General features: G+C 38.4%; 3 protein-coding genes across 4 annotated transcripts; 2 read left to right on the forward strand and 1 right to left on the reverse strand.

Moving 5' to 3' along the window:
* The first annotated feature begins 26,823 nt into the window (after nt 1-26,823).
* On the forward strand, nt 26,824-37,862 carry LOC131149750 (protochlorophyllide-dependent translocon component 52, chloroplastic). The gene is made up of 7 exons (XM_058100469.1): nt 26,824-27,580; nt 35,396-35,583; nt 35,907-35,996; nt 36,095-36,281; nt 36,441-36,641; nt 36,799-36,986; nt 37,447-37,862. Exons 1-7 carry the CDS (start codon nt 27,047-27,049, stop codon nt 37,703-37,705), a joined length of 1,647 nt encoding a protein of 548 aa, XP_057956452.1. The 5' UTR covers nt 26,824-27,046; the 3' UTR covers nt 37,706-37,862.
* Nucleotides 37,863-40,881: 3,019 nt separating this feature from the next.
* On the forward strand, nt 40,882-43,251 carry LOC131149751 (uncharacterized). Of its 2 annotated transcripts, XM_058100471.1 has the most exons (3): nt 40,882-41,067; nt 41,171-41,282; nt 41,388-43,251. In XM_058100471.1, exon 3 carries the CDS (start codon nt 41,409-41,411, stop codon nt 43,071-43,073), a length of 1,665 nt encoding a protein of 554 aa, XP_057956454.1. In that variant the 5' UTR covers nt 40,882-41,067; nt 41,171-41,282; nt 41,388-41,408; the 3' UTR covers nt 43,074-43,251. The 2 variants fall into 2 exon arrangements, with proteins under 2 accessions (XP_057956454.1, XP_057956453.1); XM_058100470.1 differs by having other exon boundaries at nt 40,888-41,067; nt 41,171-43,251.
* Nucleotides 43,252-43,833: 582 nt separating this feature from the next.
* LOC131149752 (cytokinin riboside 5'-monophosphate phosphoribohydrolase LOG8-like) lies at nt 43,834-48,464 on the reverse strand. Its single transcript, XM_058100473.1, has 7 exons — nt 48,188-48,464; nt 47,988-48,085; nt 47,838-47,868; nt 47,598-47,697; nt 47,300-47,370; nt 44,600-44,743; nt 43,834-44,228 (listed from the first exon to the last, which is right to left on the reverse strand). The coding sequence occupies exons 1-7, from the start codon at nt 48,281-48,283 to the stop codon at nt 44,151-44,153; spliced, it is 618 nt and encodes a 205-aa protein (XP_057956456.1). The 5' UTR covers nt 48,284-48,464; the 3' UTR covers nt 43,834-44,150.
* Nucleotides 48,465-62,542: the final 14,078 nt, after the last annotated feature.

Here is a 62,542-nt window from a genome sequence, read left to right on the forward strand (position 1 = left end):
CTTTGTCTCGGGAGAGTTGAACTACAACGGATCCTTTGTCTGGTCTTCTCCTCTTGATGGTAACGTTGCTATCTTTCCCCAGCCTCTTTTTCAGGGCTTACAAGTAGGTTATCCGTCTAACCCATTTTTCTCTTTTCACCCTTTTTTTTTTTTCTTTGTAGTTCGGGTGCGCCATCTCCTTCCCAGACTTCCCCCCGAAGAGCAGGCCACCCTGAAAGAACTTCGCACACTTGGTGAACGGGGTATTATCCCTCATGAGGAGCTGCTCCAGGAGCGTGTCCTTGTGCAGTGGGGAATCAGCCCCGTTTCCTCAAGTCATTCTCTCCCCTGATTTTGTGTATGTGTACGTTCAGGTGTTACCTTTACTGTGGGTGTTCTTACTCTATTTCTCTTTTGTACTCGCAGATATGGACTTCACCAGGTATGAATCGCTCATGGGAGAAGCTAGAAAGCAAAGGGTGAGTCGGAGTAGGAAGAAGAGAAGAGAGGTCGAGGGAGAATCCTCTCAAAGGGAAGTTCCTGCAGTAGGTGACTCCGGCGCCCTTATTGACGAGGTCCCTACAGCTCCTCCTACGCACTCGCAGGCTCAGGTGGAAGCCATTTTTCACGAGCCAACCCGTTCTGCGTCTGCTCTCCGCCGGGCTGTTCACGTCGAGGACTTTGTGCAGGCCCAATGTACCCTTCCTGACGCTCTCGCGGCGAAAATCCGCCATACTTCGTACCAGGTGTCTACTTTACTTGCTTTATAATTTTTTTTTTTTTACTTATGCCTGCTCTTTCTTACTGTTCCATGCCTTGGACCTTTTCCCAGCTGGCGACGATGGCTCTGGCCCAGGAGGAGAAAGTCGCGGAAATGTATCGCCAGACACTGGACGCAAGGGAAAAATATGTCCTCGCTCAGAACCAACTGCACGAGACCGAGCTCCGCGAGCAAGCTCTGAAGGCAGAGATCGATCGCCTTCGTAGAGAGGGAAAATTCCTGCCCGGAGAAGTTATGCGTGCTTATGACTTTCCCGAACTGCAGGAAGAACTACAGGCCTCCAATCAATTTGTTATCGACCACCTCTAATTACCGAGTTGGATTCAGGAGGGTCGTGATCAAGTGAGGACCTAAAACATCCTAGATCCTCTGATGGTGTGTGAGCTATCATGGCTATTGGCGGGAGATAAGACCCGAGTCTGGCGGAGGATCTGGAAGAGCTGAAGAAGGGGAGGTATGGAGATGGAGATGGGAGCAAAGCAAATAGTCTGTAGGAACAGAATATGTATTGTGAATTTTTCATCCGTATTGACGTAGAGTGCAACTTTTGTACGCCCTGGGCACTTTTATTACAAGCGACTGAAGAAGCGTTTTTTTTTTTTTTTAATAATAGTATTTCTTAACATTTCGGAATCCACGTGTTCTATTCTTTCCCCCCTACCATCTCCACTTGTAGGTCAGGGTGTTATTCTTCTGTGAATCGTATGGGCCCTCCCAATTAGGCTTTAACTTGTGCACCCACCCTACGCGGAAGGGTTGTCGCCCTCTCCTCGGCTAAGTCTCGGAATGGAAATTCATGTTTGACGCGATTGTTTGAGACTTGGCTACCCTCTGCTGGTACGACGCCAACTTTAAAAACTGCCTGATAAGTCTCTCTTATAGTAGGTCTATTTCGGATCTTGAGCTACTCGCTGTTGGGCTGTCGTTAAAGTATTTCCTACGCCAAGTAGGGTATGCCCACCTCTGCCGGGACGGGATGAACGGCTCTGCGACGAAGACACGCATGAACGGGGTTTCCCCTGTTAATGCGCTCTTAGTTGGTGTGGACCCATTATAACGGAAGGGAGTTCCTCTGCCCATCACCTTGCATGATTCGAGTCGGGGTCTCTCAGTCGTGCAGAATCGTCCGATTCATTTCTCTACTGTCCATTGCTCTGTGGGTGTGCCAATGAGCGAAGAGAGAAGAAAAGAGGCAGCCTAATAGACAGGTCCGACAGAACTTTTTGAAGTGTCGTTGTCGAACGGCTTCACGGGGTCTGTAACTATCGCTAAGGGACTACCATAGCGGGAAATAATGAGGGGTCCACACGAAGCGTGTAATATTCCGCTGTTATGGTGATAGGGTTCGCCGTACCCACTTAGTGAAATAATCTATTGACCAACAAGAATTTTTTTCTGGCCAATCGTCTTCTGTGAAGAGGGGGGTCCAAGGGATATCTATCCCCCACTGAGCAAAAGTGGGCAAGGGAATGGGTTAGGGAGCGGTAGACTGAGGGGGCGCGTGGACAACAAATGCGAACCTTGAATCTGTCACATTTTTTACGAGCTTCGACCGCTTCAGTATCATGGTGGGCCATTAAAACCATTGTCGCATAGCTTTGTGAGCTAGAGGCTACTGGCAAGATGGTTTCGCCTACTCCTTCGTGGATTCTCGAGTATGTAGTCCCCTCGTCTTTGCTCTTAGCATCGGGGTAGGCTTTTAGTGTCAGGGATTCCTTGTGAGCTCCCGGCCGCCCATCAACGATTATCTTGAAGCTTTCCTCCTCACATTTTGAGCATCCTTATTATCTCTTGGTAAGGATTCCGTCCTGAGGTACAAGACTAAGGATGCTCTCCAATAGTTCCTTGCTGATATTCGGACGCCACTGAGTTAATTCTTTGTCCTCCTCGTATGAGGTTTCCTATGCGTTCAGATAGATAGTGTTTTCCATTCCGAACGGTTGCTGAGGCTAGTTTCGCTAGTGCGTCCGCCTTTTTATTCTTATTCGGTACGTGGTTCTATGCGAACTGGCCGAATTGCTTAGTATTTATTCTCTTGCATGGAGAGATATTATTCTCTTGGATTCCCCTAGCTTCGAATTCTCCTTTGAGTTGCTCTACCACCAGCTGGGAATCACTCAATACTTTGATCTGTGCCACCCCTAATGCCTCCGCCAATCGCAGGCCGGCTAACAGGGCTTCGTACTCCGCTTCGTTGTTGGTTGCTGTGAATTCCAATTTTAGGGCAAAGAGAGTTTCGTTGCCCTCCAGGTCAGAAAGGATGAAACCAGCTCCCCCCCCCCAGCAGCATTAGAGGACCCATCAACGTGCAGTGTCCACTCGTTCGACTTTGTAGATGACTCGGGGAGCCTTTCTGCTGTAAAATCCGCTAGTACCTGAGCCTTGACCGCGGGCCTCGTTTGATACTGTATGTCGAATTCACTTAATTCTACCGACCACCTCGTCATTCTCCCCGAACTCTCCGGTCGCTGTAGAATTTGTCTCATGGGCAGGTTTGTTAACACGACAACCCTATGGGCTTGAAAATAGGGTCTTAACTTGCGCGCCGCACAGATGATGGAGAAGGCGGCTTTTTCCACCATACAATAGTTCTTTTCGGCGCCACTTAACACCTTACTTGTGTAGTATATAGGCTGGTGCTTTCTACCCTCTTGCCGGACCAAGACCAAGCTGACGGCATTCTCTGTGGAAGCTATATACAGATAGAGGTCTTCTCCATTCTTTGCTTTTGTCAAGAGAGGAGGGGATCCGAGGTATTGCTTGAGTTGCTCGAAGGCTACCTCCTGATCTTCCCCCCATTCGAATCCTCCCTTCTTCCGCAGTGCTCTAAAGAAAGGTAAGCCTTTATCTCCTGAGCAGGAGATAAATCTACTGAGGGAGGCTATCCTTCCGGTCAGAACTTGTATCTCCTTTTTAGTCCTTGGAGCTTCCATCTCCAGCAGCGCCTGTATTTTATCTGGATTTGCTTCTATACCTCTGTGAGTTACCATAAAGCCCAGGAATTTACCTGCAGAAACGCCGAACACGCACTTCGAGGGATTCAACCTCATGTGGTACCGACGGAGGAGCTCGAACGTTTCCCTCAGGTCTTTACAATGTTGCCCTGCTTCCATGCTCTTCACCAACATATCGTCCACATAAGCTTCCATTGTTTTTCCGAGCTGTTCTTTAAAAATCTTGTTCACTAGCCTCTGGTATGTGGCCCCCGCATTTTTTAGGCCGAAGGGCATCACCCGGTAACAATATAAACCCCTTTCGGTGACGAAAGAAGTTTTTTCCTCATCGGCGGGACTCATAGGGATTTGGTTGTACCCTGAGTAAGCGTCCATGAAGCTGAGGAGCTCGTGACCCGAGGTCGAATCTACTAGCTGATCAATTCGAGGGAGAGGAAAACTGTCCTTTGGGCACGCTTTATTCAAGTCCGTGAAGTCTATGCAGGTGCGCCATTTTCCATTGGGCTTTCTGACCAGGACCACATTGCTCAGCCATTCGGGGTAGTCCACTTCTCGAACGAAGTTGGCCTGCAACAGTTTCGTCACCTCTTCCTCAATTATTTTGATCCGTTCCATCGCGAAGCTCCTTTTTTTCTGTTTTACAGGTCGGTGGTTGGGGTTGACCTGCAACCTGTGCTCTATCACAGCAGGGTCGATGCCGGGCATATCTGCTGCCGACCATGCGAACAAATCAGAGAATTCGTTTAAGAGTTCAGTCAACTCTGCTTTCAAAGTATCGGGCAAGTGATTCCCTATCTGTACACTTCTTTCGTGGTGGCCTTGCAGTGGTATGTGTTTGATATCTTCGTGTAATGTACTGATCTGGGGATACTCTCCTCTGACCTCCAGGTCTTCCACTGTAAGAGCTTCTTTGGCCTCCATCTTCCCTTTTAAGGCCATTACGTAGCAACTCCGAGCAGCGGCCTGATCTCCTTTGGCATATCCTATTCCTTGTGGTGTAGGGAACTTAACTTTGAGGTGGTATGTTGATGTTACCGCTCGAACTGTGTTAAGGAATGGACGACCCAAGATGACATTGTATACCGAAGGTCGGTCAACCACTAGGAACTCTGTCAACGTTGTTACCTGCTGTGGGGTCGTTCCTATTGTCACTGGTAAAGTGATGGTTCCCAAGGGGTGAACAGTGTCTCCCCCAAATCCTACCAAAGGGGTCGAGACGGGCTTCAATCGCTCCTTGCCAATCTTCATCCCTACCAAGACCGACCAGAACATGATGTTGGCCGAGCTCCCGTTGTCTACCAGTATACGTCTCACCAGGTAATTGGCTACGAGTAGGGAGAGCACTAGTGCGTCATCATGCGGTTGCTGTACTCCCTCTTCATCTCCGCTGTCAAAGGTTATGGCGTCACCTTTTTTATTTCGTTTGCTACTGGTTTCCCCCTTTTCTATAGTCAGCACCTGTTTGGCATATCTTTTGCGTGCACTTCCACTATCTCCTCCACTGGCGGATCCTCCGAAGATCACCGCAATTTCCCCAATAGCTTGCTCTTCCTTCTCTTTTGCGCCGTGCCTCCTCTGCTCGATTGGTTCTCTTTGTGAATTTTCTTTCTTGACAAATCTTGATAGATGTCCCCTTCTTATTAGGACTTCGATTTCTTTCTTCAGCTGAATGTATTCTTCTGTGTCATGGCCGTGATCCCTATGGAATGCGCAGAACTTGGACATGTTCCGCTTATGTAGAGGCGTTCGCATAGGTTCAGGCCATGAGACGTAGTCCTTCTTTTTGATCCGCATTAGCAACTCTGAGCGCGGTACATTTAGAGGTGTGTAGGTGGAGAACTTGTTATGTTGTCCTCTACTCTTTTGACCTGTTTGCAGCGCACTAGTTTCGTGCCTTTTTGTAGGTCTATACGCGTCTTCGGATTCTCTGCCGTTGTTTCTCCTTTTCCGCTCCAGACGATTTCCTCTTGTATCCATCATCTCCTCCAGGTTAATGTATTTCTCTGCTCGAATCATTAGCTCCCCCATGTCCACGGGAGGTTTTTTCCCAAGGGAGTATAAGAAGCTTCCGGGTTGGAGAGCCGTTGTCAGGGCGGCCAAGGCTACCCCCATGTCCAAGTTGCGGATTTCTAAGGTCGCTGTGTTGAAACGGTGCATAAAGTTCTTTAAAGTCTCCCGGTCCCCTTGCACCATATTCATTAGATGGCCTGTTGTTTTGGCAACTCTCCGGCTACTAAGGAAGTGGCCGATGAACATTTGCTCCATCCCTTGGAAGGAACCAACAGATCCTGGTCGAAGAGTTCGATACCAGTCTCTGGCGGTACCCTTAAGGGTGGTAGCAAACGCTCGGCACATGATGGCGTCCGGAGCCCCTTGCAGCTGCATTAACATTTTGAAATTTTCCAGGTGATCAATGGGGTCAGACAAACCTTCGTATCTTTCAAAGGTGGGCATCTTGAATCTGCTGGGCAATGGAGCTTCCATGATCTCTTTGCTGAACGGAGATTCCGCGCATTTTAGGGATGTTTCCCCATGGTAGGGCCTGGTTCTGCCCTCTTTCATCATCTTCTCTATGTAATCTATCTTCTTTATTCTTTCCTCGAGCTCGGTGGATCTTTGTTGATTGACGTCCACGCTGTTTGCATCTTCTACCTTCTTGCTGGGTTGAGTTTTCTCTTCTTTCTCCCTTAGTTCGTCAGCTTGTTGATCTGCGCTGGGTTTCTTTTGCGGTTGGGGAAGGACGTGCCCCTCTTGACTCTTCTGTTGTAAGAGTTGGTTGAGCATGTCCTTCATTTCCTTCTGGAAGGCAAGGAACTCCTCCCTACTGACACCAGATGAATCGGAGGTCCATTGGATGGATTCGGATGGTTCTTTGTTATCAGGGAAGGAGGTGGAATTGCGTGAGGTCGGCATTGCTTGAATGTTTGAAAGTCAAGAGCAAGATAATATTGCTTCCTAAAAGTGACTTCCCACAGACGGCGCCAACTGTTGCGGGGTAAAAATATGGTTAGGGTGCTCCTTCGACTCTCGTTGACCTGAAAGGAGAAAATAAAGGCTTGGAGGACCCGGGGTGTACTCCGGGGGGCCACTCCGATGCCTAAGTAAGGGAAATACTTTTAGAAAGGCTGAATGCAACAGTATAATTGTGTTGAATGACTTACCTTTGCTTGCATCCCCAGTCCCTACTTATAGGGGCTTGAGTTGACCATTGGTTGGCTCAGATTTATTGCGTGGGGGCGTGAATCGCTCTTCAGCCATAAGTGCGTGCGCCTGTTACTCTGTTTTTAAGGGCGTCGGCGTGAATCTCTCCTTCTCTTTATTAGGTCGGAGCCAATCACTCGTCAGAAAGTCAGACTTGGAGAAAGTATGAGACAGGCGTTGACCTGCCCTTATTAGCGTGATTTATTATGGACATATCAGCTGCAATGCAAACATGAGTTTTTCATTCAAATTATATAGAACTTTGTTCTTTACGAATTTACTTTAACTAATCAATCATCCTAAAAAAAAAAAAATACTTGTAATGTAACTAATTTTTTTGGGGGTAGATTTTACCCTTTAAGTAGGAATTTTTATATTAAGTTTACTACCCAATAGTCCCATGTCATAATATACATATTTCACTAAAATAGTTTGACTAAAATTGAAAATTTTAATTGAAATCATTCAAAATTTGAAAATAAAATTAATTGTTTAAAACGTGAGAGTGATTGTCGTTACAATCAAAGAGAAGCCAAAGTTTTGGGAAAAGAAGAAGGGTTACATTGAATCAATTAGGGTTTTACGAGAGAAGGTTTACATTGAATCAATTAGGGTTTTACAAGAGATAAAAGGACTTATATTGTGATGTCCCAAACCCACCAGGTGGGGCTCGTATGTCACGTGTTCCATTTACCTGTATCTGACACTATATCATCAATTAAACAGCGGAAAAATAAACTAACTTCCTTTATAACATACGAGAGTTCTATATATAAATATCCCAAAAGAGTATTTTCCAAACAACTAGTATTCACAAACATATATACCTCTTAGAAAACTTAAATGAAACCCAAAATATACATAAAAAATCTATACCCTCTCTCTCTCTAAAAAACGCTATGCCAGCCCTGAGCTCACTGAGCTCGATCACACGGAGGTCCTAAAAAAGATGAAATTCATATCAGGTGAGACACATCTCAGTAAGACAGAATAAATTAACACCAGTGTGTGACTAACATGAGGTTTGTGTATATTTATATAATCATCATTTATAAAAGTATCACAGTTATGAAACCATTCTCTGTCCCTACTCACACACATGCAGAATATTTTACCAATAAGAGTTCCAAGGGATTGAGGTGATTACCCGCCCATACCATTAGCACCCCTCTGCTTTGATACCTTATGCAACTTATAGCTACAACTAAAGCATATCAGGGCACTTATCTTACTCAGTAATCTCTCAGGTGATTCGTTTATCTCGTACACACACACATTAACACAAATATTTACTGGCAGAAGTTCCTGAGAATAGGGAAGATTACCCGCCCATACAATAGCTTCCCTCTGCCCTAATATGTTATGCAGCTCAGTATGGCTACATCAGATACTAATCAGGGCACTCGCCTTTCTCAACAAGCTCTCGGGCGGAGTGTACACTTCACCCCAAATAAATATTGTCATGCCCCGAACCCCGAAATGGGACCTAAGGGTAAAAATATAATCTAATCTGTCCTTGTATCTGATAAAACATCCAAAGATACAATACAATGGATGAGGGTCCGACCTCGTGGGGTTCCTAGGCACCCTAAACACATCCAAACACAATTATATACGCAGCGGAAAAAGGTCATTCTATTACAACATATACAGTACCATACCAGAGTCTATACAAGAGCAGAGCATGACTCTATCAAAACATACAAACAGGTGCCCAAATACGTCTCAAAATGGCAACCCACCAAAAATACAGTCCTAGCACTTACCCAAGCACTAAACGTAGTACACCGGCCACTATGCTCCCTAGACCAGGACGCTAGTTCTGGTTACTCGAAGTACCTGTAAAAATGTAAGTACAACAGGGGTGAGACACCTCTCAGTAAGGAAGAACACAGGTTATATCGGTGTGTGACATTTAAGTGTTATTATGATACAACGTACATGCAGTTCAATGCAGTCTAGTACTAGTTTACACAGTGCATACACGCACACGCACACATGATCAACAAACCCAATGTCGTCACACCCATCGGCCTGAAGCCGGTCCGCGACAATCTAGAGTTGGCCCGTAGCCAACCTGCAAGGCACGGTGCCACCCGCACATGGCTAGTCCTCGACTCCCATGGCATTGTACCGGCTCATAACTGGTGGATCCACACCTTTCAGCCTGATCTGTAAGAATAGGCTCACGCCCTCGGATATAAAGCCGGACACTCTTGCCCATATGGCAGGTGGTAAAATACACACCCTCAGATATAGAGCCGAACACTCTTGCCCACATGGCAGGCGATAAACACACGCCCTCGGATATAGAGCCGGACACTCTCAGTACTTGGAACAATTTCGGAATCGCGTTCCTACTAGCATTTCAACATATCACACACACATGCAAGCTCATATAACCAAACAAACCACACCCATTTGGTAATCTAAAATATGATTTTCCAAAAAAATACAGTTTAAACAAAGTCAAGGCACGACCATCCCAATATCACAATATAAATCACCATATACCCACAATTTTCAACAAAACCAGGGATGCAGCCCGTCGCCCCCTTTTTCTCAAAACTATAATAATGAAAAACCCATCATTTTCCCTGTTAGATCCCCCCAAATGAGTAGCCAAAACACACACAGGACCGTGGACCACAATTCCATCGAGTCCGATTTCAAAAATAACCAATATAAACATAGTTCCCCTTACCTTTTCCCCGAATACCAAATCCTAAACTCCAAGGCTCCTAATCAGCGAACCGAGTTCCGAAACCCACAAATCACAATACAGAATATGTTCACAACACAGTTCCCTACAAAACTATCGGATTAGAATTGAAAACCGAGCCTTACCTCGATTTTTTTCCAAAACCCAAAAATCTTCGAAACGAAATTCCAATTCGTAGAACTTGTAGAGAATCCTTCCACGATCCTCGTGGTAACTTCCGATTCTTGATTCCAACAATGATCGGCGAAGAAATCTAGAGAGAGAGAGAGTTTTAGAGAGAGAGAGAGAGAGATATTTGAAGTTACTTAGTGAGGAAGTAAAGGAAATTCCTATTTATAGCCCTTTAACCCAGCCCAATTCGTCGACGAAATGGCATACTCGTTGATGAATCTTTCATTACCTTCGTCGACGAATTGGTGGCCTCGTCGACGAATCTGAGATCACCGATTTTTTCAAAACTCTTCAGCTTCTCCTCGTCGATGAGAAGAACAAAGGCTTCGTCAACGAAATCTAGCTTCGTTGACAAAATATGCCAAATTCCCAATTTGCCCCTCTTATTTATTTAAACCCAGTTATCATGGTTCGGGTTCTTACAATCTCCCCTCCTTACAAAAATTTCGTCCTTGAAATTTGCCATCTCTCATTCCCAGATTCATACATACAATCGAAACCATATACGAACTACTAACAAGAAACTGGCGACTACTACAGCGTAGTTCCATCATACACATACACATACACACCCTCACTTATGACGGAGGAATACCGTGGTTACATATACAACAATCTCAGGAGTTCACAGTACACACACACTCCTAACGACTAACCACCTATCCCAATCTAGAGTAGGATCATGTACAAGTGCTCAAAACAACTGTGGATACTTACGGCGTATTTCCGTTTCCAGTTCCCAAGAAGCTTCCTCAACCTCATGGTTTTGCCAGAATACCTTCACTAACGGTATCTCTTTGGTACGAAGCTTCTGAACTTTACGGGCTAGAACCTGAACAGGTATCTCCTCATATGCTAAAGTATCCCCAATTTCCAACTCATCATAACTAATAACATGCGAAGGATCCAACACATAACTCCTCAACATAGATACATGAAACACATTGTGGACCCTCGAAAGTGCTGGAGGTAATGCAATCCTGTAGGCTACCAGACCCACTCGCTCAAGTACCTCAAATGGTCCGATATACCTCGGGCTCAGCTTGCCCTTCCTCCCAAATCTCATCACTCCTTTCATTGGAGCAATACGCAGAAATACCTTACCTCCCACTTCAAACACTAACTCACGGCGGCGAACATTTGCGTAACTCTTCTGCTGACTCTGAGCTGATCTAATCCTCTCCCGGATCAAACCCACCTTCTCTAACACCTGCTGCACAAGTTCAGGTCCTAACATCTGACGTTCACCAACCTCATCCCAACACAAAGGAGATCGACACCTTCGACCTTACAATGCCTCGAACGGTGCCATCCCGATACTAGACTTGAAGCTGTTGTTATAAGCGAACTCTACAAGTGGCATAAACTGTATCCAGCTACCACCGAAGTCTAACACACAAGCTCATAACATATCTTCCAAAATCTGTATCGTCCTCTCCGACTGTTCATCAGTCTGGGGGTTGAATGTTGTACTGAAAGTAAGTTTCGTCCCCAATGCCTCCTGCAAACTCATCCAGAATCGAGAAGTAAACCTCAGATATCGATATGACACAATGGACACCGATAGCCCGTGCATTCTCATAATCTTATGCACATACAAATCTTCTAGCCTATTCAAAGGATAGCCAACTTTCATCAGTATGAAATGGGCATATTTCGTCAATCTATCCATAATCACCCAAATAACATTCTGCTCGTGAAGCGCTGGTGGCAAATCGCTCACAAAATCCATGGAAATATGCTCCCATTTCCACACTGGAATAGGCAAAGGCTGCAATGGCCCTATCGGCCTCTGATGTTCAACTTTCACCTGTTGACACATCAGACACTGCTCCACGAACTGAGTAATTTGCCTCTTCATACCAGACCACCTGAAAGTCTCGCGTAAGTCCCGATACATCTTCGTACTACCAGGATGTATCGCATACATAGAACGATGCGCCTCCCCTAGAATCGTCCTCCTAATCTCATCATTGTTTGGAAGACACAGTCTGGTCCCAAACCTCAACACACCTCCCTCGGAGATGTTAAACTCCGTAGTCAGTCCCTGCTGTACCGTTTCCATAATCTCTGCCAACTCTGCATCACTAGCCTGCGTGGCTTTTATACGCTCAAACAAGGTCAGTTGGATCACCAAGATAGCAATGAAAGCTTGATGATCACCGGACACCAACTCCACGCCAAGGCTTTCCAGATCCCGCCTGACATAATGCTGCGCTACAACTGCAGTTACTGTTACATGCTATGACTTCCGACTCAATGCATCTGCTACCACATTAGCCTTTTCTGGGTGATAATTGATCATGCAATCGTAGTCCTTAATCAACTCTAGCCACTACTTCTGTCTCATATTCAACTTCTTTTGTGTGAAGAAATACCTGAGACTCTTATAGTCAGTGAAGATCTCACGCTGCACCCCGTACAAATAGTGTCGCCAGATCTTCAGTGCATATACAACAATAGCTAGCTCCAAATCATGCGTAGGATAGTTCTTCTCATATTCCTTCAGTTGCCAAGAAGCATACGCCACTACCTTACCTTGCTGCATAAGCACACATCCCAAGCCTTTCATAGATGCATCGCTATAAATCACAAACCCACTATCCCCCGAAGGAATGGTCAACACTGGAGCAATAATCAGCCGGTGCTTCAACTCCTAAAAGCTCTGTTCGTAATCACTGGTCCACTCAAACTGCACTCCTTTCCAGATCAATCGAGTCAAAGGTCCAGACAGTTTAGAGAAACCCTCTACGAATCGATGATAGTAACTTGCCAGTACCAAAAAACTCCGAACCTCCTGCACATTCTTCGTCCTTACCCAGTCGACCACAGCTTCAATCTTGCTAGGATCAACTGATATACCATCCCCAGTAACCACATGGCCTAAGAACGCAATCTAACTCAACCAGAACTCACACTTCTTCAGCTTAGCATACAGCTTCTTCTCCTGCAGAGTTTGTAACACTAACCTCAAATGTTCCACATGCTCTTCCGTACTCCTCGAGTATACCAGAATGTTATCAATGAACACCAACACAAACCGATCCAAGTACTCATGGAAAACCCTATTCATCAGATCCATGAACACCGCCAGAGCATTCGTCAACCCAAAAGGCATGACTAAGAACTCATAGTGGCTATATCTGGTTCGGAGAGCAATCTTCGCTACATCCTCCAATTTGACCCTCACCTGATAATATCTTGACCACAAGTCGATCTTTGAAAAGACTCGCGTTCCCTGCAACTGGTCAAAGATCATCTATACGAGGTAAAGGATAGTGATTTTTCACAGTCACCTTGTTAATCTCACGGTAATCAATACACATCCGCATCGAACCATCCTTCTTTTTCACAAACAATACTGGAGCTCCCCAGGGCGAAACACTAGGTCGAATGAAACCCCTGTCCAGTAATTCTTGCAGCTGCTCCTTCAACTCCCAAAATTCTGCTAGAGCCATCCGGTACGGAGCTTTAGAGATCGGTGCCTTACTAGGCAGCAACTCTATCGCAAACTCCACCTCACAATCTGGAGGTAAACCGGGTAAATCATCTGGAAACACATCTGAAAACTCGCTAACTATCTGAATATCCTTGAGTCTCAACTCATCCCACGGCAGTTCCTTCATACAAACTAGATACCCCTAACATCCGTCTAAGAGTAGCCTCCTCGCCTGTAGTGCTGACAGAATATGTGGTGTTAAATGCACACACAATCCCACCAATTCATATTCCTGCTCCCCAGGAGGTCTAAACACTACTACCTTCCTACGACAGTCGATCACAGCATAACTGGAGAACAATCAATCCATCCCCAGAATGATATCAAACCCCGACATGTCATATACCATAAGATTCACCGGTAGCAGCTTCTCCTGAATTTCCACTAGGCAGTCTACCAACATATTCCTATAGAAAGATACACTTCTAAATGGCATAGTAAAAGATAACACCTCATTCATGTCTCGGGTCTCAAACCCACACCGTCCCACAAAATTTACTGACACAAAGGAATGGGTTGCACCCGAATCAAACAAAACAGAAGCTTTATTCGAAAGCAATAACAAGGTACCTGTCACCACGTTACCTGCATGCTCAGCATCTGCTAAAGTAAAAGAATATACTCTGGCCGGAATTGTATTTGTTTGAACAGTTCCCCGAGGTATCTGATTGCTTCCTTGGTTCTCGCTGATTGCAGGTGCATCTCACTTCGGTGCACGGCAATCACGAGACATGTGGCCTGGCCGACCACAATTGTAGCAGTTACCCCCAAATGACCAGCACTCACCCTCGTGCCACCTGTGGCATCTGGTACAACGACCACTTGTCTGGCTCATCTAAGAATCCTGGTGCTCAGTATTCTGACGATAACCCGACCCTTACTCCTCTTCTTCCACGATCCTTGACGAGATCCTGTCTGAGAACCACAAGGTACTATCCTCTTCCTCGATTCCTGATCCACCTCATCCTCTCGGATACCAGTCTCAATCACTGTGGCTTTATCCACCAACACCGAGAACTCGCGGATCTGAAGCATACCCACCAGTTTGCGAACATCCTTCCTCAAACCCTTCACGAACCTCCGAGTCTTCTCATACTCGCTTGAGATCATACATGGTGCAAAACAGGACAACTCTATGTATCGAGCTGCATACCCCTGCACCGTCAAACTCCCCCGATTCAGAGTAGAAAACTCATCTGCCTTCGCATCGCGTACGGAAGCCGAAAAGTATTTGTCGAAGAACACCTCCTTGAATCTGCTCCACGTCATCTCCTTAGGACTGGCTCTCTACTTCTCCAGCAGACTCACCGCAATCCACCATCGATCCGCCTTCCTAGACAGTTGGAAAGTAGCATAGAGGACTCATTGCTTATCCGTGCAGTGCAGGACTTCTAGAATCCTCTCAGTCTTCTCCATCTAGACCTCTACTGTCGTTGGGTCAGGTCCTCTAGAGAATGTCGGAGAATGCATGCGTGTGAACCTCTCAATGGTGCACCTCGCAGCAGTAGGAGAGCGCTCGTGTCTCCTCACACTCCGCTCGATCTCCCGTAAAACCTGTCTCGTCAAACCTCAAGGCATAGAAGGGGACTCATCACTCGCAGTATCCTTGGAGCCACTTCCTAGGTCATTATCCTTGGGCTCCATTCTATAACACAATAGGAATTTATCAGTATCCCTACAACACATACAGTTAACACAACGATCTACACTAATCGTGTTAACTACTCCTTTCCAGGTTTAGGTCTGTCCTATTACACCGACATGAAAGTCATCAATGATCTGCCCTGCTTTTACTGGAATCGTCATCCCAGGAAAAACATGGAATATAGTCGACAAATCCCGGTCTAGCAACCGAACAACTCTCAACCAACTTTACCTATATCCACATCCTATACTATGGTATGTACTCATAACTAAGCCTAACCAAGTTTACAAGATCTAGTAACCTAGTTAGCTTTGATACCAAGCTGTCACGCCCCAAACCCCGAAATGGGATCCAAGGGTGAAAATATAATCTAATATGATCCTGTATCTGATAAAACATCCAAAGATACAGTACAATGGATACGGGTTCGATCCTGTGGGGTTCCCAAGAACCCTAAACACATCCAAACACAATCATATACGTAGCAAAAAAAGGTCATTATATTACAACATATATAGTACCATACCAGAGTTTATACAAGAGCAGAGCATAGCTTTTTTAAAACATACAAACGGGTGCCCAAATACGTCTCAAAATGGCAACCCACCAAAAATACAATCCTAACACTTACCCAAGAGCTCAACGCAGTACACTAGCCACTACGCTCCCTACACTAGGACGCTAGTTCTGGTTACTCGAAGGACCTGTAAAAATGTACGTACAATAAGGGTGAGACACCTCTCAGTAAAGAATAACACAAGTTATATCAGTGTGTGACATTTGAGCGTTATCATGATACAACATACACGCAGTTCAATGCAGTCTAGTACTAGTTTACACTGTGCATACATGCATACACACACACATGATCAGCAAACCCGATGTTGTCACACCCATCGGCCCGAAGCCAGTTCGCGATAATCCAGCATTGGCACGTAGCCAACCCGCGAAGCACAGCGCCACCAGCACATGGCTAGTCCTCGACTCCCATGGCATCGTACCGATGCATAATTGGTGGATCCACACCCTTTGGTCTGATCTGTCGGAATAAGCTCATGCCCTCAGATATAGAGCCGAACATTCTTGCCCACATGACAGGCAGTAAAATACACGCCCTCGGATATAGAACTGGACACTCTTGCCCACATGCAGGCAATAAACACACGCCCTCGGATATAGTGCCAGACACTCTTAGTACCTGGAACAATTTTGGATCCGCATTCCTACTAGCATTTCAACATATCACACACACATGCATGCTCATATAACCAAACAAACCACACCCATTTGGTAATCTAAAACATGGTTTTCCAAAAAAATATAGTTTAAACAAATTCAAGGCACGACCATCCCAATATCATAGTATAAATCACCATATACCCACGGTTTTCAACAAAACCAAGGATGCAGCCCGTCGCTCCCTTTTTCCCAAAACTGTAATAATGAAAAATCCATCGTTTTCCCCATTAGATCCTCCCAAATGAGTAGCCAAAACACACACAGGACCGTGGACCACAATTCCACTGAATCCGATTTCAAAAATAACCAATATAAACATAGTTCCCCTTACCTTTTCCCCGAATACCAAATCCTGAACTCCAAAGCTCCTAATCAGAGAACCGAGTTCCAAAACCTACAAATCACAATACTGAATATGCTTACAACACAGTTTCTTACAAAACTACAGGATCAGAATTGAAAATCGAGCCTTACCTCGATTTTTCGCCAAAACCCGAAAATCTCCGAAATGGAATTCCAATCTGTAGAACTTGTAGAGAATCCTTCCATGATTCTCGTGGTAACTTCCGATTCTTGATTCCAACAATGATTGACGAAGAAATCTAGAGAGAAAGAGAGAGTAGGGAGAGTTCTAGAGAGAGAGTGAGAGAGATATATTTGAAGTTACTTAGTAAGGAAGTAAAGGAAATTCCTATTTATAACCCTTTAACCTAGCTTAATTCATCTATGAAATGGCATACTTGTCGACGAATCTTTCATTACCTTCGTCGACGAATCGGTGGCCTCGTCAACGAATCTGAGATCATTGGTTTTTTCGAAACTCAGCTTCTCCTCGCCGACGAGTTTATGAATTTCATTGACGAGAAGAACAAAAGCTTCATCGACGAAATCTGGCTTCGTCGACAAAATATGCCAAATTCCAAATTTGCTCCTCTCTTATTTATTTAAACCCAGTTATCACGGTTCGGGTTATTACAAATATAATACTACAATATATAATACATATTTACTTTACTCTGTATCTATTATCTATGTATTACTCATCTTTTCATGTTCTTAGTATTTCACATTACATATATAATTGACTTTCATATTTCACATCACGTGAATCTCACTTCCACATTTCACATCATCCGCATTTCACATTCACATTTCACATTACTCTGATTTCATGCTACTCTGTATTCACGTCTGCATTCACATATTCTGTTCTTATATTTTTCACTGGTTAAATTAAACAATTATACATTTAGAACTCACTACCAGATGGATAATCACTATCATGCTTCCCCCCATGACGGTTTGTGCTGCTCGAAGGCTTGACTTAACCTTGGTCAGCCCACCAGAGTTAAATAAAAAAATAACCTCTTCAGTCTGTAAGTCAGGTTGGTTTTCCCATACTGGTCTAGACTTCAGGGGGAACTCTACCCTACACAGTACAATCGACCATCCCATCTCCACACTCTCCACGAGACATGTGGGTGCACTAAGCTCTTCCAGAATTCACACGCAATAGTACTGTGCCTCACTATGGTCCATCGGAGTTCTCAAATCATACATTGCAATTCAACATTCAAGTCCAACTTTGATTAACAATACACATGCAATATAATCCCAATACATTTCAGTATTTCCAACATGTCATACATATATATATATATATCACAACTCCACTCGATATTTTCATTTTACTCATGCCACACATTTCAAATAATATGCATAATTATATCTTATTAAAATAGTAAGCCAACCCATATTCATCATCCATATTATTGAAGATACACGTCAAATTATCCCCACAATTTTCAGAAAACTCATTACTTTAATCATTCCATTTTCACAAATAATAACTATAGCCATAGGCTCAAAAACCACAATTCAAACGGTTGGCTTTTCTTTTAAAAATCATATGTTAATCATATATATTTATAAACACATAAAATTTTCATTTTAACCAGTGAATTCACAAAAATTACTGGCTTAATCTATTCCTCTTATCTGATTTCCTAAATTACGCCGGCAGGGACCCTGAAACTATGCCTGCAGCGCTCTCCCGAACCTTGATTCAATAACCCTAGTTCAATCAAATCAACCATAAATAAAATACTATTTTAACATTTATTAGGCACATAAATTCTAAATAAACAATTGAACTCCCAAAAATAACTAATTTTCTTAATTCCCTAAATCTCACCCTCGCTTTGGAATGGTGCCTAGGACCCCCAAATTTAAAATTTGCTCCGGCCAAAATGATGACGATTGAGACTAGGACCCCGTGGTGGTGCCCGATCGTCGATTTAGTTGAAGATTTAAGGAGAAATTGAGAAAAGATAGGGAGTATATCAGGGGGCACAACAACTCTACTATATAGCTCAGTCTACTATCACACCACACTCTCTACGAGCCCGTGTGGTTGCACTAACTCCACTAGCAATAGCATCATGCCCAATATCACAACCCATAATTAGGGTTTCCATATCCATCCAACAGGGTTATTACTACCACATACCAACAATCATTATGTGGTATTGACATTTCATCAATCACATGTTTGTATTCCTATTTCGAAATTTCACATTTCAATTCTTATAATTTAGTATTCATATTACAGAATTTTACATTGCAATATTTATATTACACATATTCACATTTCTCATAACCATATTTCAACATCTGTATTGTAGTATTCACATTACAATACACACATTCACATATTCTCAATTCCATATTCTCATATCAACATTCATATATCATTATTCTCATTGCAACATTATCTTTGCAATGTTCACATTTTCAATATACCCATATCACATTCATATTACAGTATTTACGTTGCAATGTTTTCATTTCTCCTTTTCACATTTTAGAGTCTGCAGTGCAGTATTAACATTGAAATATTCACAAAATTGGTATTCTAAACTCAGTTTTCGCAATACAGTATTCACAACTCATTTCATCTCATATTACTATATACATTTCTCATATTCATCATTTCTCAGAAAATATACATCTTTCAGTGCATTACACTTTCAACATTTTTCCCCATTTCAAATATCATATCTCATTTCACATTTCATAATCTCAATTCACATTTTCAAGATAAATCATTTAACCCAATTTAAACATTTCTCAATATAAATAGTATGCCACACAAATTTTCATCTGATATTTATATCATAATAAATTTAAGGTAAATATCATAATTTCATTTTCATATAATAACACAATCAGTATTTCACAAAATCAATTGTTCTAATTTATTCCCCTTACCTAACTTACTGAGAGGTTCACTAACACCCTAAATCTGACGCTCATTGGCGTTCATGTAAAAACCCCAAAAAAGAGATATAAAAGATTAATAGAATGATTTCAAAAAAAAAAAATTTAAAAAAAATTAAAAAAAAATTATTAATAATTAATTAATTAATTAAACAAATTTTTTAAAAAAAGAAAAAAATTAATTTTAATTAATTTTTATTTTATTAAAAAAATATTATTATTAATATTCATTAAATATTATTATTTTATTATTATTATTATTATTATTATTATCCTCCTAAAGCTTGTTGAAGCTTCAGGAGATTCAAACTTTTATATATATATATATATATATATATATATATATTATTATTATTATTATTATTATTATTATTCTTCTTCTTTTCTTTTCTTTTCTTTTCTTCTCTGCAACTCTCTGAACTCTCTCTCTCTCTCTCTCTCTCTCTCTCTCTCTCTCTCCTCACATTCTCTCTCCCTCTCTTCTCGATTTTGTGACGGATTTTCAGCCAATCAAAAATTCAAAAATACCACTGGACTCCATTCACCGCTGCCGTCATTTTTACCAGAGCGGATTAGGAGCGGCGTAGGCGTATTCCCCAGGGTAAGTCATTTTTTCCTTTTTCTTTAATTTCTTGCAAAATATAAGCCCAATTGACGAACGGACACCACCACGAGAATCTAGGGATGATTCTCTATAAGTCTAGTGGGACGGAATTCTCGTGGGGGTGTCAGACCAAAACCCCAAATTTGGGGTGCTGGGGTTATTAAGGGGCTTATTTTTAATTAATTAGTATTAATTTAGAAATGCTAAAATATTAACCATCTGGGATTGAAGTAGGATTTTTGAAATTTAGGGCTCGGGTGAGAGCCGCGAGTGTAATTTTGGGACCCCGCAGGTAAAATTTGGAAAATTAAGTGGGGATATTAAATAATAGTTTAAATATTAATTTGAGATATATGGAGTCTAAGGAAGGCTAAATGAGTATTATTTTGAAGAAATATATTAATTAATCTGGGGAAAATATAAATTGTAGAAGTTAAATTTTGGGCGCCAAGGGCGTGAAATTTTGCGTCCTAACGAATTTCTCAGTAGTCAGGTAAGGGAATAAACTAAAGCAGTAATTTTCCATACAAATTATTATTGATTATGAGTAAATTTATTTTTAGAAAAGCATATGTTATATTGTGTATTACGAATGAAATGTACGATTGGAAAAATACTGCTATGATGATTAAAATGCATATGTGTGTATGAGATGTAAGGAATTCACGATTTTAGAATATGAAGTATGGTCGTTTTTTTTTTTTTACAACACATGTGTGACATGAATATTATTTTACGTGGAATGTATTATGATTTGAAAAATTTTACGAAGGAAACATGTTTTCAGGTATTATGAAAAGATGAATTATGTTGTGATGGTTTTGACGATTATATGATAAATGATGTATTTTCAGAATATATATACCTGAAACAATTTTGGTGCGAGGCCATATATTTATGTTATCGGCACGAGGCCGTATTTATGTTATTGGCGCGAGACCATATATTTATGTTATTGGCACGAGGCCGTATTTATGTTATTGGCGCGAGGCCATGTATTTATGTTATCGGCACGAGACCGTATTTATGTTATCGGCACAACATCGTATTTATGTTATTGGCGCGAGGCCATGTATTTATGTTTTCGGCACGAGGCCGTAATTACTATATTTTTGGCACGAGGCCGTAATGACATTATATATATGATCATGTATTATATGTTATCACCACTAGGATGTTAGTTTAGTTCAGTTCAGGGGCTCGGTATCGTAGCTATATGTGTAGATCAGATATCTACATCAGATTAATGCTAACCATCCCATGAGGGGATGGGAGATGGATAGTCGATGTGGCTTTCAGTAGAGTGTGGACGTCCACCTGACAGTCTAGACCAGGGTGTGGCGGGCTCATCGTACTTACAGACATATTTGATTCGGCAGTGGTCGGCCAGCCATTGTCGGGTCCCGCCTTTGGGCTGCACAACCTGTCATGGGGGGTAATACATGACACCAGCTAGCTATTCATCCTGGGTTTTTTTTCAATACTACAGTTATAACAGATGATTTTATGTATGTTATGATTATTAACAGATGTGAAAATATATGTTTACCCAATACGATATGATGATGTTTATAGAATTATGAAATGTACTGTATACGTATAAATGCATTAAATATTCATGTTGCCATACAGCTGTATTTAGTTTATTTTCCCTTACTGAGAAGTGCCTTACCCCCGAATATTAAATAATTTTTAGGAAATCCAGTGAGATTGGCGAGCTAGAGCCGCCATTGAGTGATTGAAGCTTCCCTACTAGAAGGGTAAGCATTGAACTAGGATCGGGAGTTTTTGTTATTTGATCCTAGTGTTATTTTGACTTTTGGAGGTTATATATAATAACAGTATTTTGATGTTATAGAAAGCTCTAGTATTATGTTTTATGATTGGATGTTTGAGATTTTATGTTTACTGCTGCTAGGTTTTTCGCTGTGTTTGACAGATGTTCCCGCTACCCACGGGTTCGGGTTGACCATTTGATTTATTATGTAACATTTTATATTAAGAAATTGAGGGACGTTACAGTTCACATTTCAAAAGCCTAAAAATCACATTTTTACCGAATTAAAATACCCAACTCCTAGGACATTTATCATTCAAAAATCTCTAAATTCTATATATTCCAAGTTAACTTAAAAATCCTTAAAGTATCTCACTTACCCTGGTTTTGGGATGAAGCACCAAAACTCCAATTTAAAAATTTACTCTTGTAAAGACCCGAAAAATTAAAATGATTGAAATAATAATAAAATAGATAAAATAACAAATAAATAAATAAAAGAAATGACATGGGAAAAAAAAATTTAAAAATTAAATTAAATTAAGATAAATTAAATAATTAGTTATTAAATTAAACATTAGTACATTGGATTTAAAAAAAAACTAATTGAAATAAGATATATATATATATATAAATTTAAATTAAGATAAATTAAATAATTAAATAATTAGTTATTAAATTAAAAATTATTACATTAGATTTAAAAAAAAACTAATTGAAATAAGATATATATATATATAAAAGCAAATCTCCTGAAGATAACTTTAGGAGATCTAGAGAACAGAGGAAGCCGCCCCCTCCTGCCCTCAGCTCGCTCTCTCTCTCTCTCTCTCTCTCTCTCTCTCTCTCTCTCTCTCTCTCTCTCTCTCTCTCTCTCTCTCTATATTTCTCGACGGATTTGTAGCGGATCGGGAAACGAAAGGTACCGTTGAATTTCTGGTTCCGCTACCAACATTTCTATTGGAGCAGATTTGTCATGGGAACGACTTAAGCACTACTCCTGGGGAAAAGTAACTTTTCCCCATTTTCCTAATTTCTCTTTAAATATGTTGTTAAATCGATGATCGGGCACCACCACGTAGTCCTAGTCGCGATTGTAGTCATTTTGACGTGGGGAAATTTTCAGTTGGGGTTTTCTAGACCCCACTTCAAAGCGAAGTGAGATTTGGAAAATTTGACAAATTAGTTATATTTGCGGGTATAACTATTAATTTGGAAATTATAACCCTAGGAAATATTTAAAGAGTATTTTATTTAAGAATAATTTAATGAAACTATGGTTTTTGAATCAGGGTCCGGGTGAGCGCCACGGGCATCTGTGTGGGATTCCTATTGGTATAGTTCGAGAATTCAGGCAAGGGAAAATTATATATTAAATCAGATTTTATGAAATTAAAGGTAATAATTTATGTTATATTATATTTATGTTTTGATGTGAATTATTAAAATGTCAACCATGTAAAACTATGATTCCTGAGCCTATGACCACTTATTTAGTTATGTATTTGTGGAAATGAACTGAAGAGAGTGGAAGGAATTTTCTAGATAATTATGTAAGAAATGGAAATTATATTTTCAGTAATTAAATGCTAAATGTGGCTTGACCTATTTTATAGGAATATGTATGAATTTTCCTGTTAAATTGTGTGGCATGAGATTTTGTGCAAATATATGTTAAATGTATAAGATGCAAACTAAGTAAGTATTGAGAATAAAATATGATATGGACAATATCGCCTGTGTATGTTAAATGCAATCATATAAATGTAAGACAGATGAAAGACAGCCATGTTAGCAGATTTTAGCGCATTTTTATGTGGACTAACTGTAGCAGATTCTAGCGCATTTCTATGTGGACTAACAAATGATGGCTAAAGACCAACTGTAGCGTGAATGAATGAAATGAAAATGTTATGCAATAAAATGACCATGAAATGAAATGACAAATGTGAACGATGTAAATGGGAAAGAGCCACTTAAAGTGAAATGCAATGCAATGTTAAGTTATGAACATGAATAAATATGTATGATTAAATAAAGACAGAAAGAATGATGTATTATGATATTAAAAGTATTTATGTATGTAAAACATGTTACGATAGGGTGAGGCAAACTCTTCGCCTGTGGGCTTGTTGAGAAAGGCGAGTGCACTAGTAGCTTCAGAGGTGGCAGTAGCTGCATAACGTATTAGGGCAGAGGGAACCTATTTGTATGGGCGGGTAGATTTTCCTATCCTTAGGGCCTTTGTCGGTAAACTATTGTTGACTGTGTGAGTATGAGATCGAGTTAACACTTGAGAGCTTACAAAGTAAGGTGAGTGCCCTAGTATGCTTTAGTTGTGACCTCAGGGTTGCCTAAGTATCATAGCAGAGGGGTGCTACTTGTATGGGCGGGTAATCACCCCTATCCTTGGGTAATCTCGTGGGTTAAATATTTGCATGTGATTATTTAGGTTTAGAAAATGATTTCAAAGTTATGGTAATGATTTGCAAGTGTATTAAAATGATATATTTATACCTCATGTTAGTCATACGTTGTTTTAATATATATGTTTCTTCCTTTACTGAGATGTGTCTCACCCGAATATGAATTTATCTTTTTCAAGATTTCCTCGAGATTGAGCTTTAAGAGCTCGAGGTTTTTATAACATTATTGGGAAAAGAAAAAGAAAAGGGGTATAATTCTACGTTAATTTTGGGGAATGTAAATATTTATGTTTTATGTCTTTATGTGTTAAGGCTGTTGAGTAAGGAATGTTTGTAAAAACACTGAAATGTTTTGAAGGTTATGTAGATTTATGAAAATGCAGATGATGGATGATTTATTATGGATTATAGTTAGAATTAGTAAACTCTGATATTATATTATATGGAGATTATGTTTATGTTTTCCGCTGCGTATATTATTAATTATGGATTATCAAGATTTTATTAGGTATAACGCGTTGGACCCGGGTTTAAGGGTTAGAGGCGTTACAACTCTGCCTATGTTGTAGAGAATATTCGCAGGAACCCCGTGGCAGTTCCCGATCGTCAAACCGGGCTGTAACGAAGTTGGAAACGAAGAGAGAAGGTGAGGGTTTCGAGTTTCTATAGAGAGAGAGAGAGAGAGAGAGAGAGAGAGAGAGAGAGAGAGAGTGAGAGGAGAGAGAAAACATTGCTGAAAATGAGGGTTTGTAAATATATAAGCCGACGTTCGTCGACGAGTTTAAGTAATTCGTCGACGAACCCATGCAGGCACTTCAACCTAAAATTCCCTAAACTCTCTCGGTAATCTCTCATCTATGAGACACATGTACCTCGTCACCGAAATCTACGGGACATTCGTCGACGAAGACCCTAGGTTCGTCGACGAAGCCCTGTTTTCTCCCTTTTTTAAATTTCATTTTTCCTTCTCTTTCATTTCTTTTATTACTTTATTAATTTAATTTTCTGGGTCTCTACAAATATATTGCTGAAAATATTTATATCATTATTTTAGGGTTTTACTCAACCCAACCCAACTTACACAAAATGTATATAATTTCAAAACTCCCATTTCATATGTCTGTATACCTAGGAAAACTTAGATATCATTTCTGAAATCACATACTATAATTTAAGCAGTTAACTTTGTAAAAACGCTTAACATAATCTATTCTCCTTACCTGTTTCTAAAAAAAATGCCTGCACGAATCCTATAATAGTGCCTGCGGCGTTCACACAAAACCTTGTATTCATAAACCCTAATTTAATCAGTTCAACCTCAGAATAATAATTATTTTAACATTTCCTAGGCCCCCGTACTCCAATTAATTAATTAAATTCTAAAGAAAATGCAGGTATGATTCACTTCCCATATTTAAATTTAATTTCTAACATATTTAAAAACACCAATATGATCAAATCCCCCAGTTTAATCTAATTCCAAAATATTCTCAGAAATCTAATTTAATCAAATCCTTGCAGTTTAACTTAATTCCAAAATATTTCCAGAAATCTAATTTAATCACTACAATTTAATAAATAAACTATAATTTTATTCCCCTTACCATATCCCAGGAGTGGTGCCTAGCAAGTCCAAACTTGAAATTTGCTCCGATTAAAATGACGAGAATCGAACCTAGGACCTTGTGGTGGTGTCCAATCATCGATTTGGCTAAAGATTTGAGGGAAATTGAGGAGAGAGAGAGAGAGAGAGAGAGAGAGAGAGAGAGAGAGAGAGAGAGAGAGAGAGAGAGAGAGAGTTTACCTTATCCCAGGAGTGATGTCTACGATGTCTTAATCACGAATCCACTCAAGTTAAAATGTTAGTGGTCCAGTATAGAATCCAGTGGTATTTTCTAATTCTTCAATCGACTGAAAATTCGCCAAAAAATTGAGAAAGAGAGATGAGAACAACGAAGAAAGAGAGTGAGAGTTGGCGCAGGGGGTGCTTGAAATTGAAATGTAATTGAATCTGAAGCCTCTAAGGCTTCAGGTTTCAAATATATATATATATATATATATATATATATATATATATATAACATATTATAGTATTATATTAATATATTATATTATATTATTTAATTAATAATAATTATTAACTAATTAATTAAATAATTTGATTTTAGTTTTAATTTTAATTTTTAATTTTTAATTTTTATCTTTAGGATCACTACAAATACCCTCATTGATATGAACTTTCCTACCAATTAGATGACTTGTGTAATGAATTAAATTATGTCTCAAAGACCTTGATGAGGATTCAATGGAACTATCACAAATTTAAATAAAGTAGGAGGTATTTTAGGAAAATACTTGTCGTTCTTTGTATGGAATAATTAGCTCATTAAATTAACAAGACTTTTGCAAAAGGGTTAAACCCTCATCTATTTTTATTGCGAGCAATATAATTCCTTTCCAATAAAAAATTTTGCAAGGTTCCTTACCGTCCTTGATATTATTTGCATTTTAGAATTTGAAAGTGAGTTTTCAGCAAAACCACAAGCAATTTGGGCCTACCATTCTCTCCAACTAGAAACGTTTCAGGATCCTTTGCTGGCGCCACATATAACACGCAAACGTATGGGCTCACAACCACCACCCGCCATTCATTGGCTTCTCATTAACCACAACAAGATCATGTAAACATGTATCTGTAAGACTGTAACCCCCGTCTGCCTCTCTCTCTCTCTGGGCTTCGAGCGTTGACAGCGAAACAAACAAGCTGCCATGGAAGCTCTCAAGCTGCCCTCGTTTCCTTCATGTCAACTTTCGACCAGACTTTCCCCCTTTGATCATAAACCCGTATATTGTGCACCCACTTCATCTTTCTGGAAAATTCAAAGAAACGCCGCAAAATCCAAGCTCTTCTCTTCTGCTACATCTTCTTCTTCTTCTTCCCCTGTTTCTGTTTCAACAGATGAGTTGCCCAGCAAAGACCCACTTGAGCCAGAGCTCGAGGTTCAAGGGGAGGAAGAGAAATTCGACTGGTTTGCTCAGTGGTATCCGATTATGCCGGTGTGTGATCTCGACAAGAGAGTGCCTCATGGGAAAAAAATTATGGGTTTGGATGTGGTGGTGTGGTGGGATCGGAATGAGAATGCATGGAAGGTGTTTGATGATTGTTGCCCGCATCGGTTGGCTCCTTTGTCCGAAGGAAGGATTGATCAGTGGGGAAGGTTGCAGTGCGTTTACCATGGATGGTGTTTCAATGGCTCCGGTGACTGCAAGTTCATTCCTCAGGCTCCCCCGGATGGTCCTCCGGTATAATTTCTTGGAATTTGCTTACCCAATTGGGAATGTTTTATAATCATTGTCCCTTTTTTTGAGTGATTTCTGCTTTATCCTTATCCTGTGTTTGGAAGGGTATTTCAAAGGCATGAACCTCGTTTAGTCTACTTTCAAAATCATTTAGGACTCACTGAGGCTTGAATTTCAAGCTTCCAAACGCAACTTCAGTTTATTTTTTCAGTGTTTTTTTTTTTTTAATTTAAATTTTCATTACTTTTGAATCCGATGAAGGTGGTCTAAAATAAAATTCTTTGCAAAGAAAATTACCAGGTTACGATCACCCATGGGAAGCTGGGAGGCGACAGCCCCCTCACAACCAAGCTACCAACCACAAGATCATCTGCCATTAGTCCATTTGAAATTAAAAATAAGTAAAATATTGACTTCAGTGATCGTGTTTGTTTTGTTCTAGCATTCAAGAAAATAGTCTAATTCTAATTTTATGGACATTGAAATATGATGTTCCATCATATGCAAATAGCTGAAAACTTGAATGAACATTAAGTTGCGGTTGCATTATTATTAGGATGAATGGCAAGGGGAGACCCATATCCTTTCAGGTTTACAGTGTTATTCGTTCTGTAAACCAGACTAGATGAATTAACTCCACCCTATAATTCTGTTGATCTTCATCTTGGAGAATCTTGAAGTTCATTTTATACCATCCCATTTTTTGAAAGACTTTAGAAGATGAAAATGGTTTGTCACTTTTCAACAATTATTAAGAGTGCTACCCATGGTTTTAAATCACGGTAGCGGGTAGCATAACGTAATGGTAACAGGTGTAAAGGGAAGCGGGAGTAGCGGATGTTACATAACGGGAAGCGGGTGTAACAGCCGTGAATTTTTTTGAAGCACGCACAACCTTGTGCGTTTTAGCGTACTTGCATGTTTTAAGCTTTTAGTCATTCTTAGAAAGAGTGTGTATTTTGAATCCTTTAGTTCGAGTAACTAAGTTATTTGGTAAGGGCAACAAGTTTACATTTATTTTAAACCACCATTGATAGAAAATTACGTGTGTGTGCGTATTGATACTTCTCATTGTTCTTATCTGTGATAAATTCTTATGTGTGCTAAATTAATTACTAAAAAAAAATACATTATACACTTTATTAATCTATTAGACACATAAGACATACGAATAATATAAATATAAAATAGTTAGAAAAGAAAGAAGGTTGAAGTTGAAAAATATAGAACATAAATATCACATTACTAATATTATCAAAAAAAAAAATTCCTAACAAATTAGTATTTTTGAAATTGTTAATTAATGCATCTATTGTGAGTATTTAAAAAAATAGTAAATTTTGTATCATTGTTATTCTCATTATAATCTTTTCCCCCTCTTGCCACTTGGTATATTAAGAATGATATATGAAAAAGAGAGAAAAAGTGAGAAGAAAAAGTAAAAAAAATAAAATATTTTTTTGGGTGTAACAGTCCTATAGCGGATACATAATGGCCTTTACGTAATGGTCACAGTTTGTACTACCCCTGTGTTGAAGTTCATTTGTTGGAATGAGTACAACAATAACAACAAAAAAATCAAGCTTTAAGTCCCACTAGGTGGGGTCAGTTATATGAATCAGTTTTCGCCAATTTATGTGATCATGGACTATTTATTTTGACAAATTTAGAGCTATTAAATCCTTACTCACTATCTCATTCCAAGTTATTTTAGGTCTACCTCTACGGCCCGCACAATAACTAACTCACTCTTCCTCACTAACGTATTATATGACCTACATTGCAAGTGTCCATACTGTTGAGATATGGATCATATAATGAAATTGCACAGCGGAACAACAAGAAAACAAATAACACAACCAATAAGAACAACAACACAAAGATTTATGTGGTTCAGCAAAACCTACATCCACGGAAGCAAAAGGCACACAAATTTCACTATGGAAATCACAATGTACACAATACACTTCAACAATGATCACTCTCTCTCTCAAAATATGCCCATATGACATATATAAAGTTTCCTCGCCCTCGTTTACCCAACCACTTAACGTTCAAAAATTCAAAATTTCATAAAACTGCCGCAACCCAGGCGCCCCTCGTTGACCAACACAGGGGCTTCGTCGACAAGACCAAGAACATCCTTCGTCGACGAATGCAGGGCTCTCGTCGACGATGCCAGAAGTCTGAAATTTTTCTGCTCTCGGTAATTATTCATCGACGAGCTTCAGAGCCTTCGTCGACGAACCTCTGCTGTACCCTCGTCGACGAACATAGGCCCTTCGTCAACGAGTCCTGCTGTGCTGCTCCCTTCATGTTTTTCCTCATTTCTTCTTTGCTTATCAAAACAGAAGTATAAGAGTCATAAATAACAATCTCCATCTTGGCGATTATACGCCCCTTAGGAGAATCTCAAAAACATGAACTGCTTCACTTTGAATTTAAAAACGCTTGGTTGAGTATGTCTCCCTTCTATCACTTGGAGACATGAAGTAAGTCCAAGTAATGCTTGAACTTCTTTGAAGTAACTGATTTGATCAGAATATCTGCTGTATTATCAGATGTGTGAACTTTTTCTAATACAAGTTCACTCGAAGCAATCAATTCCCAAACTTTGTGGAACCTCACATCAATGTGTTTGGTCCTAGCATGGTATATCTGATTCTTCGTCAAGTAAATGACACTCTAACTATCACAATGCCCACACCATCTTGCTGTAACCCTAACTCTTTGACTAAACCAGTAAGCCATAAGGCCTCCTTTGCAGCTTCGGAAACTTCCATATATTCCGCCTCAATCCTGGACAATGCTACCAGAGACTATACCATGGATCTCCAATATGTCGGTCTTCCTACAAGGGTAAACACATATTCCATTGTAGACCTTCTGCCATCCATATCTCCAGCATAATCTGCATCAACAAATCTCATAACTGAAGGACAACCCTATTGCTTTCCGAACATGTTGCCGTATCTTGATGTACCCCGCAGGTATCTGAGTATCCATTTTACAGCTTCCCAATGTTGTCTTCCTAGATTAGAGAGGAACTTGCTCACCACGCTCACTGCATGAGCTAAATCTGGTCTCGTACATACCATGACATATATTAAACTCCTCACAGCACTAGCATAGGGGACTTTTGAAATGTTCTGGATTTCCTCATCCGAACTTGGGTAATGTGTAGTAGACAACTTAAAATGATTCGATAGAGGTGTACTCACCGGTCTTGCATCAACCATGCTAAACCTTTCCAACACCTTCTGCACATAACCGCCCTGATATAACCATAATCTTCCTATAGTCCTGTCTCAGAGAATCTCCATCTCAAGAATTTTCTTGGCTGAACCAAGATCTTTCATGTCAAATTCCTTATGCAACAGGTTCTTTAACTGATTCACCTCAGTTAAATCCTTTGTAGCTATCAACATGTCATCAACGTACAATAACAAGAAAATAAGTGAGTCATCATCAAGTTTATTCACATATACGGAGCAGTCATAATCACACCGTTTGTAATCAATCTTCATCATGTACGAATCAAACCGTTTATACCATTACCTCGGAGACTGGTTCAGCCCATAAAGAGATTTCTTCAACCTGCAAACAAATTTTTCTTTTCCTGGTTCAATGAATCCCTCCGGCTGTACCATGTAAATTTGTTCCTCCAAGTCACTATAAAGAAATGTTGTCTTCACGTCCATTTGTTCCAAATGAAGATCGAAATGAGCTACCAACCCCAACATAATTCTAATAGAAGTATGTTGGACCACTGGAGAAAAGATCTCATCATAATCTATCCCCTTCTTTTATGAGTATTTTTTTGCCACCAACCGTGCCTTGAATTTCTCTCCTTCCTTTTCTGATATTGCCTCATTCTTCCTATACACCCATTTGCACCCAATCGGTCTCTTTCCATCTGGAAGCTCCACCAATTCCCAAGTTTGATTTTTACGTTGTGACTCCATTTCATCAATCATTGCTCCCATCCATCTATCTTTCTCCTGACCGTGCACTGCCTCTTGAAATGTAGTTGGATCGTTGCAACTAGTAAGAAAAGCATAAGACACTAACTCTTCAAACCCATACCTTGGTGGAGGCCGAATAGTGCGTTTGGATCTTCTTAACGGAATATCGTCGACTTGTAGGTTTTCCAAGCTAGAGCTCCTCGCAACCACGAGACCATGATCATTTCCGTTGCCCTGAACTTCCAACTCCACCTGCACAATATGTAGCTTTCTGGCTCCTATTTCTGTTTATCAAACTCTTGAGTACGCTTCACCATAGCCTTCTCATCAAGGACTACATCTCTACTGATCACTACCTTGTTTGCGATTGGGTCTCACAGCTTATACCCCTTCACACTCTTTGAATATCCCAAGAAGATGCAACGAGGAGATTTCGGGTTAAGTTTAGACCTCTACTCACTAGACACGTGAACATAGGCTGGACATTTCCCGTCTAAACCTCTTCCTCTACTTTACCCGCTAGTGATGCCCTTGGTGATTGGTTAACTAGAAAACAAGTCGTACTAATTGCCTTGGTCCAGAAGTTCTTCGATAGCCCTGCATTCAATCTGAGACACCGAGCCCTATAAGCAAGAGTCCGGTTCATCCGTTCTGCCACATCATTTTGCTGAGGTGTTCGGCGAACTGTAAAATGTCTCTTGATACCCTGTTCCGTACAAAACTCCATAAACCGAGAATCAGCGTACTCAGTCCTATTATCCGACCTTAAGTATTTGATTCTCTTCCCTGTTAGGTTTTCCACTTCAGCCTTCCAAATCTTAAATTTGGCAAACGTACTAGATTTGTGACGCATGAAGTAAACCCAGACCTTCTGTGAGTAATCATCAATGAAACTCACATAATACACATGTCCACCCTTTGATGCAATTCTAACTAGGCCCCAAACATCTGAATATACATAGTCAAGGATTCCTTTCGTCTTGTGAGTAGCTGATCTGAATTTTGCCCTATTCCATTTTCCAAGAACACAAAACCTACAAAATTCTAACTAACACGTTTTCAAACCTTTCAACAATTTTCTCTTGTGTAGTTCTTTCATGCCATATTCTTCTATATGCCCAATACGCATATGCTACAAGACGGTCTCATCTAATTCAGCATCCACGGTTACAACTCCACCTACAACGGCAGTTCCCTGCAACGTGTAAATATTTTTATCCAATTTCTGCCCTTTCATTACAGTCAGATTACCTTTCCATACCGTCAAGACTCCACCTTTGGACTTGTAATTAAAACCATTACAATCTAATGTGCCAAGAGATATGAAACTCTTTCTCAACTCAGGTATATGTCTTATATTACACAATGTTCTTACAACATCATCAAACATTTTTATCTTTACATTTTCTATGTCAATGATTTTGCAAGAAGCATCATTACCCATAAGAACTAATCCAGAATTTACTAACCTGTAAGTGCTGAACCACTCCTTGTTTGGAGTCATGTGATAAGAACATGTCGAGTCAAGTATCCAAGATTCCGTTAAATTATCCGACTCCGTTGAAACTGATAGAACATCACCATCTGCTGAATCCTCTTCTTGAACAATATTCATAGATTTAGAAATCCCCTCATGCTTATTAGCATTTCCCTTCTTCCAATCCGGACACTTTGGTTTCAAATGCCCCTTTTTACCGCATTTATAACACCGGATTTCCTTCTTCTTGGATTGATTTCGGGATTTCTAATTAGACCCATTTCTAAACTTTCCTTTGCCTCGCTCATTACTACCCTTTACCACAAGTCCTTCTCCTTCATCACATATTTTCAACATTTGATGAAAATTTAACAAAGCACTTGTTACCTCTTCCAAATCAAGTGTTTCTTTTCCCCACGTAAGAGTGGTCACAAGATTTTCGTAGGTATGAGTTGAGGGCAAAGAATTTAACAACATCAAAGTTTTATCATTCTCATCAAACTTCACATCAACTCTCATAAGATTACTTATGATTTGATTAAACACATTGATGAGTTGATTTAGACTAGATCCTTCTACCATCTTAAGCCAATATAAACGCTGCTTAAGAAAAAGTTTGTTATTGAGGGATTTAAACATGTATCAACTTTCTAACTTTCGCCAGATAGCCGCTGGAGAATCCTCCTCCGTCACCTGATAGAGAACTTCGTCGGCCGAACACAAGCGTATCGTTGACGCTACCTTTGCTTTCAAATCTAGCCATGTTGCCTCATTCATTCCTTCCGGTTGAGTATCAAGCAAAGCCTTAGTCATTCCTTGTTGCATAAGAATGTCCTTCACTCTCCTCTGCCATAAACCTAAGTTTCTGGTTCCATCAAATTTGACTACATCAAATCTTGCAAAAGACGATCCCGATGCCATAACAACAATCTCTCTGATACCAATTTGTTGAGATATGGATCGTATAATGAAATTGCACAACAGAGTCAACAACAAGAAAAAAAATAACACAACCCATAAGAACAACAACACAAAGATTTACGTGGTTCGCAAAGCCTACATCCACGGAAGCAAAAGGCACACAAATTTTATTATGGAAATCACAATGTACACAATACACTTCAATAATGATCACTCTCTCTCTAAAAATATGCCCAGATGACATATATAAAGTTTCCTCGGAGGTTTCCCCCCGTTTGCCAACTACTTAACGTTCAAAAATTCAAAATTTCAGAAAACTGCCGCAGCCCGGGTGCCCCTCATCAACAAACACAGGTGCTTCATCGACGAGACCAAGAACATCCTTCGTCGACGAATGCATGGCTCTCGTCGACGATGCTAGAAGTCTGAAATTTCCTGCTCTCGGTAATTATTCGTCGACGAGCTTCAGAGCCTTCGTCGACGATCCTCTGTTGTACCCTCGTTGACGAACATAGGCCATTCGTCGACGAGTCTTGCTGTGCTGCCCCCTTCATATTTTTGCTCCTTCCTTCTTTGCTTTATCAAAACAGAAGTATAAGAGTCATAAATAACACATACCATCTGAGTCATCCCTCCCTTATCGTATCTTTTATGTTGGAATGAGCGGCTTATATTTTTCATGCAAAACAAAACCAACATCAAGAGGCTTATATTAGCACAAGATTGTAATTTGCTTTGATGATTATACAATTGATTGCTAGTATTATCAACCCCAATGCTGGAATTTGCACTTTTTTTGTGGGGGTAGAGGGATATTGTACAGTTTATGTCATTTAATGGGTCTCAAAGTTAAAAAGGGCAAATAATCAATTTTTTGAAATTTTACTTCTCTAAATTTGATAGATGGGTTATAAGTCTCCCAGAAATCAATGTCAAAAGAAATTTGTGGAATTTTTGGAACCTTAGGGGAGGTATCTGTATTTTGCCCTATATATATATATATTTCTTGGTCCTATTCAAATTTAGAGGAATAACTTCGCTGTAAAGTTAATGGGCTGATTTAAGATCAACCATTCTTAAAATGTTTCCATTGACACTCAAAACTTCTTAGAATTTTACAACTTTTGATTGGTGTAAAGTTTTTAATTTTAGTGGGCACGGCACTTTAACAAGTGAAAGTTGTAGAACAACATAATACTTTTTAAGATAACAAATTATTTCCTTTCAGGTTTGTCCCAGGTTCTGTTACAGAGATGTCTTATTCTCCTTCCTGTAAATTCCTAATCTAGTATTGAACTTCTTCTTTTGGTATCAAAAAAATATATTTTTTTTTAAGAATAGAAGAGAGGATTCATATTTTAAATGCAACATAACTGCAATCATGTTTAAAGTTAGCGTACTTATATTATTTGTGGCTGACATGATTTAGATTTTCCTTTTTGACCAATAATGCAGGTTCACACATTCAAGAAAGCATGTGCAGCTGTTTATCCAAGTGTTGTGCAGAATGATATTGTTTGGTTTTGGCCTAACAGTGATCCTCAATACGAAAATATTTTTATGAAGAAGAAGCCCCCCTACATCCCAGAATTAGATGATCCATCATATACGAAGTTAATGGGAAATAGAGAAATTCCTTATGGGTACACCATCATGAACTGGCCACTTTTTCTTATTCCACTTTTTCTACTAAAGATGTATACGTGTACTGCTGGATTTGCTGTTAAGTTAGGAAATTAAGGCATCTGTAATGCAGAAAATAAAATACTTTCTTATAATGGTTTTTCTTTTATTGTCTTGTTATATGCGAGGAAAGGAGGAAAAAAAAAATGTAAAAGGTGTCAACACTTCTTCCTTTGTCTACTCTTAATACAGCTGCTATCCCATGCATAAGATTTCTCTGTAATTCTGAATGGTTAACTTTTGCTCTTAACTCTTCTAAGTCATACTAAATTGGCATTTGCAGCTACGAGGTTCTGATTGAAAATCTTATGGACCCTGCTCATGTTCCGTATGCACACTATGGAATTATGCGAACCCAACAATCCAAAAACAGATAAGAACTGTTAATCAAATCTTGTTCTTACTAATTCAGTTATTACTCATCTCTACATATTTATTAGTTCCATAGGGCTAACACTATATCTCTTCCACAGTTAAGGCTGATAGAGAAGGGGGGAGACCAGTTGAAATGAGTGTACAGAAGTTGGACATAAATGGTTTCACTGCAAAGCAGGAATGGGGAATGAGCAAATTTATTCCCCCATGTTTGTTTTATGCTTTTCCCAACCCTGTAGCAGATCAAGGCAATGGATCTGTTTCATCAGGTGGAACCAAGAAGGTGCTCCCTGAGGCTGATATATCTCATTAGATCAAGTTGAAGAATGATTGTTTAGTTTCCCCATTAATTTCTATTATATCTTTTTGGTTTCCCCTTAAATATCTATTCTTTTATCTTTTGTTCTTAGTTTTGAAACCTTACATGCTTTGGTTGGCTCAGGTGCCATCGGCAAGCATGACACAACAACGAAGAGCACTGTTAATTTTTATTTGCATTCCAGTTAGTCCAGGTAATAGCAGACTGATATGGGTCTTTCCAAGAAACTTTGGAGTTTGGATTGACCGAATTGTCCCAAGATGGTTTTTTCATGTGGGACAGAACTTGATTCTTGATTCAGATTTATATCTTCTTCATGTGGAGGTACCTCTTCCTCTTATTTTATTAAAATTAAGGTTTAATGGTTGTTTCCAAATGTACCATTTTGCTCTTACCTCACCATATATAGCAGCATAGGAATGCATCTGCCATTGCATTGCATTTAGTATTTCCTGACTTGCTCATGATTTTATTCTCCTAGGAGCGTAAAATAATGGATGTTGGCCCTTCAAATTGGCAAAGAGCTTGTTTTCTGCCAACAAAGTCAGATGCCCTTGTGGTTGGCTTCAGGAAGTGGCTAAAAAAGCATGCAGGTGGTCAAGTTGACTGGGGAACCAAGTTCAGTGGAGCCCTTCCCCCAACTCCCCCTAGAGAAAGGCTGATGGATAGGTAAATTTTAACCTAAGTTCACTTAATAGAAGCTGAATATCTTTCAATAGAAATCATTTCCTTCATCTGCTTTTCTCTGTAAATTAATAGACATTTTTTATCAAAAAATGGCCGGATGTTTTCCCCTATTTTTATGGTGAATTTTCAACAAAAAGCATCACCAATCTTGTCCAGAAAATGATTCTCATTACATCAGATTAAAAAGGTTAAAAAAAAACACTTGTGATTCACAGCCTTCTGAAACCATTTGAATTTGGTTGTGTGTTTTCACGGTGATCCATATCATATGTATAAGTATAATTTCTTGCCTTGGCATGCAATTACTGTACAAGCTAAAGGAATTTAAATTTTCCATTACTGTGTTTCATTTCACTGTTTGGAAAACCATAAACCGACCAGTCCCTACTGGATTATGAGTCAATCAGTCAATAAAATATTAGTTGAGAATTTTTTTTTTCAGGTATTGGTCTCATGTGGTGAACTGCAGCAGTTGCAGTGCAGCAATTAAAGGTCTCAAGGCACTGGAAGTTGTGCTGCAGGTGATCTCTATTGCTTTAATTGGGATTGTTGCTGCAATTAAGCAGGGTTTTATGTCTTCAACAGCAGCAAGAACTACAATGGGCTCTGTCGCGGTGCTGTGCTTTGCAGCCTCAAGGTGGTTATCTCACTACATCTACAAAAATTTCTACTTCCATGACTACAACCATGCCCTCCGATGAGAAGCAAAACTATTTAATGTATTATTAGGCTATATATGGAAACACCATGTTATAGAATATAAACTAATGAATATTCGACACCATCGTCTATACCTGATTGTGTAGTAAAGCTTAAACATGCTTAATTAAGAGGATGCAGAGTTCATCCATTCGTAAATTATGCTGTCTTCCCTCCCCTGCCCTATCTTTTTTGGTTTGAATGAGAGAAGTGTTTGAGAAAGAAGAGAAGGTATATAGAGTAGTAGTTCTATAAAAAAGAAATGCAAAATAAATAAGTGAATGAATAGTTCATTAATTAGCAAACCAGAGCCTTCCAATCTTGTTGGATTTTGATTTTTCTTGTTATGAAAAAATCATCAAGAAGAAGGGTTTAGGAATTTTTAACCATTAAATCACCCCAAGCATTCACTGTCTATTGATGGTCTTTTTCTGGTAGCTAGCATCTCATTTACCATTTGGCTTTTGAAACTTCGTTAATGGCAAGCTTGATTTGCGAAAGGAATGAGGCAGGAGAGTAACAAAATGAAAATTTGAAGGGGAGCATGATAAAATTAAGTGAGAAATTTGATTCGATTCATTTTTTTTTTTTTTTCATTTCTACGTGGGGAATGTGTGTATGAATTTCTCCTCCATGCTTTCTTTTTTATTCGATTCAACATGTTGTATATGCTTCTAAGGCTTGCTCATATTGGCAAACTTTAAGTTAAATCTAACCTAGTGGTGGAAGCAACACAAGTACCCACTTTTATGTTGCGTTTTAAAGCATGAATTTTAGATTTTGAATTTAGATTTAAATAGATTTGGATAAATTTTAATATAATTTTATGTTACATCTTATCCAAATTTAGTACGAATCTAATCTAAGGTCTCTCCATACATAGGGTTACTGTATTTCCAACTAACTAATTTTGATAACCTGAAAATGCAAGTTCAATAGTACAAATGGAGCCATATAAGGGACTTTTTGAAACAACTTTAGTGTAAAAATAATTCTACAGTTAAAATTACTTCTATGTTAACATGCAATTGTTTAGTTAAAAAGTGGTTCTTAATCTATGATTATTTTAGTTTAGCGACTTGCAATTTAATAAATATAACATTATCTGCCCCTAGTCTTTACAAAGTTACAAAACAGAGTTGCATAGAATGTGATAAATAATAAAAAATCACACTAGAGTTGAGTTGAAGTATGAACCATGCTAGCAATTCGTGAAAAATTTTGATACATTGTGCCCAAGGCATTAACTTTGCATTGCTCAACAATACTTTTATATCCACATTTATGAAAATCATTCTACTATGACTATAGTTCAACTACAATAGAACAAATATAAAAATAAGACATCTCTATAAATCAAGTCTCGAAGCACATACATTCGTTTTGCCCATTTCCATCATTCCACCCCTGTAAAACTCTTCAAAATCTTTGTATCATCCCATTTCTCAAGCCTATGATAGTTCCATGATAGCTACACTTTCAAGTTTTTCACATCGACCTCTCTACTTTATAGGGGGAGCAAAGTAAGGATGCTCTGTCTCTCTATTTTTCGACACATAGAATATTGTTCCCCATCTACCTAATATTTTTATCGTATTATCACCTTTCAATAATAATTTTGACAAACCTTTTTTACATCAAAATGTCATTATCTTGTCTTGTGATGTATTGTTTCATGAACACTCAAGATTTAGCTCGGGCATCCCCACCTAATCAGATCATGAAGGAAAAATGATCAAAGAAGGAAGATGTCATGGCAAATTTTGGGCATTGGTAGAATAATATTCCTTGTGTTGTATTGAGTCACTACAAAGTAGATGAGCTAGGCTTTGACTGTAAAATTATCCAGAGCTCACTAAGCTATAGGGCCTTGAAAAAGAACTATCTAATCAAGTATGCAACTAATTCATACATTGTCCAAGTTTCCACTTCAATGCTTACTAGAATCCTGTGCAAACTTGATTTTCAACTTCTTTACATGCTTTGGTCTAAATCATATGCTTTCTTTTGAATCTAAGATCATGTCCCACTACATGAGTGAGACCAATTCAAAATTTCAAAAAATCATAATTTTTTATTAGTGAAATTTAGGGGTTCACCTAACTAATCTGACTCAGCCAAATCGAAAACCGCTTACAAAGAATAGTTTCAAAAGTATTTAGGTTGGGTTGTGATCTGTGAGTTCATACAAACTAAACTTTTGGGTTGGACAACAAGTTGAAGATGCATAGTATACCTGACCCAATTCAATTCGAATATAATGACAAAAAGGTAAAATAATAACAAAAATAAAGGAAGAGATCAAAGACTAAATGTTGCATATTGTGGGCGTAGTTTGAGGTTACGATTCTTAAAAAATAAAAATAAAAAAATAAAAAATAAAAATAAAACTCTTTCCAATTTAATCTCTATATTCCAATAGACTTGAGTCACTCGCACATGTTTTACAAAATTTCAATCTTACTCATAACTTTTCTATGTTATTCTCTCTTTAAAAAATAAAACTAAACTACCAACTCGACTCAATCCACCTGAGCATCAAACCTATTCAAACAGAATCCATTACAACTTTAATTTGACTTTTTCCTTGAACCAAACTAACCGATTTTGTTAGAAATTTAAGCTCAACCCAAAACAACCAATCCTAATAAAATCAAATGTAATGCAATTACTCTTTTACTAAGCCAAAAGTGATGAAACCATATCAAGGTAAAATATTCTAAGATAAGAAAAAAAATTCATTTTTTCCTCTTGTTGAATTAATCCAAAATAACTTTATTATTATTATTATTATTATTATTACTACTCTTATTTAAGTCATTAAAATAAAAATAAAAAAAGTAAAAAAAATCTAAATGTAAAGTTATAAATGAGTAGAAATAATTAGAGCTTTACCTTGTTCCAAGTTTGACCATATAATATTATATTTGTTTAAATTTGTTCATTTAAGAATTACTTAGACTTTTAATCAAATTCAAGCCTTCTTTTTTATTTAAATTTAAATTTTGAATATAAATTTATCGTATGTGTGTGCTCGCGTAAATAAAATTATCAAAGAAAAAATTCCATAATCGGTATTATGAGGGAAAAAAACTAAAGAATGTTTTTAAAAAAAATTAATTATTGTTAACAAAAAAAAGCTAACAATAATATTACTAAATAAACCTAAGAATACTAATTAATAGGTTTTGTAGTTATGCAGTACGCGTCTGCCAACCAACAAGCACGCAAGAGGTCAAGCTGCATTTCCAAGCAATACTACAAAAATAGTCAGAGAGAGAGAGAGAGAGAGATTTCTGGCGAAAGATCATCAGATCTGGATTTAGTTGGAGTAGCTTGGCTTCTACTCCCCAGTGTTTGTGAGGTCAGTGAAACCCTAATACCTGCCTTCTCTTCATCCAAATTCGTCTAATTCAAAATAGATTTGTATTTATTCCAAACTCGTAATTCATTGATTCGTCCTCAAGATCTGATCTATACTGCTCCTGAAAGAACAATTCTTTACAATGCCCACTGGGCAAAATCTAATGAAGCTCAAGGGCAACGGCTGTTTCTGAGTGTTCTGTCAGCGTTTCTGAGGTCAGTAAACCCTAGTCCTTGTCTTTTCTGCGTCATCCAATTCAGCAGGGCATGGTGTAGATTGCCCTCTTTTTCATAAACCCTAATCTGTTGATGCTCTTTAAGATCTGATCGACGCTGCCCGCGATGAAAGAACAGAGCTTAGCAACAGAGCCCATTGGGCAAAACCTGATAAAGCTCATAAGCAACGTCTGCTTCTCGGTGTTCGTATTTTCTGTTCTCGTTTTCACTGTCATTGCCATCACCTATCAACCCCCTGATCCCTGGCTTGAATCCGCCCCTGCTCTGACCAAACTCTTCACCCAAGTTGAAAATGCCACCTTCAAAACAGACAATTCTGTGCTCAAGACCGGCGAAGACTTTGGCACAGCCGTGGCTGCCGCAATTTCACCTGCTGAAGCAGTCCCGATCACGGAATCTGCGATTGAGAAGGAAGAGAGAATCACCAATTTGACATTAAAATCGGACTGTGATGACATTGAAATCGTGAATTGTTCTGACCCGCGAGTGTTGATTGCAATCAAAAGGTTCAATTTGAAGCATTTTAAATCCATTGCATTTTTGGAGTACCAAACAGCTGTCAATGGATCAAAGCCAAATGAGTGTGATGTTGCGTGGAGGTTTCGAAACAAGAAGGAGAAGTCTTGGAGGAAGTATAGGGATTTTAGGAGGTTTGGGATTGGCATGGGTGAGAATTGTACATATAAGGTAACGAGTTTGGGGAATTGGCATTCAGGTGTCCATGCTCGGAGGCCGAGGAGTAGAATTAGTACGGCGAGGGGAGGTGGGAATGTGAGAACCACTCCATTGTTGCACGATGAGGAGATCAATGACACGATCCCTACCGTGAGTTCTGAGAAGGCATTCAGGAAGGAGAGGTACTTGTATTATTCTCGTGGAGGGGATTACTGTAAGGGAATGAATCACTATCTCTGGAGTTTCTTGTGTGGTCTTGGCGAGGCTCAGTATTTGAATAGGACATTCGTGATGGATTTGAGCATTTGCTTGGCTGCAACTTATAATCCTAGTAACAAGGATGAGGAGGGAAAGGATTTTCGTTATTACTTCGATTTTGAACATCTTAAGGAGGTGGCATCGATAGTGGAGGAAGTTGAATTTCTTAGGGATTGGAAGAAATGGGATAGGCCTCGTAAGAAGAAGGTCTCAGTTAGGAAGGTTGTGAGTCATAAGGTTACACCTATGCAGCTTAAAAAAGAAAAGAGCACGATTATTTGGAGGCAGTTTGATGCTCCTGAGCCGGAGAACTACTGGTTCAGGGTGTGTGAAGGGCAGGCTGAAAAATACATTCAGAGGCCCTGGCATGCTTTATGGAAGTCTAAGAGGTTGATGAATATAGTTTCTGAAATTAGCGGTCGGATGGATTGGGATTTTGATGCTGTTCATGTGGTTCGAGGTGAGAAAGCACAGAATAAGGAGCTGTGGCCCCATTTGGATGCTGATACATCACCCGATGCCCTCCTTGCAAAGCTTAAAGAGATGGTTAAACCTTGGAGAAACCTGTATATTGCAACTAATGAACCATTTTATAATTACTTTGACAAATTGAGGTCTCAATTCAAGGTCCATTTGCTAGATGATTATAAGGAGTTGTGGGGAAATACAAGTGAGTGGTACAATGAGACAAGGCTTCTGAACAATGATCGCCCTGTTGATTTTGATGGGTATATGAGAGTTGCAGTGGATACTGAGGTCTTTTTCAGGTCAAAGACACGTGTGGAGACATTCTATAACTTAACAAAAGATTGCAAGGATGGTATCAATACATGCTGAACAGGTGGGATGTCTTCTGAGAAGTTTTATTACAGCTCATTTTAATGTATTTCTTCGTTGAGTTTCAGAATGGTTGTTCTGAGTTCATATTCCAGCTTCTGGTTTTATTTCTTGTTCTACTGTATCCATTGGTCATGTTAAGTGATTTTTTTTTCTTTAATAGATTTTATTTCTTGCAGCCCTGATTTGAAAATCAACAAATTCCCGTATGGTTTTCTCTCATGCATACACCTTCTTTCCACACAATTTTAAAATCTTCACTAGCCACCAGAATGATCAAATGGCCAGTGGAAAGCATTAACCCTGAGATTAAACATCAAATTTTCTCCCTTCAAAATCTTTGGTTGGTTTCAGAACTGATATCAACTGTCTATGAGCAACAGTCACACAGCAAGCACTGGATTCTCGCAAGGGATTGAATGCTGCTGACTATATGTCGTTTATCTTTTAGTTTTTTACTTTATGAAAAGATTGTGCAATACTGTAATATGTAATTTTCTTTTAAAGATGATTGCTCGGAGGCTTTACTTGACTTTGATCTTTACTTGATCCTTGACCACATATTTACAGCTCGCATTGAATTTTCTGAACCCAAGGCATATTTGTTGGAATCCATGAAATCCGGTATATTATTTTATTTTATTTTTTTGAGTGTGAAATTGACAAAGCTCTGGCCATCAACAAAAGGAGTATACGAGTAACCTGCATCAAAAAGACTGAACCCAAGAAGCCAACATGTTAGGTAAAAAGTAGAAACCAGTTGGGTGTCAATGATGACATTCTATTTCATTTGATCATACAGATTACATTGCACTCCTGCTAGAAATTTGTTTTGTACTTTGCTTTTTTTCTTTCTTTTTTTTCTTTTTGTATGAAGTGGTTGGCTGTAGTCCAATCTCTCTCTCTCTCTCTCCAATCTGTTGGAGTCAAATCTGTGTTTAAAAGTGTTAATCGACGAATCATCAATAACTCAAAAGGGGGGTATATTTTTCATCCCAATTGCACTTGCCATGGCACTTGTTATTTGTGAAGCATCACAGCTAGAAGCCCTTCTGGAGGATTGAAGAGAAGTGGCTGCTAAGAATCTGCACCACAAGGCTCTTGAGCCTTCCAGCTTTGACTAGGTGCTACTTGATCATGCAAAGGTATGTAATCCTGCATGGCATTAACTTTCACTGAGCATAGTAATCATAATAACAGTAATGCTGTAAATTTCAGGCTTTAAATCTGAATATTTTATAATTTGGTTAAAACTCAATGTAATTTTGTATTGTGCTTCATTTGAACCTATTCAAATGTACAAATTTAACTTCAAAGTTTGAATTTCATGGCAGTGTAATTATGTTATGAATTATGATAATCACAATTACAGGTGGCCAGTTAATATATGTGGAACTTAGCTTTAGAAGTCCTCTCTCTCTCTCTCTCTCTCTCTCTCTCTCTCTCTCTCTCTCTCATATCATTTGCTGTTCAGTTGTTTGAAACAGTTGCAGAAGAAATAGAATAGAATTATAGAGTTGGAGTACCTCCATCTTCTGGATAAGCTCTGCAGCTGTCTGTGCAGAGACAACAATGTTTCTGGCAGATGGCTTAATAAACCCTTCTTCTACACCTTTATCGAACAATCCCAGGAGCCAATCATAGTAACCATCAACATTTAAGAGACCCACCTGTTATTTATGCAATGAGATATGTGAAAAATAATAATAATTGACTCCTGTAATACAAATTTATTTCAGGTTAGGGACTAAGATGTTCTCTAGGGGTTTATTTTTAACAGAATTAATGGCTGTTTGGCGGATAATTTTTTTTTAAAAAAAATAAAACTTAAAATTAACACGTGAAAGGTAAAGGACGATGACGATTGGGGTGGAAATTATAGTAAAGGAAATTTGGTTGTTATGATTCTAAAAGCATTAGTTTGCTTGGTCACATTAATGATGAGGTTCCCTTGGTAGTCATGGGCTTCCTAGAAATCCTCCCCCCAACCCCCGGCGCGCGGGGAATTTAGAGTTGTATTTGACTTGATAAAATGTAATGTAAAATTATACTAAAATTTTTTTAAATTCAGCTAAAGTCAAATTTAAAATCTAAAATTCATACTCCCCAATGTAGCATAAGTCTTAATGATATACAACTGGAAGGAGAATCGAATAAGGGAATGGATATCTATTATTGTGCAATTTAAGCTTAATAATTTTTTTAAAATAATTTAATACAATTGTGGACCGACCAAGTCTCCTTACACCTTTACTACATTATAGTTTAAACATAATTATTTTAAAAAATAACAAGAATTTAGCACTATTAGTAGACCCCATTGTGGATAAAGTCTTTTTCTATGAATAAACATGAAGTTTTTTATCGCTTGCAATGTATATCCTTACAATAATTTGGACTTGGATCATTTATATTTTACCTAGTGATTGAATTTGAACTCGTTTGATAATGAATAGAACTAATTACATCGGTCACAATTAGAGTGCCCGATTTTTTTCAATAAAACTTTTTTTGGGCATATGACCATCTACCCCCCCCCCCCCCCCAAAAAAAAAATCCTCTAAAATCTTAAATGCTAATAGTATTAATTAAGTCTTAATGATAATTGCCTTACAAGTTCTATCAACGCTTAAAATCTTCTAGGGTTATGCCCCAATGCAGACTCCACAATTAATTTATTGGCTTTTAATAGGACCATGGAGCTGGCTAGGTAGCCCTAATTTTCATGAAATTTAAATAGAAGGCAAATTTAAAACGAAGTTCGCAAAGGGAATACCCCACGTAGTGCAATACTATGTTAATACGAAAGCAATAATGATGTTATCTAGGTCATCACATTTGCTAACTTGCTAGTCAAATTTCGATCTCATCATTTTACAACGAGTACATTAATCCAACTATGCTCAGTTCAGTCAAAATTCTAGTTCTACTCTAATTATTTTTTTTTCTAAAATAAGTTTAAATAAAATGGGACTCAATCGAAAATCATAAGTTAGCAAGACACAGGATGAAATTTCAATCCAACGACAGAAATTATTTTTTCTAACTAGCCTTATGTGTGCACCCATGAAAAATGAGTCGATGAATTTGTTCTTGATGTTACAGTAAAACATCAGTTTGCACACTTGTATATGCACAAATATAAATAATCAGAATACCAAAATCAAGCTTTAAGTGTTACTAGGTGAGATTGGGTAACCCTTAAGTATCTTTCTACATACTACCGAGGTTCTCATTTGTATAATAACAGATAACTTAATATCTAATGGTTGGGTCTGAACCCCACACAGTTTAACATAAACCATAGATATAAAGGAATGTGTGACTCTAGAATCGAATAATACTATTGTTTTCTCAGAAAAAATAGGAATGTTAATACAAAAGCAACAATGATGTTATCTAGGTCATCACGTTTGCTAACTTGCTAGTCAAATTTCGATCTCATCATTTTACGACGAGTACATTAATCCAACTATGCTCGGCTCAGTCAAAATTCTAGTTCTACTCTAATTAGTTTTTTTTTTTTCTAAAATATGTTTAAATAAAATGGGACTCAATCGAAAATCATAAGTTAGCAAGACACGGGATGAAATTTCAATCCAACGACGAAAATTATCTTTTTCTAACTAGCCTTATGTGTGCACCCATGAAAAATGAGTCGATGAATTTGTTCTCGATGCTACAGTAAAACATCAGTTTGCACACTTGTATATGCACAAAATAAATAATCAAAATACCAAAATCAAGCTTTAAGTGTTACTAGGTGAGATTGGGTAACCCTTAATTATCTTTCTACATACTACCGAGGTTCTCATTAGTGTAATAACAAATAACTCAATATCTAATAGTTGGGTCTGAACCCCACACAGTTTAACATAAATCATAGATATAAAGGAATGTATGACTCTAAAATCGAATAATACTATTGTTTTCTCAGAGAATATTGGAATGTTACCTGTTATTGCAATTACATGAATCCTTTTCCGCCAATTTATGCGATCATGGACAATTTCTTTCGATAAATTCAAAGCTATTAAATCTTTATTCATTATCTCATTCTAAATTATTTTAAGTTCTACAGCCTTTTACGTTAACTAATTCACTCTTTTCTACTAACGTACTATGTGACTTACGTTGTAAGTGTTCAAACCATCTGAATTATTCCTCCCCTTATAAGTGAAAAGAAGAAGAAGAAAAAGAAGAAGAAGAAGAAGATGACTACTTACAGGCTTGTTATGAATTCCAAGCTGAGACCATGTTATCATCTCCAGCAGCTCTTCCATGGTTCCATACCCACCTATCATTGTCATTATTTTTAATTTTTTTTAAAAAAATTTAACTGATTAATTAATGTTTTAGCAATAATATATATATGGATTTGAATTGATTTTCAATTAGCAGCAGTGATGATTAATTTGCTCATTCATAATTCACATTATTTTTTTAGAAATCATGCATTATACATTAAAGTTCTAAGTATGAATTTAAGATTGGATTCTTAAAGTATACATGAATTAGATATACCAGGGAGTGCAATGAAGGCATCAGATCGACAAGCCATCTCAGCCTTTCTCTGGTGCATATCAGACACCATTAGCACTTCTCCCACTGCTTCCCCTGATATCTGAATCATCATCCATAATCAACATCATCATCATCATAATTCTTCTTCTTCAATTCACTGCATTTGATTACTTTCTAGAGAGAGAGAGAGAGAGAGAAAGAGAGGGAGAGGTTTGTGTGTGTGTATGGGTTAAGTCATACCTCAACTGGAACAAGAGCTCTGGGAATGACTCTAGGCCAGATGAATCGAGAAACAAATTTGTGAATCAGTAGATGAACATGAAAATTAAAGATGTGAATATGATCACAGCATGCATATATTAATAATGGACGTGGTTAATGATTAATCACCCAAGAACATGGCATCCACCACGAAGAACAGTCTGAGAAACCAAACCCATCAGCCCAATGCTCCCTCCTCCATATATCAGATCCATCTTCCTCTCCACCTTCAACCCCCCAAACATTCAAATTAATTATATATCAACACAGGAGAGAGAGAGAGAGAGAGAGAGAGAGAGAGAGATCAGAGACCAATTATTATGAATTACCAGTTGTCTTCCAAGATCAAGAGCAGCATCACTGAAAATCTCCCTGTTCCCTGAATTGCTGCCACAGAACACACACACCCTTTTCAGCTTCCCCATTTTAAGACACACATGTATCCTCCATAATTTCAAAAATACATATATATACTCTTTCAATTCCAACCAGTACTGATATATATATATATAAGAGAGAGATCGGAAACATAAATGTTACAGTGAAAATTAATTGAGATAATGAAGGGGTGGGGGTCTGATGTAAGGGGTGAGGGCAGATGGGATGCATGGTGGGGAGATGGCCCATCACTAATTCAGTATTAATAATTGCAAAGTTTTTTTCTGAGTCAAAGGGATTCTCCCTTTCTTTTCAACCCTCTTTGTTTAATTTCTCTATCTGATTCGTTTTAATTTGGTGGGTACCCACTATTCCCCCAAATTATTACTTATTTCTTTCAATTAAACAAATGTCATTCATCCCATTTTTTAAGTTAATTTTTGCAACTTCAACTGTTCAATTTTTGAAGTTGTTGAATTGTGCCTTGTAACAAAAAATGGCAACAAAATCAGCAAATAAAAAAATAAAAAATAAATAAATAAATAAAGCATAGAACACAATATTTGTGAGGTACGGTAATTTGTTTACGTCCTCGAAATCAAATCTAGTTACCAAATCCACTATTCAGTAATAAATACAAGTAGAATACTATAACCTCTTTCCCTCACTCTCCTTGTATTTAACAATTTTTTTTTTTTTAACTCAAACTAAGAATAACACATTTTATATAAGGATATAGGACAACTTTCATAAAACACAACAGCAACAACAACAAACCAAACCTTAAGTCCCATTAGGTGAGATTGATTCTGTGAATCTTTTTTTGTCAATTTATGCAATCATAGACCATTTCTTTTGACAGATTCAGAGATATTAATTTTTTATTTATTATCTTCTTTCAAGTTATTTTAGGTCTACCCCTACCAGCCCCTTCTACTGCAGCTCACAGTAACTAACTCACTCTTCCTCACTGAAGCACTATGTGACCTACGTTGCAAGTGTTCATACCATCTAAGTTGTCCCTCCCTTATCTTATCTTCTATAGGAGTTATACTCAACTTATCACGAATTAATATGTTCATTCCTTAATTTATCTTTCGATGTTATATTACTCATCCATTTAAGTATTATCATCTTGACCATTTTTACTTTTTGGACATTCTGTTTCTTCGTCGCCCAACATTCTGATCCATTTAGCATAACTGGTCTTATAGTTGTCTTATAAAATTTTCTTTTTAATTTTAAGGGTATTTTACGATCACAAAGTATACTTGAAGCACTTCTCCATTTTACTCCAACCTATTTTAATTCTATGCATTAGCAGGACTGTCACTGATGGGGGATGCACCTTATTTGACTCCCCCTAAAAAACTATAGACAAAACTCGCACTCAGAATACTGCTCATATAATGTTGCATGTAATAAAAATCAGACTCCGCATACAACATGCCTCATATACTCATATATATAGTGGCTTAATTGAAATATTGAAAGTAGATAAAGAAGGTTTTGTATTAAGGACAAAAGATTTAAAGGGCCTCTTCTTAGTACCCATATATTTAAGCTAAAGCATAGTGTTTGTATGATTTACATGTTTAAATATTATATATATTTTATCAAGCCATAGCTACATAATTTGGTTACTCACAACATAAAATTACTGTATTATTTTCCTTTTCCATTATATATAATCATCTTCTTTCTCTTTTTTCTTTTTCTTTTTCTTTTTATAATGGAAGATCCAATCATGGTTCCAGTTTGATAGGTGATTAATTAGTTTTATATATATGATGAAAGGCTACCTTAATTTTTCACCACAAAATTAATTATATTTATATTGTTTTCAAGGATATCCATACAAAAATAAATAAATAAAAAATAAGGGGTGTTGTCATGTTCCAACCATCCATTCCTTAATTGTTTTGGTCATTGGATTTGTCTGTCCAAGGAAAAATAATTTTCTATTTTCATCTTCATTCCTAGCTACTTTTATTTTTTATTTTTGTCAAAAAATAAAATGATCCACTTGTTATAATTTATAGTTAAAAAAGGAGAACATAGAAACATTCTAAGGTTATTTTCCAACTTATGGTACAAAGAATTAAAATGTGTTTTACATTTAGAATTTTCCTTTTTCATTTGAAAAAAGTTCAAGCACGAACACGGGATCTCAATTTTCCTTCTTCAGGGTAAATTTTTCTAAAAAATAAAATATTTTTTTTCACAGCTAAACTTCACTTACGTGTATTATTAGTTTCAACAACTTTCATTTCTTTTTTAAATTTAATTTTCCTTTGTTAAAGAAGGATGCAAGCTAGAAGGACTTGGATAAGATATTCTCCACTTCGATAGGAGAAGCAGTGTGTCACGGACTCCCAAAATGGGACTCAAGTAAGGGTCGTGTGGCACTTGTTGAGAGCTCTCCCTCGACAAGTCAGCCAAGTCTCACACGTTCAAGCTTGCAATCACGAGCACCTGATGAGTCTCAATACTCAAGAAAACCAAGGAACAATAGGATATCACACGAGCAATATATTCTTATACACCGAATAAGACTATAACAATCAGAGACATCACAATCCAAGGCAACAAAACACCACAATGAAAAGGACTACTTGTATTATTCAACTACAAGAGAATAATCATACAAACGATAACACGGATAATCATATATTCATTCCAAATCCCTAGAGAATACAATTATAGCAGTATCTCACTCCCCCTTTTCCTCATTACATTGTCACTCCCTAACATCCTCCCCCACTCATTTTATCGACGTCCTCGTCGATGTGTTGTAGAAGGGCTTCGCACTCTACTGATGTCGAAGTAGATGTCGTTTGACTACAAATTTCTGAATTTTTCAATCTTCTGTATGGCATGCTGAAGGTTTTCTGTCTTTTCCCAACTATTCTCTTCTTCCCCCAGCCCCAACCACTGAACCAGAAATTGTTGTTGTTGACGACCATCTACATTGACAACTCTGTTTGCAATGATCTCCTGGACTTCCTTGTTGACAGGCTGCCTTCTGGAAATTGTTGATCTCCTTGACTTTTGTCAATGCGGATCTGCTGCATCGGTGTAGAATGATTTTAAATTGCTTACGTGAAACACGAGATGGACTGGACGTTTGTGGCTTTTCATCCACTCGGGTTGCTCAAGCCGATGAGATGCATGTCCCACCTTCTCGATCACTCTGATTGGACCTTCGTAACGGCCTAACAGCATTTTATCCTTGCCGTGAAGAAATTGAAATGTCTTTGGTGGCACTTTTACAAGAACCAGATCTCCAACTTCAAATTGTTGTGATCGTCTCCCTTTGTCAGCCCATTTCTTCATGCGCTTCGATGCTTTTTATAACTGAGCTTGAGTGACTTCGATGTTTTGCAACCAATTTTTCATGAATTGGTATGCTTTCAGGTAATTTCCTTTGTATGGACTATCTAGAGTGTGCGGGAGAGTTGGTTGTTGACCTGTCACAATCTCAAAAGGGCTTTTATTAGTCGTAGAAGATTTCATAGAGTTAATATAGAATTGTGCCGTGTCCAGTAAAGTAACCCAATTCTTCTGATTGGAGTGAACAAAATGTCGCAAGTATTCTTCCTGCATTCCATTAAAACGTTCGGTCTGACCATCTGTCTGTGGGTGATAGCTGGTGGACAGATTAAGGTTTGAACCCATCAAACGAAAGAGTTCACCCCAAAATCCCCCTGTGAATCTAACATCCCTATCATTGATTAGGCTTTCTGGAACACCCCAATATTTCACCACATGCTTGAAGAATAGCTGAGATGTCTTCTCTGCTGAACATGGCTTTGAGACTGGTATGAAAATAGCATACTTAGAGAATCGGTCAATCACCACAAAAATTGTGTCATACTCCTCTACTTTTGGCAACGAGGAAATGAAGTCCAAAGAGACACTCTCCCATAGCCTGGCAGGCACTAACAATGGCTCCAATAAACCTGAGGTCTTCTTTCTTTCTACCTTGTATTGTTGACAGATCAAGCACGTTTTGGTATAACTCATCACATTATCTTGCATATTCAGCCAATAGTACCCCTGTGTAATCAATGCCTAAGTTCTTTGCCATCCCAGATGACCAGCCCACAACGTATCATGGCACTCCTTTAGTAAGGTTTTCCTCAAGTTTCTAGCGTTGGGCACATAGACTCCTGCCTTTAGTCATTATTAGTCCATCTTCTACCCAGAATTGTCGTGTCTTCCCTTCTTCTATTAGTTTGCTCAGTGACTGCGCCTGTTGGTCTGCCTGTTGGTCTGTACTTAAATGTTCCCTGATAAGATTCTTCAAAGGTAACACCACCCTACTAGTTGATAGATGACTGATGAGTTTCAATGTTGCCAATTCGGTTTTTCTACTTAAAGCATCAGCCACTTCATTCGTCTTCCCTACTTTATATTCAAAATCAAAATTAAATTCAGCTAGCTTCTCCTGCCAATGGGCTTGTTTTGACTTTAGTCCAAGTTGTGACAAAAAGTGAGTAACTGCCACATTATCGGTTTTCACCACAAATTTGGACCCCAGGAGATAGTGCCTCCACACCCGAAGACAATGTACCACTGCAAGAAGCTCCTTTTCCTATGCTGTATAGTTTCGTTCAGCACCCGATAACTTTCTACTTTCAAAAGCAACTGGATGCCCTTCCTACAAAAGAACTCTCCCCTAATAAAAAGTCTGAGGCATCTACTTGCACTTCAAACGGTTTTGTCACATCAGGAAGGATTAGCATAGGATCTCCTACAATCTTTTCCTTTAATTCAATGAATGCTGATTGGCACTCTTCTGACTACCCCCATGGTATCCCCTTCCTCAGTAAATTTGTTAACAATACAACTCTTTTGGAGTACCCCTCTATAAACTTTCGATAGTAGTTGGTTAGACCTAAGAAAGATCTCAGTTCTCTAACGGATGTAGGTGTTCGCCACTTCTTAATAGTTTTTACTTTAGCTGAATCCATCCATATCTGGCCCTCCTCAATGATATGCCCCAAGAATTTAATAAGCTTTTGAGCAAAAGCACACTTCTCCGCTTTTACATATAACTGATTTTCTTTGAGTTTTTGAAAAACCTTTTGAAGATGATCTTTATGTTCTTCTAAGGATGCTCTTAAAACCATTATGTCATCAAGGTAAACAACCACAAACTGATCAAGGTAGTCCTGAAAAACCTGATTCATTAGAGAACAAAAGGTAGCGGGTGCATTTGTTAGCCCAAAAGGCATGACAAGGAATTCTTCGGTTCATCTCCCTCAACAATGCGCACTTGATGATATCCCGACCTCAAGTCCAGTTTCATGAAATATCTAACTGTACTTAACTGGTCAAAAATATTAGCAATCAGTGGAATAGGATACTTGTTGCGCATCGTCACCTTATTAAGAGCCCGATAATCTACACACAAGCGCAAACTACCATCTTATTTCTTTTGAAATAACACTAGGGCTCTAAAAGGTGCTTTTGAAGGACGGATGAACCCTGCTGCAATAAGATCATTCAGTTGCCTTCTAAGTTCAGCTAACTCTGGCGGCGCCATTCGATAAGGGGCACGTGCTGGCGGCTTTATTCCTGGAAAAAGTTCAATTTCGTGGTCAATCTTTCGTTGAGGTGGTAAAACCCTCGGTAGCTGTTCCAGGATCACCTCCTTGAACTCTTCTAAAACTTCCTTATTCTCGAGTGGATATTTCCCTACCTCTGCATCTTCTGAGACTATCGGTAGAACCATGAAAAAAGATTCTCCCCTTTTTACTCCATTTTTGAATTGGAAGGCTGAAAGCAACTTCCTCTCATCAAAATTGTTGTAGGCTGCGGGGACCGCACAAGGTACACTTCCCATTATCACAAGACAATCCGCAACTGGGATCGGCATTGAGCGTGTCACTTTAAGAAAATCCATCCCCAATACCACATCAAAGTCGTTAAGGGGTGCCACAGTGAAATCAATTGTTCCAGACCATGATCCCATTTGGCATGCCACTTTAGGTGCCACCCCCACCGTGGTTAACACTTGAAAATTCACTACTTTTAACTTGCCCACATCCTTATCTACTTGCAATTCTAACTGTTGAGCTTCAGAATCAGCAATGAAATTATGGGTGGCCCTTGTATCAATCATGGCCTTATTTTTCTTTCCATTCAAAAGTAGATCAACGTACATTAGTCCCTTCTCCTGAGACTTGTTGTTAATTACTTGATGCTCTAATGCCCCCAAAAATCTCAATGCTCCCACCATATTCAGTTGTTCTTCTAGGGTTGTTGTCGGGGTTTCAGTTTCCCCTCGAAGGGCCTTTATAGCATTCAAAGCCTTACGTTTAGGGCACTCCGCCACTCGATGTGGTCCCATGCAAAGAAAATAAGAGATCGGTCGACGCTCTCTACCCCCTGTTCGTCCACCCCTCCACTCCTTAACCATGGGCGCTCTTTTATCTTTCCAAGAACTATTTGTCTCCCTATCCCTTCCCCCATTTGTGGGCTTATACACTTTACTGGGCTTGGAATCATTATTGGCGGACGTAGGGAAATTTCACTTCCCAGAATTATCTAAAAAATCATCCAACCGTTTGGCAGCAGTGAGGGCAAAAGAGAGATCACCAGCACCCTTCCGACACAATTCATTCCTTGGCCATGTCTTCAAACCCCAGAAGAAAATGAATTAGTTTGCCTAATTCGGTCATGTCTATAATGTCCAACATAAAGGCTTGGTATTCTCGTACATAGCTCCTTATTGAGTCGGTCTGTTGCAATTCCATTACTTTGCACTTTGCTATGTACTCCACATTTTTGGGATAGAATTGAGTCTTCAACGCCTGTTTCAATCCCTCCCATGTGTTGATAACACATCTATTGTGCTAAATATCATTCCATTTAGTTCTCCACCACACTTTTGCATCCCCTACCAGGTATACCGTTGCCAAATTTACCTGGTCCACTTCTAGATCCACTCGTGAGCACGTGAAGTAGTGCTCCATATCAAAGAAGAAATTACCCAACTCCTTGGCATCTCGCGTACCCCCAAAACTTTTAGGTTCCGGTACCTTCAATCGAAAACTCTCAATTGGATCTGCAACCGACCTTCGAGTTATCTGTGCCATTGCATTCACTTTCACAGTGATCTCTTGTAAATCCCTCTGGACTTGGACCACCGCATTTTGGACATTGCCCATCTCCTTCAAATCTTCCTCCAAAGCAGTAATGGACTCCTTAACATCTTCTGCAAGGAAATCAAAATTATCCGTTAGCTCCCGTAAGGAGGCCTCAAGCTCTATTGGCTCTCCCCGTTGGGACGAAAGAGATGGCAATATGCCCTCAATATGTTCCAGCCTACTCTCAAAGGCTTCCAACTGCTCGATACTCTTCTAGAAGGCCTCAAGCTCTCTTGGCCGTTTCTCCAGGGATTTCACATGTGGAATGAATTTTTCAAGTTCCTTAAGTCTCTCTACAACTTTTGATACCCCATAGAGATTTTCTCTAGGGTTTTCTTCAGCGGCCTTAAGCTCTGTTGGCACGCTTTTCTCTTTTATCAATTTTGCCACCAACCCTTGGAGTTCACCGCACGTTCTCTCCAGGGTTACAAGTTTCGTCTCAAGCGCCTCAATGCGCTCCACTTTTCCTGACTTGTTTCTCATATTACCACTCATGGTGCTCGCACACACTGTGCTCTGATACCAATTGTCACAGACCCCTAAAATAGGACTCAAGTAAGGGTCGTGTGGCACTCATTGAGAGCTCTCCCTCAACAAGTCAGCCAAGTCTCACACGTTCAAGCCTAAAATCACAAGCACCTGGTGAGTCTCAATACTCAAGAAAACCAAGGAACAATAGGATATCACACGAGCAATATATTCCTATACACTGAATAAGACTATAACAATCAGAGACATCACATACCAAGGCAAAAAAACACCACAATGAAAAGGACTACTTGTATTATTCAACTACAAAAGAATAATCATACAAACGATAACATAGATAATCATATATTCATTCCAAATCCCTAGAGAGTACAATTATAGCAATATCTCACTCCCCCTTTTCCTCATTACATTGTCACTCCCTAACACAGTGCACTTAGCGTCGGAAAGATCCCTCTACATGGGTGTGCTATAAAACTAGGAGAGTAACATAATTAAATAGATCAATTCCTTTGATCGGTCCTTTCGAGCCTCTAGTTCTTTTGGAAAGGAATAGGGTAATTAAGGATCTCCAGCAAGTTGGAATTGATGTTAGACCTTTGGTTAGGCCTGTTGGATGTCCCTCCTTGTGAGTCCCAACACTTGAAAAGTTGTTCCTTCTTTAATTATTGTTGGCTTCCTAGTGCATGAAAGCTGCTGCAGCTATGTTTAGGAACTCCAAAAAGACGTCACGCGCAGCAACTGCTCTCCATTATTCTTGGCTATTCGTATTTAGTTTCTCTCACCTACAGAAGCTTAGGTCTTCACACTGCAAACCATTGCAGCCTCTCCATTCTAGATTTTCCACACACACAGAACCGCCTCACCAGCTCCTCACGTCTACAGCACCAAATACCTCACGCCTGCAACCAATGCCGGTCATCTTCTCTATAGCAGCAACCTGCTACTGGTTTTTCTCTTCGTGTGATTCCGACTGTGTTTTATTATTAGCATTTTTGGGAGCTTCTGGTTGTACTCTTTTGGTTGGTTATTTTTGGAAGCTTTGTTCACAACATTGGTGAGGCCTTTTTCATCTTACTCCATTTGTTATACACTTTTGTGTATTTTTAAGGCTTGTGCCTTTTTGGTATCCACTTTGTATGAATTTGGTGATAGTGGATTTGGACCGTTGTGTCCCATGGATGTACCTCAACATTTGAGGGAACCACGTTAAAATTCTTGTATCTCATTTTATTTATTATTTGCATTACACCATTGATTTACTTGTGACAATCGTTCGTATATATTTTTTTCCCAACAAGTGGTATCAAAGCCATGTTTTTTGGACTCATTAGGTTTGTGTAAATCATGGATGGTAATGTTGGTTGTATGATCAGCTTCAGTGGAAGCAATTAGGTAACTTGGAAAACAAAAATGCAAGATCTTTTATTTTGCAAAGATTTGGATGAACCTATTGAGGGTGATAGCCGAAAGCCTAAAGACAAGAGTGATGATGAGTGGAATAGGCTTAATAAAAAAACCATTGGTGTCATCCAAAAATGGATTGATGATGGTATTTTTCATCATGTTTCTACTAAAACTTTAGCACATGAATTGTGGAAAAAATTGGAGGGTCTTTATGATAAAAAAGTCAATTACAAATAAAGTTTTTCTTTTATGAAAATTGGTGAACTTGAAATATAAATATAGTGGTCTTATTACCGAGCATTTGAATGAGATGAAAAATATTATCAATCAACTTGCTACTATGAAAATAGTTTTTGATGATGAGTTGCAGGTCCTAATGCTTCTTAACTCTTTTCCGGAAGTTCAGGAGACTTTAGTTGTGACAGTTAGTAATTTGGCTCCTAGTGGAATTATTAGTATGAACCAAGGTACTAGCAGCTTGTTGAATGAAGAAATTATAATAAAATTTGTTGGCTCTTCTCATTGAGAGACACTTGTGATAGAAAATCGGGGGAGAGGCAAAAGCAAGAGTAGATCTTCTCATCGTAATAATAAATCAAAAGGTTGGTTCAGTTCAGTTTCGAAAAAAGATATTGAGTGCCACTATTGTCATAAAAAAGGGTATATGAAGCGGGAGTATAAAAAATTGAAATTTGATGAACAAAACAAAAAGAAAAATTTTGAGAAAAAACATGAAGACACAATTTCAGTTGCATCTAATGGTGATCTTATGGTTGTTTGTGATGAAAGTTGCATTAATTTGACAAGTTAAGAGACTAATTGGGTTGATGATCCCGGTGCGTCATTCCATGTCACTTCTCAGGAAGATTTCTTCACTTCCTATACCAAAGGAAGTTATGGAGTTGTTCGGATGGGAAATGAAGGTTTATAAAAAATTGTTGGCATGGGAATGTTTGCTTGGAAACAAATCTTGGATGCAAGTTAGTGCTTAAAGATGTGAGACATGTACCCGACATTCGACTAAATTTGATATCTATCGGAAAGCTTGACGATGAAGTCTTTGTCAATCATTTTGGTGATAGAAAATGGAAGCTCACAAAGGGTAATTTGGTGGTGGCTAAATGCAAGAAGACTAGTACACTTTACATGATGCAAGGTAAAACTAGTAATGGTGTTGTGAATGCAATTGAGAGTCACTCTTCCACCAATTTGTGGCATTAGCGGCTTGGGCACATGAGTGAAAAAGGAATGCAATTTTTGTTCGAAAGGAAACTCTACCCGGAATGAAAGGCACTCCTATTAAAGTTTGTGTTCATTGTTTGACCGGTAAGCAACATAGAGCTCCTTTTCGTACAAAGTTTGTTATTAAAAAAATCTAATGTTCTAGATTTGATACATTTTGATGTATGTGGTGCTTTGAAAGTTAAATATCATGGTGGTGCACTTTATTTTGTTACTTTTATTGATTGTTCAAGAAAAGTTTGGGCTTACACTTTGAAAAACTAAAGATCAAGTTTTAGATGTGTTTAAGTATTTTCAGGTCAAAGTTGAAAGGGAGACCGTAAAGAAGGTGAAATGTGTGCACTCAAAAAATGGGGGAGAGTACATTGGCACATTTGATGCATATTATTATAGTCAAGGCATTAGACATCAAAAGACCGTCAAGAAATCCCCTCAACAAAATGGAATTTCCAAAAGGATGAACCGCACCATACTGGAGAATGAGATGTATGTTCTCTTATGCGAAGTTGCCAAAATCATTTTGGGGTGAAGCAATGAGGATGGCAGTGGACTTAATTAATTTGTCTCCTTCAACTCCTCTACTTGGTGAAGTTCCCAATAAATTTTGGAAAGGTAAGGATGTCACTTATGATCACTTGAAAGTGTTTGGTTGTCGTGCATTTGTTCACATTTCAAAAGATGAAAGATCCAAGCTTAATGGCAAGACAATGCAATGTATTTTTCTTGGCTATAAGCATGATGAATTTGGATACAGATTGTGGGATTCGGTTGACAAGAAAGTTGTTAGAAGCCGAGATGTTGTATTTTTTCAAGATTAAACAATTGAAGATTTTGGCATGGTTGAGCAACCACAATCTAATGGGAATGATTTTGTTGACTTAGAGTCACCTTCTCCACCTTTGGCACATGATGAAAATATGGAAGATGTTCATCCACCTCTTAAAGATGTTGGAAATGATGAAATTCCTAGTGATGTTGAAGATGGAAATGAGGGGGAGCAACAAGTTCAAGAGTAAGCTCCATTAAGAAAGTCTTCAAGAGAGTCAAGACTTTCAACTAAATATCCATCAAGTGATTATGTTACTCTAATGGATCAAAGGGAGCCCAAAAGCTATCAAGAATCCATGAAACATGAAAATAAAGCTGAATGGATAGAGACTATGCAAAAGGAAATGAAGTCCATAGCTGACAATCATACTTGTGATTTGGTTAAACTTCCTTCTAGAAAGAAAGTTTTGACAAACAAATGTGTGTTTAGGTTGAAAAATGATGAAAAGAATCTTCGGTACAAGACTAGGCTTGTGGTAAAAGGCTTTGGTCAGAAAAAGGGAATTGACTTTAATGAAATATTCTCACACGTTGTGAAGATGTCATCTATTCGGATTGTTCTAGGCATAGCAGCAAACTTGAATTTAGAAGTTAAGCAACTAGATGTAAAAACCGCTTTCTTATATTCTAATGACCCCAAAAATATTTAGAGGCAGTGATCCAAAAATAAAATAAAATTAAAAGTTACAATTGAATTAAATTAATTATTTAATTAAATTATTATTATTAATTAAATTATATAATATAATATATTATATTATAATATAAGTTGTTATATATATGTAAACTAAGTTTCTTGAGAGTTCAGGAAACTTAGTTTGCATGTGTAGAGCTTCTTTGCTCTCTCTCTCTCTCTCTCTCTCTCTCTCTCTCTCTCTCTCTCTCTCTCTCTCTCTCTCTCTCTCTCTCTCTCCTCACATCTCCGTCTCTCTCGCCTCTCTCTTTCCTCGATTTTCTCGGGCAAAAGTGCACCGATCGGAGAATAGAAAATACCCTTGGGTGCCATTCTCCGCTACCGACATTTTAACCAGAGTGGATTTGTCGCAGAAGCATCGTAGGCACCACTCCTGTGATAAGGTAATTTCTCTCGTTTTCTCCTCAATTTTTCTCAAATCTTTAACTAAATTGATGATCGAACACCACTACGGGGTCCTAGCGTCGATCCTCATCATTTTAATTGGAGCAGATTTTTAATTTGGGTTTCCTAGGCATCACTCCAAGGCTAGGGTAAGGATAATAAAATTATATCCATAATTATTTTTAAAGTTTAATTAGCTATTGCGAGTGTGTGAGCTTAGGAAATATTAAAATAATTATTATTCTAGGGTTGAGTTGATTGAAAAGGGGAAAAATGATTTCAAGGTTTTGAACTCCGAATGCCGCGAGCGTGGAATTAGGAATTTTAGCAGGCCTCTCAATTAACTAGGTAAGGGGAATTGTAACGCCCTGACCCCCTACATGGGCCCGGAGTGCTATTAATCCATTCATTTACCTAATAATCTACATTCTAATATCATTTATGCAGCAGTAAATATAACTAAAATCTTTCAACAAATATAACACCATAGTTTTCTACATCCATCTACATTCTAACACAAATCATACATCCACCTATATTCACATATATACATATCTCCAAAACACAACCTACACTTCTAGTATTCACAAACACCAATATGTTTCATAACCATCCATTACTCATAAGACTTAAAACATTAAACATAAAATATAAAATATTTACATCCCAAAATATTATCAAAATTATACCATTTTCCTCAAAAGTTCTATAATAGCTCGAGCTTTCTAAGTTTGATCTCGTGGAGGTCCTGAAAAAGATAAATTCATATTCGGGCGTGATACATCTTAGTAAGAGAAGAAACAATATATTAAAATAGTATGTGACCAACATGAGGTTTGTATATAACATATTATTCATCATTTGCAAATCATTAACATAATTTATGAAATCATTTTCTGATCCTATTCAAACACATGCAAGATATTTTACCCATGAGATTACCTAAGGATAGAGGTGATTACCCACTCGTACAAGTATCACCCCTCTACTCTGATATATTAGGCAACCCAAAGGTCACAGTTAAAGCATATTAGGGCACTCACCTTACTCAGTAAGCTCTCAAGTGATAAATTAATCTCGTACTCACACAGTTCATACAAAAGTTTACCGGTAAAGGCTCCCAAGAATAGGGAAATCTACCCGCCCATACAAGTAGTTTCCATCTACCCTAATACGTTATGCAGCCTACTGCTACACCTGATACAACTAGGGCACACGCCTTTCTCAGCAAGCCCTCGGGCGAAAAGTTTGCCTTGCCCAAACGTAATATGTTCTACTAGCATAAATACTGCTAATATCATAATACATTATTTTTTCTGTCATTATTCAACAATTCACCTATGTTCATATTCATAACTTAACATTTTATTTCATTTCACTTTACATGACTCTTTCCCATTTTACACTGTTCACATTTCACACTTCATTTTCGTTTCATACATTTCCATTTTCATTTCATTTCATTTCATTACATACCCAGCATCTTTAAGCTGTTTTACCCAGCATCTTTAAGCTGTTTTACCCAACATCTTTCAGCTATTTTACCCAATATCTTTCAACTGTTTTACCCAACATCTTTCAGTTGTTTACATGGTTGCATTAACACACACAAGCACTATAATTCATATCATATTTCATTCTCAATGCATTACTTACTTATCCTGCATTTCATACATTTAACATATATTTGCACAGAACTTACATTTACTCATGCCACACAATTTAGTAATAAAATTCATACACTGCCTGTAAAATAAGCTAACCAACATTTAACGTTTATATACTGAAAATACCTTTCATTTCTTACATAATTATCCTTAAAATATTTTCTGCTTTCATCATTTCATTTTCACATATATGTAACTAATAAACAACCCTAAACTCGGAAAAACATAATTTGAGTGGTTGGCATTTTCAACCCATACTGAAACATATACATGTATATATAACACAATTCATTTTCCATTAAATTCATAAAAATTCTGATTTAATATATAGTTTTCCCCTTACCTGATTTCTTGAATTACGCCAACAGGGATCCCGAAAAGTACCTGCAGCGCTCACCCAAACCCTGAAATTAAAATTCTAGTTCTATTAAATCAACC

The sequence above is a fragment of the Malania oleifera genome, chromosome 2 (assembly GCF_029873635.1).
Source record: "Malania oleifera isolate guangnan ecotype guangnan chromosome 2, ASM2987363v1, whole genome shotgun sequence".
Lineage (NCBI taxonomy): Eukaryota > Viridiplantae > Streptophyta > Magnoliopsida > Santalales > Ximeniaceae > Malania > Malania oleifera.

Bases quoted from the DNA above. Each gene is read 5' to 3' on its own strand.
- LOC131149750 (XM_058100469.1), top strand. From the start codon at position 27,047: ATGGAAGCTCTCAAGCTGCCCTCGTTTCCTTCATGTCAACTTTCGACC. The intron at 35,584-35,906 runs GTACACCATCAT...TGGCATTTGCAG, and splicing joins AATAGAGAAATTCCTTATGG to CTACGAGGTTCTGATTGAAA. The intron at 36,282-36,440 runs GTGCTCCCTGAG...TGGTTGGCTCAG, and splicing joins CATCAGGTGGAACCAAGAAG to GTGCCATCGGCAAGCATGAC.
- LOC131149751 (XM_058100471.1), top strand. From the start codon at position 41,409: ATGAAAGAACAGAGCTTAGCAACAGAGCCCATTGGGCAAAACCTGATA.
- LOC131149752 (XM_058100473.1), bottom strand. From the start codon at position 48,283: ATGGGGAAGCTGAAAAGGGTGTGTGTGTTCTGTGGCAGCAATTCAGGG. The intron at 47,869-47,987 runs GTGATTAATCAT...CATCTGGCCTAG, and splicing joins GGTGGATGCCATGTTCTTGG to AGTCATTCCCAGAGCTCTTG. The intron at 47,698-47,837 runs GTATGACTTAAC...ATGATGATTCAG, and splicing joins GAGCTCTTGTTCCAGTTGAG to ATATCAGGGGAAGCAGTGGG.